Source organism: Corvus cornix, chromosome 27, assembly GCF_000738735.6.
Source record: "Corvus cornix cornix isolate S_Up_H32 chromosome 27, ASM73873v5, whole genome shotgun sequence".
NCBI lineage: Eukaryota > Metazoa > Chordata > Aves > Passeriformes > Corvidae > Corvus > Corvus cornix.
In genome coordinates, this window is record NC_046355.1 from 1,780,948 (window position 1) to 1,850,653 (window position 69,706).

The 69,706-nt window shown below is 51.3% G+C and overlaps 1 protein-coding gene, 1 pseudogene and 6 gene segments (V, D, J or C); all 8 read right to left on the minus strand.

Moving 5' to 3' along the window:
• LOC120411353 (Ig heavy chain Mem5-like) overlaps positions 1–13,064 on the minus strand; it is an 18,464-nt gene extending 5,400 nt beyond the window's left edge. Inside the window, exons 1-3 of the mRNA XM_039565725.1 lie at positions 12,952–13,064; positions 12,423–12,721; positions 12,194–12,210 (exon numbers count right to left, since the gene is read on the minus strand). Of these exons, the coding sequence (XP_039421659.1) occupies positions 12,194–12,210; positions 12,423–12,721; positions 12,952–13,009 (374 nt within the window). The 5' untranslated portion in view covers positions 13,010–13,064. The remainder of the gene's footprint in view (positions 1–12,193; positions 12,211–12,422; positions 12,722–12,951) is intronic.
• On the minus strand, positions 8,466–10,240 carry LOC120411324. The segment is given in 2 exon segments: positions 8,466–9,319; positions 10,048–10,240. Coding segments are annotated over 2 exon segments (642 nt in total).
• Positions 13,065–23,923: 10,859 nt separating the features above from the next.
• On the minus strand, positions 23,924–38,069 carry LOC120411354 (annotated as a pseudogene).
• Positions 38,070–38,194: 125 nt separating this feature from the next.
• LOC120411335 lies at positions 38,195–40,246 on the minus strand. The segment is given in 2 exon segments: positions 38,195–39,741; positions 40,134–40,246. Coding segments are annotated over 2 exon segments (387 nt in total).
• A 49-nt stretch (positions 40,247–40,295) lies between these two features.
• LOC120411334 lies at positions 40,296–42,421 on the minus strand. The segment is given in 2 exon segments: positions 40,296–41,916; positions 42,309–42,421. Coding segments are annotated over 2 exon segments (387 nt in total).
• Positions 42,422–51,084: 8,663 nt separating this feature from the next.
• On the minus strand, positions 51,085–53,117 carry LOC120411333. The segment is given in 2 exon segments: positions 51,085–52,240; positions 53,005–53,117. Coding segments are annotated over 2 exon segments (393 nt in total).
• A 673-nt stretch (positions 53,118–53,790) lies between these two features.
• Positions 53,791–55,281, minus strand: LOC120411336. The segment is given in 2 exon segments: positions 53,791–54,778; positions 55,169–55,281. Coding segments are annotated over 2 exon segments (380 nt in total).
• A 613-nt stretch (positions 55,282–55,894) lies between these two features.
• On the minus strand, positions 55,895–57,453 carry LOC120411332. The segment is given in 2 exon segments: positions 55,895–56,949; positions 57,341–57,453. Coding segments are annotated over 2 exon segments (394 nt in total).
• Between the last annotated feature and the right edge of the window lie 12,253 nt (positions 57,454–69,706).

Consider the following 69,706-nt stretch of genomic DNA (forward strand, 5'->3'; position numbering starts at 1 on the left):
GGAGTCTTGGGCCATAGCAGGCTGGCTCTGGGAATGGTGGGAGTAATGGATTAAAAGCAGAAGACTCAGGAGGATCATAAATTGCTTAGGTGGCCTTGCAGCTGGGCAAGTGACAGTCTAGGGTGAACTGCATCCAGAGATCCTCTAGCATGGGCCCAGTTTAGATGCCGGTGTCTCTCTGTGCCTCTCCCTGACTGTATCTCTGGGAACCCCCCAGGTTAGCAAGGTCATGGAAATAAATGTACTCTTTGTGAGTTTGTGAATTTTTCAGCTGCTGTCTGTGCTGCCTCACACAAGGGGTGGTGGTTGTCTTAGTCTGAAAGACAGGTGTCTGCCAAGGAAGGTGGGAACCTCCCTTGGAGTGGAGAATATGACCCCCTTCCCTCCAAATTATTATAACTTTGAAATTAAGGGGCTTTCAGGCAAAGATGTGGGAAAAGGAATAACAGTTCTGTGCTAGTATATATAACAAGGCAAACAAACCACAACGGCAGCAACAACAAACAGAAGCAGACACCCGGTGCCAGCCGCTCCTGGCCGCCGGCCCTTTCCCCTCGGTGCAGTTCCGCTCACGGCCGGCAGGGGCGCTGGTGGCTCCCGGCCGGGCAGGGCGGGTGCGGTGATTCCCCCGCGCCTGCAGGGGGCGCTGTGGCGCGAGCTCGGCCGTCCCTTTCAGGTGGGAAATGGCGGCTCAGGCGGCAGGAGAGAGAGAGAGAGAGAGAGAGAGAGAGAGTGAGAGAGCCGGGGCTTTCTTCACAAACCCCCAGCGCAGCCGATCCTGCTGCCCCTCCGGATGGTGAAATGGGCTGTAGCAGCGACCTCGGTGCAGCGGGTGGAACAGCAGAAGTGAGAGCACACAGGGTGGTAAACAAAGTGTAGCAGAAACTCCGAAGCCATGGCAGGAGCCACAAGGGTCTGGGAGGACATGGAGTGTCAAGTTAAAGTGTAGCAAAAATCCCTGAAGCAGTGGCAGAAAACAGTGGGGCTGGGCAGGGGATTGCTCCTTTGGGCAGGTCACTGGCGATGGCTGGTCACAGGGTCAGGCCAACATGCAGAGGGAGCAGCCTGGTGTGCTCCCGGCTCCCTGCTCCTGGCACAGAACGCACCAGCTCTGGGCTGCCAAGTGACAGAGGAGCAGAGAAGCACGCCAGCAAGCCCTAGTCACAGTGCCAAAGGAAAAGAAAATAAGAAAACAGGTAAAAACCACGGGACAACAGTATCTCCAGTCAGACGCCCATGATGCGTGGCTCCTGAGTTGAGCACCCCCACTGGAAGGAAGCAGCAGCCCCTGGCCCCCAACGCTCAGGGGATCCCAGGCTGCCCCTCGCCCATTGCAATATTTCTGGAGCCGGGGGAGGCAGTGACCATTGCGGACACAACACAAAAACGAAACCAAAAATGGATATGGGATATAAGCCATTGCCAAGACAGAAAGGTGGGTAGAAAACATGTGAGGAATGGGAGGAAATAGATATGGCCTTCTTGGGATAAATGGGACATTGCTGGGCTCCGGTCCTCATGGGGTGCTTGAAGAGTGTCAAGTGTCTGTTGGCAGGACAGCACAGCTGAGCACACACACTCAGGGAGTTTCTGGAGTGTACTGGTGCAAGCTTGCTGACACAGGTGCCTGGGGAGCTGGACCTCCACTGGCCAGTGAGGAAGAACTGGTGGTGGATGTGAGGTGCTCGGGGCAGCCTTGGCTGCAGTGACCGTGCACCCTTTGAGCTCAGGATGCAGGGAGAAGGGAGCAATGCAAAAAGCAGGACTGGAGCCCTGGGCTTCAGGAGAGCAGAATCTGGGCTCTTCAGGGATCTACTGGGAGGAATCCCAAGTGTTATGGTTCTGGACACAGGAGGGGTCTAGGAGAACTGCTTATTTTCAGAGATTAGCTCCTTGAACCTCTTGAATGGTTCCTCTTGACAAAGCAGTAAGTCAAGCATTGTGTCAGAAGGCCAAAAGGATGAACAAAGGGCTCCTGAATAAACTCAGAACTGGTAAATACAAAGCAACCACAGGTCACAGTCCCTGTTCTGATGTCTCTAGCTGAGAGATTCCTTGTGGGAAGTGCCATTTCTGGTCTCCAGGTCTTGTTCTTCATTTGCATCTGCTTCTGGCCATTTTTGGATCTGAAGTTAAAAGGATCTTCATTCTTCAGAATGATATCTTTGCATTTCTTTGTCCCTGTGGAATTGGAAGCGCACCGAGATTGTTCCCAAATTCACATTTATTCCCATGCAACATATCCTACAGACAGGGACAGATCTTAGGCAGCACCCAAGGGAGCCCCATGCCCTTCTGGAAGGAGAGTAGTATACTGACTTCAGGATACCAAAATCCTCCTCTGTGCTCTGAGACAAAGAGAAGAACATAACGCTGAGCTAAACTGGAAACATCTAAATACAGAAGGTTCCTGCCCACTTGTTCAACTGCAGCTGGTGATCAAATGTCTAAAGTGACCTATTTGCAAGAGCTGAGATCTGAGGTTGAATGTTGAAGAAATCGGTCCAGGGAAAAAAGGGTATTTCTGCTGTTTGAGTAATTCTGGGAATCAAATCTGTGTATGTGCACACAGTTGTCTGGGGAGAAATAGGCGAGGTAGGGGCACCATGTTTCCCCCTTCAAGAGAAGGGAGGGCAGTTTGTGTGTGGTGGTTCAGTTGTTTTCAATTGCTGTGGAACGTACTTCACACTGTGCTTGATGGTTCTACAAAAACATTTGGGTTTTTTTCAGTGCCAGGTGATGTCTCCTCTTTCATGTCTTTGAAAAGCTGCCTTTTGTTTTCCTGTCCCTCTACACTGCTCTACTTCTGAACATGTAACACTGTTCCAGAGGGTTCTGTACACTAAAACTAACATTATCATCCTTGCATCTTTTGTCAGATAGGGTAGTTACAATTTAGCTCATTAAAATATTGCCCCAACCCCTTGGAAAGGAATATTGCTGTTAGAAGTGTCTCACAGAAAGGATCTGATTACTGGTTTGTCTTTTAACAAACAATAAGAGAGTTAGGGTGAAATATTGTAAAGGTTTTCTGGGGAGCATCTCTCAGGCTTATTAATGTTCAAGTTATTTTCATCATATATTTTCATATATTTCCTAAGTCCTTCTAGATCTTCAAGCATTTCTCTCCTCAAAGAGAGGCATCCTTTGCATGCCAAGGGAAAAATTAGTCCATGTTTAAAACTGTTCAGAAGTTATTTTGGTTCAGCTGGTGGTGTTTTAATGGACTCTGTTTGTTATAGTTGAATGAAGTTGGCTTTTCATTTGATTTTTATCATACCTCAGTCATTTTGAATAATGGCAGCCTTGAATTGTGAAGCATTTTCCTAATTCTCAGATGCAGTTCTAAGACACAAAAAGCAAACTGCATTATTTCATCCCATTTGCACTGCTGTTGTTCCCAACGACAGAGGTGTGTTTCTCATTTTTAACCACTGGTTCTACAGCAGTGCTGCTATTTCCCGTTGGTAACACGGGCATGTTCATCTGTTGTTCCCCTGAGTGTGTCAAATTGTTTTCTCCCCCTTGTTGGTCAAGTCCTGCAGGAAAGCTGTGGAATGTGCTGATGTGATGCTGCCAGTCTCTTCAACCCTTGGCATTGTCACTGAAACTATGGGAAAACCAAAAACCTCCAACAATATTTTTAGCGTTAGAGAATGAAGGCATTACTTTATTCTGGCCAGGATGTTGTTCTGGCCAGGATGTGCAACAGAAATCATTTCATCCACACCTAGCCCAGGTGTGCAAAGAGAATCATTCCATGACGCATGAATTTTACTAGATTTTTCACATACTTATACAGTCAAAACCCACAGAAATTCATTGGTTCGATGTTCATTGGTCCAAGTTACACAGTCCTTAGTATTTGGTTTCCTATTGGATATGAATTTTGTCGTCTCTGATGCTAATTAGGTCCGCATTCTTATCTCTCCTTCCACCGACCAGGTGTCTTTGACCATGCCAGGGGTGATGTTTGGCATTGAGGGTTTGTTAATGCTCATTGATGGTCATTATCTTTTGTGTATTTTCTGTGCTACTCCCAGTCTGTTTAGATGTTAAGTTCATCAGGCCTGACCTGGTGGAACAATGCCCTGAAAGGAAACTTCCTTTCCCTTCCCTCAGGGTAAAGGCGAACAAACCTGACTAAAGTTATCAAATAAAACATTTTAAACTTGGTATATTTTCCAACAGCATGTAGTGGTTTGGTCCAAAATACTCATTACTGTTTACCTTCTGTGAGATAAGAATTAGGAGAAACGCAAAACAGGCACCAAACTTGAAGGAATATAAAGAAACCTAAAAGAAGAAGAAAAAAAACCATACCACACCTTCAGAACACTTCTCCCCCCATCTTGCTCCTTTCTCCCAGTGACAATGTAAAAAGACAACCCTTGAGATGTTCAGTGTATTTATCACTTCCATAATAATCTTTTACATTTCATTTAGGAAGAGGAGTCTCTCTTGCCCATGCTATGAAAACATTATCACAAGGAGACAGCCGCCCGGGTTGGTTCTCTGCTCGCATGGGAGTCCCTTCCCCCGACTTGCAGCTTTTCCCACAACTGCTTTTGAGGGTCCACTCTTGAATTACTGGGGTAAAATTTTAAGGTTGAGCCATTCAGAAACAAAAGTTCTCTTCACCCATCTCTGGGAGCATTTCATCTCTAAGAACAGAGGCCCTTCTCCTTCCCTGGGAGCAAAGGGTCCTCCTCATCTTCATCTCTAGGACTATCTCTGGGAGCATCTCTAGCAACTGAGGTCTTCTCCTTTTCCATTTGGAGCAAAAGTCCTCATTGCTTCCATCTCTCTCTGTTCAAACTTCTCATTAAATTACGGCTCCTTCAGCATCTGCCTATGTCAATGCAGGTGCTTTTGCTCTCAAGTACAAGTTGAACGCTCCACCCCCCACACTGTCAAGAAATTACAGTGGGTACCCTGATACATCATAGCTTTACAACAGAATTTCAGCTTTAAGCATCTCCTCTTTCTCCTCCCTCAGGTTTTCAGGTCTTTATAGCACTAAAAGGGTTAATCTCACCTAGGCCTTGCAGCTGGAATGTCGCTTATCGCTGTTGGTCACATGATCTTTGCCGGGCAGCAGGGCAGCTTCAGCTGAATCTTGGCCGCGCTGGAGAGGGGGAGCCGAGCTGCCCCGTCTGTCCATAGCAGGGCTGTGGGGGGGGTTCTGCGGGTGGAACAGGGCCCATTGGCTCCAGGATGGCCGTGGCCCGGCCTGGCCTGGCCTGAGCTGGGCCCGCTGGCCCTCGCACGGGGCCCGCAGCCACCTGTCCCGGCACCGGAAATGAGACAGAGCGGTGGGGGGGGTTTGTCTATTCTTAAGTGTGGATCACAGAGGTGGTCACAATTTTAAGTGGCTTAAAGAATTGTCCATATTCAAACTGGCTGCTGATAGGTTCTGTCAGGTCATGGGGAAAGCTGTAAGCACCCCTTTGCAAGAACATCACTTCCGGGACTATGCTTGCTAACCCATGACAAGCATGACAAATAAAAAAAGCTGTAAACACCTCGTTATAAACATTTTCTTCAGTATATCTCTTTAGCATCTACTTGATTTTTGTGTCAAACTGTTACCCTTCGTCCCATTGCTACAGGCTGTGTTAAAAAGTCTGTCCTTGTCTTTATTTGCGCCGTCTTTGCATAAGTGAGGCATCTTCAAAATTCACCCATTCTGTGATCCCATGAAAGATTCTCAGGCACATTCACATCTTTGCAGCTGATGTGGGCCAAGGAGAAAACTGACTCATCAGTGTCCAGAAATATGGACAGGTTTAGACTCACAGAATAATTCAAGTTGGAAGTAGAATTGAATGGTCGTTTAGTGCAACCCTCCTGCAATGATCAGGGATGTTTTCAACTTTAACAGGTGTTGGAGGTTAGGATTTTTCCTTTTTTTTTTTCTTTCTCTCAGGGAATTTTTCTCCCTTTTGTTGCCTAAGAGATGATAATGACAATACTTAAGAGACAAAAGATATGGCTGGGAAAGGGAGGGGGAAGGGTGCAGTTGGCTACGCTCTTAGCTGCGGGGCTTTCTCTTGGGAAGTGCAGAGATACTGCGAGATTTTGGCTCTGGGTGCAGTCAGCGGCTGGGCTCAGCTCCTCGCTGGCACTTGCTCTGGGGATTGGAGGAGAGACAGTCATAGTCTTGGTGCTGGGCTGCTGCTGCCGGGAGAATTCACTGCCACCGCGGAGTTCTGTCCTCAACTGCTCCTCCTCCCACGCCTGAGCCTTTGCTTGTAAGAGCAGTTGTTGAACTGGTACCTTTTCTACAACCAATCTCACTCGCAGGGACGCTCACCATCTGTTTGCGCGCCTCAGGGGAAACCCAGGACCCAGAACCCCTACCCGCTCTGGAGGGAGCATCTCCTGGCTGCTCATGAGAGCTCGGCTGCCATTGCCCAGCCCTGCTGTTTTCTGCCACTGCTTCAGGGATTTTTGGTACACTTAAACCTGATACCCCATGTCTGCCTGATCTTCCGCTGCTCCTGGTGCAGCACTGGAGTTTTTGCGACAGTTTGCCACCCCAAGTGTGCTCGCCTCTGCCGTCCCAGCCGCTGCGCTGAGGTTCCTGCTACAGCCCATTTCACCATCCGGAGGGGCACCGCGACCAGCTGCTGCTGGGGGTTTGTAAAGGCAGCCCCTCCTCTCTCTCTGCGGCCGGATCCCCCGCCATTGTCCACCTGAAAGGGACGGCCGAGCTCGCGCCACAGCGCCCCCTGCAGGCGCGGGGGAATCACCGCACCCGCCCTGCCCGGCCGGGAGTCACCAGCGCCCCTGCCGGCCGTGAGCGGAACTGCACCGAGGGGAAAGGGCCGGCGGCCGGGAGCGGCTGGCACCGGGTGTCTGCTTCTGTTTGTTGTTGCTGCTGTTGCTGTCGTTTGTTTGCCTTGTTATATATACTAGCACAGAACTGTTATTCCCTTTCCCACATCTTTGCCTGAAAGCCCCTTAATTTCAAAGTTATAATAATTTGGAGGGAAGGGGGTCATATTGCCCATTCCAAGGGAGGTTTCCGCCTTCCGTGGCAGACACCAGTCTTTCAAACCAAGACAATTAGTTGCTCAAGCCACACTGAATCTGACCTTAAATGTTTTCAGGTTTGGAGCAGATACAATTTCTTGGGGCAATCTATTTCATCACTGTAATTTTAAAAAATTCTTCCTAGTATCATGTCTGAGTCTATACTCTGTGTAAAAATTTTACCTCTCATCCCATCATTCCAGCCTGTATTAAGAAGCTTTTCCCCATCTTTTTTTAAGCCCTCTTTGCTTCAAAGAAACATTTTTCAATTTCACTCTTTCTGTGGTCCTGTGAAAGAGACACTCACAGGCTCATTCCCATCCGTGCAGGAGATATTTGCCCCAGGCAGAGGAGAAAACTTCCTTTGCAATGTCTGTCAGTTCCTTGCCACAGGAGGACGCTCTGAGCAGAATTACCAAGAGAAGTTACTTTTTTATCATTTAGCTGAACACATGGCCTGGGAGAGATGGGGAAGAACAAGCATTCTCACTTGACCGCTCTATTGGCTGCTTCCTGGAGCTTGAGAAGTCTATTGCTGCCCATGGCTTGTAGGCTGCAATCCTGGGCAGAGTGGATGGGAGGAACTTCAACTGGGAAATGATGAGCAGCAGCTCTCCCTTTCTCCCTTACGGAAACCAAAGGCCAGTGCTGGAGGAGTGCAAGGGGCTCCTGTGACAAATTTCCGCCCCAGCAATTTCTTGTCTGTTCTAAATGAACCCAGTTCTCCCAGGCTCTCCTCTGTCAGTGTCTCCATTCCTTGTGTTCATGGCCCTTCATTGCGTTTGTTCCCCTCTGCCCATGTCCTTCCCAGGCTGGGGAGCCCAGCGGGGGCCACAGTAGTCCCCAGCCTCAGCAGTGCTGAGCTGAAGAGGATTCCTCTCCAGGGAGCAAGGAGTCAGGTCAACGTGCCAGGAGGCTGCACGGACAAACGAGGCTGGGGAAAATGTGGGGCCACTGCTGAATGGGATGGGGACCAGGTGACACAGGATACGGGAAAGGGCTGAGGTCCTGAATGCTTTATTCACCTCAGGCTTCAGCAGCCAGATCAGCCTTCAGGAATTCCATTTCCAGCAGTCCAAGGCGAGAGGCTGGAGCATGGAGTATCTGCCCTTGAAAAGTCCTTGTAACTGAGCTGTTTTCTAGTCCATAACAAAGGACTTTGTCCAGACGGTTTCCAGGGAAGTCAGTGCTGAGAGCACAACTGAATGAAGAATGCACAACATCCACTCTCTCCTCACCACCAAGACCCTGTGTCTCACAGTAGAAGGCTGTAATTGCAGCTAAGCATGACTCCCACTTCCCAAAGCCGTGCTGAGTGTCCCTGAGGAAGAGGGCCAGGAGCTGCTGCAGAGGCCAGAGCAGAGATAACCCTGCTGCCCACGGTGAAGCCCATGGTGATGCAGTGATGTCAACTGAGGTGGAGCAGACATTGGCCCTGCAGCCCATAGAGTTCCCCACACAGAAGCAGCTGGGTATGTCCTGAAAATGTCTGTGACTCCATGCAGAGCTCACGTTGGAGCAGGCTCCTGACAGGAACTGCGGTCTCATGGAATAAGAAGCCCATGTCATAGCAGGTTTCATGGGAGAACCTGCAGGGACCCACACTGAAGCAGTCTGTTCCTGAAGGACTGCACTGGGAATTATAGACCCACACTGGAGGAGTCTGTGAAGAACTGCACTCAATGCGAAGAACCAAAGGTGAAAAATTCCGGGAGAAATGTCTCCTGTGGGCTGGACTTCACACTCTGGAGCAGGGGAAGGGCATGGGAAGGAAGAAGTGGCAGACAAAATGTGTTATGAACTGACTGCCTCTGCAGTTCCCAGAAGAGATCCTCCTGCACCACAAATGCTACCAGCCCTTCTACCACCCTCCCTGCACTGCCTGACAAGAGCCCTGGGGAGCAGCTGCTAGAAAGAAATGCTGAGAGATCTGTCTTCTCCATCTGTTGGTTTTTGGTCCACTCTGCTGCAGAGCTGCTCCAGGGTGGTTCTGCTCCACAGTAATACGTTGCTGCATCCCCTTGCCTTGCTGCCAGGATCTGCAGAGTGAATCTGTTCATGGAGCTCTGCACTTTTCCCACAAAGCGATCTTGGAAACCTTCTCCATAGGTATCACCCTCCATGTAAATCCATTCCAGAGTGCTCTTTGGGCCCTGACGGTACCAGTACATGTAGTAGCTGCTCATGGAATCTCCCTCCATGCTGCACTGGAAGGTGACGTGATCTCCCACTCGCACGGTCAGTTCCCTGGGGTGCTGCTCCAAGGCCACCTGTGCAGTGACTGCTGCAGAGAGCAAGAATGAGCCATGACCACTCCAAGAGTCAGCAAAGGTCAGGGCAATGCTGGTGGGGCTTTGGAATGGCACTGGACCAGTGGGAGGACAAAATCGTCCTCTTTGAAGCCAGCTGACACAGATGGGCAGAGCTGGTAGCAGCTATCAAGGCTCACAAGGAAGGAGCCACCACATTTCCCTCCCTCCTTTTCCCTGTCCGACAGGAAGCTTTTTCTGATTTTCCCCAAAGAAGCAGGAAGGATTTGCAGCATGGGGGACAAATCCCTTTGTGTTTGCCAATGGAGAATGGTGAGGAAGCCACTCTCCTGTCCCTGGAAGTGCTGCTCCAGCTGAGCACAGGAAAGACAAAGGCCTGTGCCGGGCAATGGGCTTGGGCCCTGTGCTGCCATCCTCAAGCTGCTCTTTGCCAGAGGGGCCGCAGTGCCCCAGGAGCAGAGTGCCCAGTGCCAGGGCAAAGCGCTGGGCCCCAAGATGTGAGTGCAGCAGGGAGGTGCCCTGCGTGTCCCCAGGCTGCAGAGGAGGCAGCTTGGCTGGAGGTGCCGAGCTCACAGCCAGAGGAGGAGCAGGGCTGCTCTCGCCGTGCTCCACAGGCAGGGCTGGGAGCTCGAGCCGGGGAACAGGTCCGGCTGCAGGCGCTCGGCACAGCTCCCCAGAGCCGTGCGGAGCTCAGGGCCACGCTCAGCTGCTGGGGGCATCAGCCCTTCCCTTCACTCACCTACAATGGGCAATAAGGCCACGCACAGGGCCCTCCACATGGCCAGGCCCGCTCTGTCTCGCCTCTCTGCACCTTCTCTCTGCCTGCAGAACAGCTCTGCCCACACCTGCCCTGCCTGGGCCTCTGTCACTGCACTCAGGCCCAGTCCCTCCTAGTCCCTCCCTCTGTCTATGACAACACTGAGGGCGAGAGGTGGGGCAGGAGGAGCAGAACTGGAAGCTGTTGGTGCCTCCTGGATGTCTCTCACCCTGCATGGTGCAAGAACAGAGTTTCTTTGGCAGGAAGTGCTGTGGTGGGCAAAGGTGACGTGTTTCTGTGGGACCAGCCCTGGCCTTTCTCTCAGGAAGTCTTGCAGGCTGCTGCTGGGACTTTGCAGCTCACCAGGGAGCCTGTCAGCTTGTCCTTCCCCTGGCCCCCTGGCCCTCTGGCCCTTGCTGCTGCTGAGCTGCTGCTCACACACAGGATGCCCCAGGATCCCAGCTTGGCTTGGCCAGGGCACCCCTAAGCCAAAGTGCTCCTCACCCTGCTCCCTGCACTCTGGCCCAGCACCCTACTCCCTCCCCAGGGATGACGCTTCTCCAGCTGCCTCTTCCTGTCAAAGCCCTCCCGGGCCCCTGTCCAAGCAGGAGAGGCAGCGCAGGACTCTGCAGGGACCAGGCTGCTCAGCAGAGCCAGGACACTCCCTTCCCTGTGTCCTCCTCCTCAGCGGGAACCCAGGGCTCTTCCTAGGACCACAGGAAGGGACAGCTCTGAGCCCTGACAGTGTCATTGTCCTGACTGCCACCACCCTTCTGGGGAGCATTGCCCACTCCACACTATTCATCCACCGACTCTCTGGATCCTTACCCTCCTCCCTCTTTCCCTGGGTGATTGGACATGGTGCCTTGTGGAGGGGATCATTAGGACAGGGGTAGGAAAAGGAGCTGGAGAGGGTAGAGAAGCCCACTGAGAATGGGGGCTTGGGGCTGGGAAAAGAAGCAGTTGGGTGCAAGGCCAGAGAGATCTGTGGTGCTGTGGGAAACCTGGGGATGCTCCAGCATGGTAGGACATGCCAGACACCCTATGGTCCCAAGGCCATGGAATATTTTTCTAGTCTGGAAAAAAGGAAGCTGAGGGCCTCATCCTTCTCTCAGCCTCTTTAGGAGGGGAAGTGGAGAGGGATGTTCTCCCTGGTACACAGTGATTGGTTGTGTGGCAATGGTCAAGAGCTGCACCAGAGGCGGTTCAGGCTGGATATCAGGAAGCAGTTCTTTACTGAGAGAGTAGTGAAACATCGACACAGGTATCCTAGGGAGACGCCCAATGACTTCAGCCTGTCAGTGTTTCAGAGGCATTTGGACAATGTCTTTTGAAACATGCTGCAACTTTTGTTCAGCCCTGAAGGTGCTCGGGCAGTTGGACTAGACAGTCATTGCAGCTCCCTTTAAATTGAAAAAGTCCTCTTTTCTCTTCCCCCTGCCCTCCCCTCCTCACCTCTGAGTGCACACAGGTACAATGAGACGCCGTTTCCCTGAGCCCAGGCACAGCCCACGCAGACTCTCCCCTTGCACGGGCTGTGACCCACGTGAACATGCAGGAGGGGAGGCAGCTGATGCTTTTCACGCACACCCCCAGTGTCTCTCGCTGTGGTTCCTCCAGGGTGCAGTAATAGAGTGCACTGTCCCCCAGCTCCAGCCCGCTGATGGTCAGTGTCCCGGAGCTCCTGCCAGCCTGGCAGGAAAACCTCCTGAGGGCAAAAGGGGCTGTGTGGCTGTAGGAGCCTCCACGGCCCTGGCACTGCAGCAGCTACTGCAGGGGTCCACCAGGACACTGCCGATACCAGGCCATGAAAATACAGGAGGCTTTGGAGCTGTAAGTGCAACGGAGGGTCCCAGTGTTCCCTGCTGGCCACCACACTGCAGAGCTTGTTGCTTGGATCTCATCACCCTGAAATGCAGCTGACAGAAAAGCAGGTCCATTGCATCACTGCTTTGCTCTCAGTGGTGCAAGGAGATGGCCTCCAAAAGGGTCAAAGGAAGCCAGCAAAGGTGTTGTGAAAGGCCAGGTGCTTTGAGTGCCCTGGGGAAGAAGGAGACCAAAGGAAGGCAGAGACGGGCCACAGCCAGGCAGAGTGAGCAGGCTGCTTTGTGCTTTGAACGACCTCTACAGGATAAACCACTGTAACTGGGATTTTGGATATGCCACATGTCAAAGTGGTAAAAGGAGCTCTGGAAGGAAGGCCAGAACCAGCTGCAGTGCACAGTGGTGCCCCCTGATTCCTCGGGAACAGCTCTGAGTTACCTCAGAATTCTCCATCTCCAAATCTCATGGACCCTGCTCCAGGCCTCATCAGGTTTGAGTTAGAGCACAGCTGGATTTCCTGTCCCCGTGTGAACAGCACAGAAGTACTGGGCAGAGTGCCGGGGGCCCAGGGCCCGCAGGGACAGGGATGACTCAGACCGGGAATTGTCTCTGGACACCAAGGCTCGACCCTCCATTGCCGGCTCGCTTTTCTTGACAGAGGAATCAGTGCTGATAAAGGAAACCCACTGCGGGCTGCCTCCGGGTGCCTGACGGTACCACCAAACAGAACCGAAAGTGGCGAAGCCGGACCCGCGGCAGGAGAGGGTCACGGAGTCCCCGGGCGCTCGCAGCCCTCCGCCGGCCTCCTGCAGCCTCAGCTGTGCCCAGAGCCCTGCGGAGGGAGAGCGCAGGAATCGGGCAGGGCGCGAGCACGGACCGAGGGCGTTGTCCCGGTGTCCCGGTGCTCCGGCCCCCGCGGCCCCGGCACAGTGACAAAACCTGCCCTCCTTCTCCCCCGCACATCTGCATCTGCCCATGTCCCTGCGTCTCCCTGTCCCTAACCTTGTCCTTGTCGCTCCTTCCCCCGCCCCGGGCTCGCTGCCCTCCCCGCCCGGCTCTCACCTGCCGGCCACAAGGCCAAGGCCAAGGCCAGCAGCCACGGCCCCAGCCCGGCCGACATCGTGCCCGGCCCCGGCTCCGCGGCAGCCGCCCAGGAGCCGAGCGGAGCCGCGCTCGGGCCGCTCCCGCCCGGCCCCGCCTCGCCGGGGCAGCGCCGGCGCCTCTGCCCGCCCCGGCACACCCGCCCCGGCCCCGGGGCCGCGGCCCCGCCGGGCAGCGCCAGCGCCGGCCACGGGCGCGCCGCGTACGCAAAGCAGCGCTGCGCACTCGGAGAGCGCATTCTCCCAACGGGACCCGAGGGCTTCGTGGGCAACGCGCCCACGAGTTCGCCCTTCTGGAAGCACAGAGGGTCACTGGGCTGCTGGGCTGCCCGAGACAAAATGCTGCCAGCGGCTCAGGGAGGGGATGGCTCCTCTCTCCTCGGCACTGCTGAGGCCACGCTTGAGTACTGGGGGCACATGTGGACTCCCCCTTCAAGAGGGAGTTGGATCTACTGGAGAGAGGCCACTGAAGGGCCATGAAGATGGTAATGGGACTGGAGGTGCTCTTGCATGAGGAAAGGCTGAGAGAGCTGGGACTGATTTCCCTGGAGAAGAGAAAGCCGGGGCTTGAGGAGGGGGACATGTTCCCTCAACAATGGATAGAAATACAGGGAGGTTTGGAACTACACTATGGTTTGGGTTGGAAGTGCAATTTAAAGGTGGTCTAATCCAGCCCTCATGCTATTAGCAGAGATACTTGCAAGTTGACTGTTCAAGCCCTGCCTAATCTGTTTTTAGGTTTGGAACAGATACAATTTCTCAAGACCATCTTTTCTATAATCCTGAATTTAAACAATTTCTTCCTTGTATCTTTTTTGCATCTATTTTCTTTTTGTGTCAAACTGTTACCCTTCGTCCCATTGCTACCGGCTGTGTTAGAAAGTCTGTCCTTGTCTTTCTTTGAAGCCCTCCTTGTATAAGTGAGGCATCTTCAAAATTCACCCACTCTGTGATCCCTGGAAAGACTCTCAGGCACATTCACATCTCTGCAGCAGATATGGGCCAAGGAGAAAACTGACTCATCAATGTGTAGAAATGTAGAGAGGTTTGGAATCACAGAATAATTCAAATCGGAAGTGGAATTGAATGGTCATTTAGTGCAACCCTCCTGCAATGATCAGGGACATTTTTGACTTTAACAGATTGCTGAAGCCACACTGAATCTGACCTTAAATGTTTTCAGGTTTGGAGCAGATACAATTTCTTGGGGCAATCTATTTCATCACTGTAATTTAAAAAAAATTCTTCCTGGTATCGTATCTGAATCTATCCTCTTTTTGTGTAAAACTGCTACTCCTCATCCCATCACTCCAGCCTGTATTAAGAAGCTTTTCCCCATCTTTTTTTACGCCCTCTTTGCTTCAAAGAAACATTTTTCAATTTCACTTTTCCTGTGATCCTGTGAAAGAGACACTCACAGGCTCATTCCCATCCGTGCAGGAGATATTTGCCCCAGGCAGAGGAGAAAACTTCCTTTGCAATGTCTGTCAGTTCCTTGCCACAGGAGGACGCTCTGAGCAGAATTACCAAGAGAAGTTACTTTTTTATCATTTAGCTGAACACATGGCCTTGGAGAGATGGGGAAGAACAAGCATTCTCACTTGACCGCTCTATTGGCTGCTTCCTGGAGCTTGAGAAGTCTATTGCTGCCCATGGCTTGTAGGCTGCAATCCTGGGCAGAGTGGATGGGAGGAACTTCAACTGGGAAATGATGAGCAGCAGCTCTCCCTTTCTCCCTTACGGAAACCAAAGGCCAGTGCTGGAGAGTGCAAGGGGCTCCTGTGACAAATTTCCGCCCCAGCAATTTCTTGTCTGTTCTAAATGAACCCAGTTCTCCCAGGCTCTCCTCTGTCAGTGTCTCCATTCCTTGTGTTCATGGCCCTTCATTGCGTTTGTTCCCCTCTGCCCATGTCCTTCCCAGGCTGGGGAGCCCAGCGGGGGCCACAGTAGTCCCCAGCTCAGCAGTGCTGAGCTGAAGAGGATTCCTCTCCAGGGAGCAAGGAGTCAGGTCAACGTGCCAGGAGGCTGCACGGACAAACGAGGCTGGGGAAAATGTGGGGCCACTGCTGAATGGGATGGGGACCAGGTGACACAGGATGTGGGAAAGGGCTGAGGTCCTGAATGCTTTATTCACCTCAGGCTTCAGCAGCCAGATCAGCCTTCAGGAATTCCATTTCCAGCAGTCCAAGGCGAGAGGCTGGAGCATGGAGTATCTGCCCTTGAAAAGTCCTTGTAACTGAGCTGTTTTCTAGTCCATAACAAAGGACTTTGTCCAGACGGTTTCCAGGGAAGTCAGTGCTGAGAGCACAACTGAATGAAGAATGCACAACATCCACTCTCTCCTCACCCACCAAGACCCTGTGTCTCACAGTAGAAGGCTGTAAATGCAGCTAAGCATGACTCCCACTTCCCAAAGCCGTGCTGAGTGTCCCTGAGGAAGGAGGGCCAGGAGCTGCTGCAGAGGCCAGAGCAGAGATAACCCTGCTGCCCACGGTGAAGCCCATAGTGATGCAGGTGATGTCAACTGATGGTGGAGCAGACATTGGCCCTGCAGCCCATAGAGTTCCCCACACAGAAGCAGCTGGGTATGTCCTGAAAATGTCTGTGACTCCATGCAGAGCTCACGTTGGAGCAGGCTCCTGACAGGAACTGCGGTCTCATGGAATAAGTAGCCCATGTCATAGCAGGTTTTCTGGGAGAACCTGCAGGGACCCACACTGAAGCAGTCTGTTCCTGAAGGACTGCACTGGGAACTGTAGACCCACACTGGAGGAGTTTGTGAAGAACTGCACACAATGCGAAGAACCAAAGGTGAAAAATTCCGGGAGAAATGTCTCCTGTGGGCTGGACTTCACACTCTGGAGCAGGGGAAGGGCATGGGAAGGAAGAAGTGGCAGACAAAATGTGTTATGAACTGACTGTTCCATTCTGCATCCCTGTGCAATTATTGGGTAGACGAGATGTTTTTAGATGTGTGATTTTTTCTCATTATCCTACTCTTACTTGATTCACAAGAAACTAAATTAATTTCTCCAAGTCCATGTGTTTGCCCATGGTGGCATTCCTGGGACATCTCCCTGTCCTTATCTCAACCCACAAGCCTTAATTCCATATTTTCCCCCTGTCCAGTGGAAGAGGAGCTCTGAGGCAGCAGCTTGCTGAGCACCTGGAGGGCAACCAAAGTCACCTCACCACCCCTTCTCAACTCCTTCTTCCTGATCAGGAGCTCTGTAGCAGCCACCCAGAGCAATGTCATCCCTGCTGATGTGGCTTTCCTAAACAGCCTGCCTCCATCCACCACAGCACTCTGGAAGCTACAGCAACACATCTCCATCATCCCATGGCTCTGCAGCCAAGGCACAGAGGGAGAATGAGGCTGTGCTGGACAGGAGCCCAGGCAACGTGCACTAAAGCTGCCCTTGCCCAAACAGCCTCTGCAGTTCCCAGAAGAGATCCTCCTGCACCATAAATGCTACCAGCCCTTCTACCACCCTCCCTGCGCTGCCTTTTAGTGCCACCAAGGCACGGGGATGTTTCCTGCACCTGCTATTGCCTGACAGGATCCTCGGGGAGCAGCTGCTAGAAAGAAATGCTGAGAGATCTGTCTTCCCCATCTGTTGGTTTTTGGTCCACTCTGCTGCAGAGCTGCTCCTGGGTGGTTCTGCTCCACAGTAATACGTTGCAGAATCCTCTTGTCTTGCTGCCAGGATCTGCAGTGTGAATCTGTTCATGGAGCTCTGCACTTTTCCCACAAAGCGATCTTGGAAACCTTCTTCATAGATATCACCCTCCATGTAAATCCATTCCAGAGTGCTCTTTGGGCCCTGACGGTACCAGTACATGAAGTAGTCGCTCATGGAATCTCCCTCCATGCTGCACTGGAAGGTGACTGCCTTTCCCTCTTGCACGGTCAGTTCCCTGGGGTGCTGCTCCAAGGCCACCTGTCCAGTGACTGCTGCAGAGAGCAAGAATGAGCCATGACCACTCCAAGAGTCAGCAAAGGTGAGGGCAATGCTGGTGGGGCTTTGGAATGGCACTGGACCAGTGGGAGGACAAAATCGTCCTCTTTGAAGCCAGCTGACACAGATGGGCAGAGCTGGTAGCAGCTATCAAGGCTCACAAGGAAGGAGCCACCACATTTCCCTCCCTCCTTTTCCCTGTCCGACAGGAAGCTTTTTCTGATTTTCCCCAAAGAAGCAGGAAGGATTTGCAGCATGGGGGGACAAATCCCTTTGTGTTTGCCAATGGAGAATGGTGAGGAAGCCACTCTCCTGTCCCTGGAAGTGCTGCTCCAGCTGAGCACAGGAAAGACAAAGGCCTGTGCCGGGCAATGGGCTTGGGCCCTGTGCTGCCATCCTCAAGCTGCTCTTTGCCAGAGGGGCCGCAGTGCCCCAGGAGCAGAGTGCCCAGTGCCAGGGCAAAGCGCTGGGCCCCAAGATGTGAGTGCAGCAGGGAGGTGCCCTGCGTGTCCCCAGGCTGCAGAGGAGGCAGCTTGGCTGGAGGTGCCGAGCTCACAGCCAGAGGAGGAGCAGGGCTGCTCTCGCCGTGCTCCACAGGCAGGGCTGGGAGCTCGAGCCGGGGAACAGGTCCGGCTGCAGGCGCTCGGCACAGCTCCCCAGAGCCGTGCGGAGCTCAGGGCCACGCTCAGCTGCTGGGGGCATCAGCCCTTCCCTTCACTCACCTACAATGGGCAATAAGGCCACGCACAGGGCCCTCCACATGGCCAGGCCCGCTCTGTCTCGCCTCTCTGCACCTTCTCTCTGCCTGCAGAACAGCTCTGCCCACACCTGCCCTGCCTGGGCCTCTGTCACTGCACTCAGGCCCAGTCCCTCCTAGTCCCTCCCTCTGTCTATGACAACACTGAGGGCGAGAGGTGGGGCAGGAGGAGCAGAGCTGGAAGCTGTTGGTGCCCTCCTGCATGTCTCTCACCCTGCATGGTCCCCATCTTTCTTTTAAGCCCTCTCTGTGTACGTGAGGCCTCTTCCACATTCACCCCTTCTGTGATCCAGTGAAAGACTCTCAGAGACATTCACGTCTCTGCATCTGATATGGACCAGGGAGAAAACTGACTTTGCCATCTCTGTCAGTTGTTTGTCACGTGGGCAGGGACACAAGGACACTGAGCATAGGATCACCAAGGGAATTTATTCTTTTACACTTTAGCTAAGCACACGGCTGTGCCCTCGCCTAGTGCATGGCAGGCCCTGCTGCAGAGGACAGCAGGTCAGATCTGAGCCTGATCAGTGACTCTTGCTCACATAATCCCTGAGTGCTTGTCCTGTGCTGGATCCGTGCAGCCCTGTCCCGTGGAGGTGGTGCAGATGAGTGGTCAGTGGTGTAGGAAACTCCATTCTTCTAAACCCAGGCCCCTGCAGGGGGTGGAATTTCTCCTGGATTCTGGCTGATTCCACTTCTGGATATGGTTCAGTGTTTGGTTTCCTTGAAGGTTATAGGTTCCTCTGAGCTGGGAAGAGCTGCCTGGAGGTGGCTTTTCAGGACAAACCAACTCTGAGGTCAGAGCTCCCAGTCCCAGGCACTGTTTGTTCTTCTACAAAAAAGACAAAGGACAACTTGTCCCCTTCAGGCTGCACGTTTCAAAGCATGAAAGGAGCAGAGAAATAGGCAAGTGATACAAAAGTAATTTGTTGTGGGTAAAGCAGAGGCACACAGAGGAGTGAGGAGAGCTATTCAGTGTGGGGTTTTTTCTGTATTTCTATAGTTTGCTGTATCTGTGGTGTGTGTTCTTCTGTCAGAACTTAGGGTGTGTTGTTCTTCTGTAAGGCTGCAGACACAGGTACAGGCACATGTGATGGGGTTGCACAACTCCGCAGACAAGCCCTGAGCTTGGCTTTGGAAGGATGGGGAAGAACGTTCATTGTGGACTGGCTGCTTTCTGGAGCACCTGTTCATGGGGCTGTGGTGCCTAACCCTGTGTATGTTCCCAAATGTGCTCCTCATGATGATATTGTGCGGGGCTGTGGGCATTGACAGGGGCATTGGGAAGAGGACAGAAACTCTCAGCCTCTGGAGGTGACTCCTGTCAAGTGTGAACAGAAGGTGTTCTCGCAAGGATGATCTAGCAGTGTGCCCAGGCAGGTGGAACCCCATGGCCAGAGAGTCTGTTTGTCATCAAAATAAAACTGCATGTGCACAGTGCCCGTTAGAGATCCCCACAAAATGAAGCTGAGTTGTCTCTACTCTGTCTCCTTGCAGGTTATGTTCCAATACCTTCTACAGATCACAAAAGATGAAGTGCCCTGATCGTGGGAGGCTTTGACACAGCCAGGAATCAACTCAGGCCCTCCCTGCAGAAATCATAGAGCTGAAATCTATTTTCAAAGCTGTGCTTTGGAAGGACAGACATTGCCAGGAGCACTGCACTCCCCAGTCCTGAGTGGTTTTGCAGGGGCAGATCAGGTTCTCCAATACTTCAGTTCAGACCATATTTGCTGACTGAAATATAAGGGAGAGAAAGAGAAAGAGCTCTTGCCTTGCAGTCAGGTAATTAAGCACCCTCCTAATGAGTTTCTGTGATGGATATGCCCCTTTCAGCTATTCCTTGCATATCCTCTGTGGTTCCACACACATTTAAGTGGGTGACTTGCTTATGGGAGGTTTTCAGAAATGCAATAATGAAGATGGCCTGATTGCAGCCCCATGCAGTTGTCTTCCCTGCATCCAGTCAGGGCACAAATCACTCACTGCATCCTGAATAAGATCCGGATCAAACCAAGCCTGTAGCTGAATTAACCTACCCATTGTGGTGCTCACTCAGGTGAGCCTTGGATTTCCTCCTGGCATTTTCTCCCTATGACTTTGCATTACCAGCATTCCCCCCTCCTCCAGTATTTCCTGACATTTGGAAAAGAGAAATGCTTGTCACAGAATTCAGCAGAACCACAGATTCTCACCTGTGAATCGAAGGCAAAATCTGACAGAAACCCCATGCTGATCATAAGTCAGGAATCAGGACTTACTAAGACTGGGGTTCCATCCTTCTGTGATGGCAACAAATGTACAAGTTTGAATAATTAACTGTGGGCATGAAAAAGAATAAGAAAAAGCAAGGCAGGAGTGAAATTATCCTACAGCATTTGTTTGACCAAGTTTCCCAAATAACTTACAGTTTAAAACTCCTTTAGAAATCCTAAGGATTTTGAAAGCAGTGCTGCAAGTTCTTCCCGTATTCTACTCCATTCCTCCTGTTACAAATCACTTCCAGCTGTAACCCTGCTGTAGTTTGTACCTTCAAATGAAGCTTCTCTGAATCTCACTTCAGTTTTTCAGCTCTTTCAGCTTCCTGGCCCTGGACTTTCTAAAGCCTCTGTATCACTTAGCAAGAGTTTCCAAGGGCACCTGCTGGCACGGCCAGAATGCAAATGAAGAGCAAAGAAGTTTAATTTGTGGCATGTGCAGACACAACACTTCTTGTGGGGTTTGGGTGGTTTCTTTGGTTCCTTGGTTGTTTTTTTTCCCCTGTTTGAGCTATTTGCTGGATTTCATGAAGGTGAAAATGTTGTGAGAACAATAAGCGCTTTGGCCAGAAGGTAGCAGGAGAGATCAGAGAAAGAAGTTCAGTTGACATCAATAGATCCCATTTTATCAGGAACTTTTTAGTATTTCAGGACACAAAACAGACAAGTCACATTGTACCCAGCAGATGCAGGAATATGATTATTACATTGTATTTTCAATGCTGTATGAGAAAGCAGAAGGATTAAATGGTACAAAAAGCTATTTAATATTGCACATTCTCATTGAGTTCTTCCCCATGCTTTCTCATGTAGCCTCTTAGAAAGAGATTTATTCTTTCAGGATGCTTTTAATGTTCTCTGCCACAGGAGAGAGCTTGTTGGAATTGTAAAAAGAAGAGAGGCCCGGCTCCGGCGGGGGGAGAACCTTGCAGACCAGCCAATATGGTTGATAAGCGCAAAACTCCATTTATTATCAATCCAAAGGCACTTATATAGAATACCAGCTTGTTAACTCCTAAGTGGCTTAAAGCTTATCAAAGCACGTTTCTACTTCTACATAATTAGACTTACATTGGCAAGCTTCTACAGTTATGTTATGTTTAAAAGAATTCAAAGTTCACCCCCCTTTTCTCCCAGTTAGCACAGCTTATCAGGACAGCTGCATCATTTCAAAACTCCCTCTTTGTTCCCAGCCCTGCTTGTTTTCTTCACACAAGAATTTTCTCATGGAGACTTTTTTCTCACACACAGGCCTTTTGCTTCCAGGACTATTGCTTGTACAGTTCTTCTATTGATCCCATAATTCTATCAATGATCCATGCCCCGGATCCTTTAATAATTGCAACAAGAGCTCTCTCCATTTTGACTTGCTCAGCGGGACAGATGTTAGATACCACACTCTATGTGTGAGACCAACCAAGGGGGAGGAAAAATAAATATGATGTGCAGGAGGTGAAAATGTTCCTAAAATTAGTTTAGAAGTTTTATTGCAGTTCACATTGTGGGTGGTCTTGTCACGGAAACTGCTGGAAAAACAAAAACTCTCCAGCAGCAATTTTTAGTGTTAGAGAATGAAGGCATTACTTTATTCTGGCCAGGATGTTGTTCTGGCCAGGATGTGCAACAGAAATCATTTCATCCACACATAGCCCGGGTGTGCAGAGAAAATCCTTCCATCACACAAGGTTTTCACTGATTTTTCATGTACTTATACAGTCCAAACCCATGGAAATTCATTGGTTCGATGTTAATTGGTCCCAAGGTACACAGTTCTTAGTATTTCCTTTCCTATTGGTTATTGATGCCTTCACCTTCAATGTTAATTACGTTCTCATTCTTCATCTTATTGATCTTCTCCCAGACCAGGTGTCTCTGACCATGCCAGGGGTGATGCTTGGAGGTGATGTTTGTTAATGGTGGTTATCTTTTGTTTGTCTCCTGTGCTGCTCCCAGTGTGTTGTGATGTTAATCTCATCAGTCCTCTCCTGGTGAAACAGTCCTTTGAAAAGAAACTTCAGTTCTTTTCCCCTGGGCAAAGGCAAACAAAACCCCTGACTAAAGTTATACACAAATTTTCAACTTCTTGTCATTTCCAACACTATGAGAAAGGTATCACAGAAATGCAAACGACTGAGGTTGGAAGGGACCTGTGCTGGTGATTGGGTCTCCCCTGCTCTAGCAGGACTGTCTGGAGCTGTTTGCCAAGGAACATGTCCAGGTGGCTTTTGAATATCTCCAGGGACAGTGGCTCAACCCCTGGAGATTTTCAAAGGCTGTCTGAGCACAATCAGATATGGACACAAATTAATCTGTAGGAGAATAGAGATAGCACTGTTAAAATGTATTGTACCAAAGCCTTCTGCTTCTAGTCATCCTCCCTTATTCCACTGCTGTAGCATCCCTTAGAGAATAATAGGTTTTCTTCAGATTTCAGGATAATTCCAAATGCAAAGGTGCTTTTAAGAGAGGGAGGACAATTACTGTGGAGCACAGGTTCTCTACAAAACTCTCCTCAGCTGATCTCAGCTGGGAGAGCTGCAGATTCTGTCCCCTTCTGTGGAATTAACCCCACTAAGTCAATCTCACTATTGGCCCGCAGCAAAGCTCCCAGCTGTGGGGTTCCTTCTGGGAACAATTCTATTCTCCTGTTCTCCTGGGCTGCATGTTCTGCATTGCAAATGCAAAGTGACAAGGCACTGCTTGGTGGGGGCAGTCAGGAAGCCTGTCATGAAGTGAGGGCTTTAGGTCCATTGAACAGTCACTGTCAGAGGTGTCAGCAAAAGCAGGTTTAATACCAATTTGCCAAAGCGTGGCACAGTCCAACAGCAACGCTGACTCTGCAGCTTTACTGCATGGATGAAACAGACACAGGAACATCGAACTGGAATTAATTTAGAAGGATTGATGCTGAGACTGGGGGCAGGAAAGGGGTAGAGCTGTAAAAGGACCCACTGAGTCATGAGGTGCAGAAATGACACCCCTGCTTTCTAAACACCTTCTCAGGGGAGGTGCAGATGGATCCAATCCCAGCCCCAGACTTGATCAACACTTTATGACTAAGGGATTATAACAGCACTTAATCATGGGCCTTTCCCTCCTGTCCATCTGATTCCACTGGTTTTTGTCTAAGGGACTGTTCTCAAAATAGGAATCTGCCTGAGAGACTGGGAGAAGGTGTGGCAAGAAAATGTGTCACGGGAAAATCAGGATAAAAATGCTGGTGCACAGCTCCCCCTGATTGACATTAGGGTGGTAGAATGCACTTATTGAGCGTTTTAATGTTTTTGGATTTGCCATGCAAATTTCACGTAGCTTCTGCAAGGGCTGAGGGTCTTCTCTGGGTGTCTGCAGGGCCTGAGGGGTCTGACCTGAGCAAGCCTAATGCAGCACACCTTGCTCTGTCCTCTGCAGAGGCTCTCTTGAAGGCAGCAGGAGCTGAGCCAGGGGGAGAGAAGCCTCATTTCCCCTTCAGGATGTGGTGAACTGGTTTTGTCAAAAGCAGGGGAGGGTTGCTCTTGCCTGGTGTAACTGAGTCAGAAATGGTGACCACAGCGTCCTGCCTGTTGCTTGTGAGAGGGGGGTGAGCTGGGGAAGGTGTGTGCTGGGCTCCATTAGGTAAGAACCAAGTTGCTGTGGAAACTATCACACCATCAAACCGCCTGACATTATTTCCTGGGGCCCCTTCCTCCTCCCTACCCCTGAGTGCAAAACAACTGCAGGGTTTCTTCTCTGCTCATATGAGCATTTTCCTCCCTCAGGCCTTCAGCAAGGTCTCTCCTCACTGAAGCTCTTGAATGTGCCAGAGAGACACTTCCCTGCACAAAGTCTGGAAAAGACAAATTCAGCCAACAGGAAATCTACCTTATCAAAGCTGTGTTTCCAATCCCACTGGGCATTAGGACAGTTGGATTCCAGCAATCTCTGGGCCGGCTTTGGAAGAAAAAGCACAGAAACCCCACAGCATTTTGGCCTCATAAAACTTTATTTTCATCACTACTACAGGAACCTAAAATGCACATGAGATACATTTGGCAGAAGAAATACAGGCTTAATACAGAAATGAACATTATCTGGTTGAATTGAATCACTTCAGATCCTACACAGCTCTTCTCATCTGCACTATATACTTAACTGTTATTAAAGCTATCTGAAATACAGTGCTAGAAATGGCAACTGCTGGGTGTGAATTCCCTCAGCAGTAATACTTCCAGGTCTCCAGGCAGTAACACAACATGCCTGGGAAAGGTGCTTTTAAAAGGCCATTTATCTAGGGTGAGCCCTGGAGTTTTCAGAGCTGTTGAAGCAGGCAGGACACTTGTATGCAAATGCCAGAAGAGTGGGGAGATCTACTTAGCAGGAGCATGAGGATAAATCCACTCTCCTCTGTTCTCAGGGAAGAGGAAACAGCAAAAGCACTTAAAGCTCTTCAGTGTAAATCATCTGGCCAGGCAGGAGTGAACAGTATTCAGTGTCTGCAGGGGAAGGTGCTGCCTTGTGTCCTGGGTGGTCACTGTCAGCAGCTCTGCCACTGCTTGTTCAACCCCTCGTGCTGCTGGTTCACGTTCTTTCCTGCTCTTCCTCGGGTTCCTCTTGCCTTCATTCCCCATGTCTGGAAGAGCAGAGGGGGATTTAAACTCCATTTAATGAAATTGGGCCTATGAAGCCCAGCTGGACAGCTGTGTGCTCCCTTACCTCAGAAAAGAAACAGCTTGATACTCAGGAGGGTGTTGAAGGCGATGCTCTTTGCCAGCAGGACTCTCAGGCCCAACACAGCCATGGACAGCATGTTCACTCTGTGCCCTTCAGGATCTGCTCAGAGACCAGAAAAGAGGGGAGAGATCATGGTCTACGCTTGGATGTTGTGCTCGTGGCAGAAAGCGGAAAAAATCCCAGCTGGTGGTTTTGGGGAAAGGAAGAGCAGGAAAGGAAGAGACGATAGAGAACACGGCAACAGCAGGGGAGCCCAGGGTCTGTCTGTGTTGCTTTTGGCTTCCTGGGGCTTGTGTGTTAGTGCAGGAGCAACCTTGGAACAGCAGCTTGTGTCTGGTGAATATGTTGTGTTCTGACTCCTCTGCCCTGGAGAAAATACATTTCCATGCCTTTATCCCCCAAACAGCAACGTAACTTCACAACCTGTTTGGGTAACTCACCTTGTGCTGAGGGGGCTGTGCTGTTACAAACCCAGTTACTGGCCCCTGGTTCTTCAGCCTCTGGTACTTCAGGAGGCTCTTCAGCCTCCTCTTCTGTAACATGATAAAGAAAAGGCATTTTTAACCATATCCACATTTTATAAAGGATTAAAATAATGTTCATGTGACATTTCCCATTGGAGTTTGAGGAAAGTACAGACTGGGGCTCAGATGATCAGCATTAATTCCAACATTAATTTGAGGGGCCAGTTTCTCCATGCACTTGCAGGAAACAAAAGGATTCCTGCATTGCTTTGGTTTTACTAGTTGAATGGCCTTCAGGAGTACAAAAACAATTTCAAAAATATATAAAAAGTGATTTATTAAAAGCCCCCGAACACCCCACCTATAACTCTTTGTAGGTTTTAGAAAGGCTGTTTCAGCTTGTGCTGCATGAGGATTGCTGCTACAGGGTAAAATATTCAGTCGTAAGGAAATTCAGATGTTAAACATAGATTGTGTCTTCTCTCTTCTCCCCAAGAAAAGTTATTTCCATGTAACTAAACAGTTGAAACCTTTTTTTTAGATGCTCTGAAACATCATTCATCTCTCCCTGCTGAAGAACCCAATGTCTTTCTCATTTCTGCTGGCTGCCCTGGGCAATGCTGACAAGCAGGAGAACACCAAGTCCCACAGGCCGCTGTCTCCAGAAATAAGTGACAGCTGTGCCACCAAACTGTACCTGAAAGTGTTGTTATGTTGCTGTTGTTGAATTTGGCTGTGCAGGTCAGCTCTGTGTCTTTTGTCACATTGACCACTTTAATTGCATTGTACAGCCCCTCTGATGTCAAAATGGACGTGCTCTGTTCATATACGACCTCCTTAGAGGATATCTCCAAGCTGATGTCCTTTGTAAGGAAATTCCTTGCCAAACAAGCTGCTTTCCCAGTGCTGCCACCTTCTTCCAGCTTCTTTGAATTCATCACAATGACTTGAGGGACAGAACTGTTTGGAATATCTGTAAAAAAAGCATGGTTTGGACAGGATTGATTTTACTGCAGGCTGGCCTGAGTGCTGAGTTACTGAAAATTCACATATATTCCAGCTGTGACTAATTTGTAGCATTCTCATTTACTGTCTTTTTGCTGTCTGTATTTCTTGCTGCTGCTTTTGAAAGACCACACTGAAGACAGAAAGGGGTATGAGGGGCATATTTTATAGGAGATTTAATCCCACAGGATCTCCGCTTCGTTTTGCCAAAGCTCATGCCTGTAAGTGAACCCATGATTTTATAAGAGACCTACAAACAAGAAGGGAACATTTATGAATGCCACTCCAAGAGTCCACTTATTCTGCTTCCTCAATAATTTAATTCCAAAAAATAACAATTCTAGTAGGATTGCCTTGCATATTCATGAGACATGAGGGAATAACTGTGTTTTCCTTTACTCTCCCTCCCCTATTCTCCTCCCAGTGTGGCTAAAGGGTCTAAGCACAGCAGGAGTTGCAGGGAGAGCAGAAGTCAGTTTGTTGCTTCAGTGTTGTGCAAAGTTCCTCCTGTGAGGGACGTTACTTGCAGAAATGAAGTCCTGCTGCTGGAGCACGGGACAAGGTGGAGCTTTGCAGTGACAACAGCTCAGGTGCAAGAAGGAGTTTTGTCTCTAAGATGGGAGAGTAGGAGGGAAGCAATCAGAAGCCTGTGAATTGCAACTCTCCCCACGGAATCAGAGAATCACAGAATGGTCTGGGTTGGAAGGGTCCCTGAAGATCATCTCGGTCCAAGCCCTGCCATGGGCAGTGATGCCACTCACTACATCACTGCTCCAGGGCTTTCTGACAAGGTCAAGAACTTTCCATTGTGGGGGACGTTTTCCCCACTAGAAACTGCACAAGGTGCGAGACATTCCAACCAGGCTGCATGTTCATGGACGAATTTTACAATATTCCCCAGGTTAGTACCATAACCTCCAGAGGTGCTCCTTTAGCACTAAGATACCAACAAATATCAAGACACCAAAAGAGGAACTTTGAAAGAATTTAAAAGGCGCTGACAAGTTTTCACTGGATTTGAGATCACTGCTCTCATCTGTCAGTTTCTCTGAAGGTTTTAGATGTATTTTTTTCAGTTTGGTAAGAACTGTACTCTTGAATTCCCCAGGAAATACATGACAAAGGGTTGGCAACCACAAAGGACTGAATTTCAACAGTAAAGCAGAAGCCTTCTCTGGGAAATTGCCATAAGACATACAAGTAATGAAATAAGATTGCTTAAAGTTGCAGCAGCTGTCTTACAAGGAAACGGTGTCAAAAGAATTTAGCAGCCAACAAATCATTGTGGTACCATGGTTTCTTTTATAAACAAAATATCTTTGCCTCTAGGTCAAGTCATACATTGGAAATCAAGGGTTATCTCAAAAACCAATGTCAGGACTTAACTGAGATTAACAATTTGAATTAGAGTAAAAATATGGAACTGAAAGGAATCCTCCAGCATCCTTCCTTGCCAGAAAGGGCTCAGCTTATGAAAGGCTGTCCGACACATCCACAAAGATTTAGGTGTCTGCTTTGACAGGAGCTTTCTGAGGGGTCTCTTGGTAAAGGGAAGGCCATTGGGCTTTTCATTTTGCCTGGTGTCTGCCTTGCAGGTGGGTCAAGAGATCCCTTAGCTCTAACATTTTGTTCATCACAGGGTACTGATTGAAATTTGATCAAGGGGCTCTGATTTTCCACCCTTTCCCCATCAGCCCTATGCCACCTCTGAGGAACTGAGGTGAAAGCCAAACCATGCTCTGCCAGAACCTCCTGGGTCGGCTCCTCTGATCCAACAGGCAGAACTACACACTTGTCCACACCTACAGCAACCAGACACCCAACAGAAATCAAACATCCATTAACTTGGTTTGACCCAAACTTGAGTTGAACCCAGACTCTGAACTATTTAGTAAGATTTAACTAGTCCAGAAATGTTGCATAAGATTTTATTTTACGCTTTTCTACGTTACCCTTCTCTGCCATCACTGTATTTTTAACTCTGACACAAGAGACAGTCTTAGGAACTTAAATGCCAACCTCTGCAGACACTTTATTTCCCTTTAGAGAGCCCAAGCATGACTTTAAAACCCAACAGTTACTATGAAAATCTTATTAAGAAGCCTGAGTAATGGATAGATGTATGTCCCAAAGAAATTCAGAATGATAGCAGACAGAACTTCCCTTGTGGAGCTCAAGTTCTTTGGCAAAACTGAGAAGTGGGATCAGAATTTTTCTACATATAAATTGTTTAGTTGCATGCAAAAGATTACTCATAGAAAGTCTGATTAGTGACTGAAAAACATGAATGAGTGTCTGCATGAATTTTAAAAGGATAAAAATTTTAAAAAAAGTGAAAAATGAAAGAGTAACAACTCAGAAAATGGTAATGTATAAAGGATACCTACTTGGCTCCACGGTCAGCTGAGTTCCTTTCCCAAATACAAGACCAGCAGTAACACACAGTTAAAATATGTAAATCAAAAAGGGCTCATTTTGCTGTTCTTCCTATACACATTTCCTTCCCAGGTGTTGTGCCGTGGTTTGCCAGAGCCTGTCAGCCCTGTGCATTCTGTGTTCTCTGAGAAGACCTTGAAAGGCTTTTCATGTGGTCTCCTCTCCAGGCTTTCCAAACAGCCAGAATACAAACAAGCTGCTTCTCTGCAAGAACTCCCTGGGCAAGATCTTCAGCAAGAAATAATGCACACAGTGCAATTGTAGTTCATAGAGCAGAAGATTTGTTTTGTCTGAGTCCAGAGGCCTCACCTGAGTCCCACGAGTTTGCGTTACCTGACAATACCATGTCAGGTAACAAAGCCATGAATTCCTACCACTGCTTGGTTATGGGAGGGATTTGTGGTTTATGTTCTGGCATTTTATTTGGACAAAACATTGTACTTCTCCTTCAATTTAGTCTTATAAAGTCACAGGAACAGCCCTGTATTCCAGAAAGTAATGGGGCTTAACATTCTTAATGAATGTTTTATCTAGAATAATCCAGTCCGAACCAAAGAAAAACCTTCAGTGTCCTTAGCTGACCCCTCAGGATGATATGTCTGGAGTATCCCACAGTGATACTAATGGCTGTTATTTTATGTCATTTTGATTTGGGGGAATTTGCAAAAGATTTGGATAATAAAGTATTTGTGCTCTAAAGATGTTAAAATGCATATTAGTATCTCCCAAAGGAATTCAAAACCAGAAGGCGGAGGTTACTCACATCCTGGAATGTGGATGCTAAAAAGCAAGGAGCAGAGGACATTTTCAGCTAGCTTGCATGAGAAAGAAAAACTTCACAGAACTGTGCAGCAGCTGGAAAAGTCCTCTGCTCCTAGCTTTTCAGCATCCACACTGGAAATTATGGCTTCAACTTACTAAATATTTCAGGAGACTTGAAAGGGACTTTGATACTTAAGGCCCAATATCTTTTACTGTCAAACAGAATCCCAGAGTCTATGTGCAGCTCTGAAAATATCCTGTCTTTAGCTAGAAGAAGAAAATCATTGAACAGCATGGAAGGAAGAGATCTTTCTTCAGAATGAGAACTTTGTTTGGGGTGACATCCACCTTTTTTGTACATCATGGAATTCCAAATAAAGATAGGAATAGCTACGGCTTCCTATAATCCCTGCTCCCCACATTGGTCTTTTCAGAGCCCACACAACTGGGGAGCCAAGGGTCTTTCATTCCAGGAGCTCTTGAATAGGAGGCAAGAGGTTTAAATTCTTGTGAGAATTTAAGCCCAAGGCTATTTAATCTCCTTCCTCCTCTGTCCCCATGGCAGTGGAATTACTTACCTGGGGACACTGCTGAGTGTAGTGCCAGTGTCAAAAGTTCTCAAACCAGAGGCAGTTACAGATCTGTCTCAAAACTCCTCACCCCTGGGAGCTCTTCACTGAGCTCTGCATTCCTGCCCCGAGTGAGTCAGTGGAAGTCCACTGGACAATTGGACACTTCACAGTTAATTTGGGCCAGCGGGCTGCCCAAACTGGGAATAAGTTATCACATGCCAAGTAGTGCCCTGCTGGTGTTTGGGGATCATGGAATAAAGGTGCTGTGCAGAGTCAGCCCAGTGGTTCCTGGGAAACCTTCCCAAGCAGATGCAAGCCGAGCATTTGGTTTGAAAGCCTGGCTGGAGAGCGAGTGCACTCAAGGGATTATTGCAGCTGAAAATTCTTACAGTGAACCCAAACCTTTACATTCCTTTGTCTGCCCCCACCTTAATTTTAAATGAAGTTTTAGAAATAAAGAAATGGCACTTACTTGGTACAACTGTGAGCGTCGTCCCTGGTCCAAACACGAGATTATCTATCCTCACAGTGCTAAGACTTATTCCAATAACTCATTCTTTCCTCAGGTGTTCAAAAGTGTTGTAAAACAGGAGATGAAAAGCCAGATATTAGTCCTAATTATCCATGGGTGCATGTCCATGAGGGGATCCAGAGGTACATTTACTTCCAAAACTGGAAAGGGAAAAAAAGTTCATTGAATAGTTCCATGATTTCAAATCACTTGAGTGAGTACAGAAGTTCCAAGTTCTCCCTTTCTTCCATCATTTAGAACCCCCATGAGCTCTTTTATCTTTCCATCATAAACAGAAATATGAAAAAGAATGTTCTGTTTGTCTCTTTAAGCATTACAGTCATCCATCCCTTTTCTTTCCCAAAATACCTCACCTTTTTTCCCTCTTTGGGTTTTTGTGCAGGTCCCTATGCTGTTTACATCACTGTGGTACTCCAGCCCCTGTACACTGCGATCTAATTCATAGCAAAAACTGTCTCTGTTCCGCTACACAGAATTTTGGATTATACAGGCAGTCACATGACTCCTTCAGTGGTTTAAGACCCAATGTACCACATGAAGAAACACCACATGTCTTTCAAGGAAGGATCTGAAATAATATCCAAAATGTTGAGTAGCAAATGAGAACTTGTGGATGACATGACAGCTCTGCAAAGTCTGAGGGACTTAAGCTGGATAGAAAGCAGGAAAATAATCAGTACTTTTGGTGTTATTTCAAAGCATTTCTGAAAATTCTTCTGCCTTGCTGGAAGCTGTCCTCTTTTTCTCCTTTATTTCAATGCTCAGAAGCTGGAGGAATGTGCCCTCTGGGCTTTTAGAATTGGCATCTGGGGGTCGTTTAGTACCTTAGAAAGTCTTTATGCTGTTTTAGGTAAGAGGAGAAGGTGGGCAAAATGATTGTTCTTTGTTATGTAGAGGTGCTGTACCCTTGGGAGTGAGGATCAAAGAGTAAAGGAGGTGCTACCCATTGACCAAATCCTTCATGATATTCAAGCTCTGTATCAGAACCCCTTGATGGCCAGAGGCAGACTCAGCTTCTGAGACTCTACAGCTTCAAGAGCCCAGCCGTGCCTTTTGTAACAAAGGAAGGGCTCCTTGAGTCTGTGCCCATCAGGAAATGTTGGTACAAAACGGGTGAGGAATGGTATGAACAGGACAGGCTTCATAATGATGGAAAACCAAAGGGCTGAAAGAGGTGCACTTTGAGAGTGTGCACATACACCAGGAATATCTATGAGGAAAAGCAAACAGCCTCACCTTCTGGGAAATCACCATGGCTGGGGGTCTCTTTACAGCGCCTGTGCAGAAACACATGGAGTATGGGGAGCAAACACGAGACTTCAGAGCTCCAGCAGTAGGTGCAGGGCTATGGCTTCATGGACAGCAGAGAGAAGTGGTGGGACAGCTCCCATGAGCCAGGAAGGGAAATGAGAGGTGCAGTGCAGGTCAGGGGACATGGCCTGGGCGCCTCTCCAAGACAGGACCCTCGGTTGGGTTGGATTGGGTTGGAAGGGTCCGTAAAGATCATCTACTTCCAATCCCTCTGGCATGGGCAGGGACACCTTCCACTATCTCAGGTTGTTCCAAGGACAGTCCAGCTTGGCCTTGGACACTTCCAGGGAATGGGAATGCTCTGGGCAACCTATGCCAGGGCATCACCAGCCTCACAGCCAAGAATTCCTTCCCAATATCCCATCTCACCCTGCCCTCTGGCAGTGGGAAGCCATTCTGCCATGTCCTGTCACTCTGGGCCCTTTTCCACAGTCCCCCTCCAGCTCTCTTGGAGCCCCTTAGGTGCTGGAAGGGGCTCTAAAGTCTCCCCAGAGCCTTCTCCTCTCCAGGTTGAACACCCCCAGCTCTCAGCCTTTGAGTTCTAACTCTGTGGGCTGGATGCAGAGCTGTGGGATCATGGACATGTGGTGGGAGAGCTTCCAGGAGTATTGTAGTGACTGAAGCCAGCCTCCAGGAAACGCAGGCTGGGAAGGCAAGGAGTGGGCATTGCCCTTGCTCTGAGAGAACAGCTGGAATTTGTGCTTTGGGATGTGCGATGAGCCAGCTGAGAGCGGATGATGGGTCAGGATTAGAGGCCACAGCAGCAGGGGGACACTGTGGTGGGTGGCTACTGCACATCACCGGATGGGGAAGAAATAGGTGAGGCCTTCTTGGGACAAATGGGCCATTGCTGGGCTCCGGTCCTCATGGGGTGCTTGAAGAGTGTCAAGTGTCTGTTGGCAGGACAGCACAGCTGAGCACACACACTCAGGGAGTTTCTGGAGTGTACTGGTGCAAGCTTGCTGACACAGGTGCCTGGGGAGCTGGACCTCCACTGACCAGTGAGGAAGAATTGGTGGTGGATGTGAGGTGCTCGGGGCAGCCTTGGCTGCAGTGACCGTGCACCCTTTGAGCTCAGGATGCAGGGAGAAGGGAGCAATGCAAAAAGCAGGACTGGAGCCCTGGGCTTCAGGAGAGCAGAATCTGGGCTCTTCAGGGATCTTCTGGGAGGAATCCCAAGGGTTATGGTCCTGGACACAGGAGGGGTCTAGGGGAACTGCTAATTTTCAGAGATTAGCTCCTTGAACCTCTTGAATGGTTCCTCTTGACAAAGCAGTAAGTCAAGCATTGTGTCAGAAGGCCAAAAGGATGGACAAAGGGCTCCTGAATAAACTCAGAACTGGTAAATACAAAGCATCCACAGGTCACAGTCCCTGTTCTGATGTCTATAGCTGAGAGATTCCTTGTGGGAAGTGCCATTTCTGGTCTCCAGGTCTTGTTCTTCATTTGCATCTGCTTCTGGCCATTTTTGGATCTGAAGTTAAAAGGATCTTTGTTTTTATCAAAATCCTCCTCTGTGCTCTGAGACAAAGAGAAGAACATAATGCTGAGCTTGAATGTGTTGTCCACAAAAATTAGGTTTTTTATCTGGTGTGTAACAAGCCAATAATTACACATTGAAGGAGACATCATTTATTTATTTCAGAGTTGCACAAGCCTGGGTGCTCAGTGGAATTCCACAACTCAGGCACATCAACTATGAAAATCTTTTAGTATTTATACATTTTAGCAAACAAAGGAATTAGTGTTCATGGCCACAAGAACACAGTTCTATTATTAATTAATAGTCTATATTCTGTTGGTTAATGATTCTCTCGTTTCTCATGCTAATTTGTCCATGCTCAGTCTTTCTCTTCTTTTGGGTCAGGGGGTTTCTTGGGTCACTGGTCCGTGCATTGGTGGCCATGATCTGCCCCTGCCAGAATTACCTTTTACTGACTTGGAGCTGATTTCAACACAATTGCTGAGTTGGCTTTGTTGGTTTCTTCCTTACTTTGGGAGTTCTGCCAGATGTTCTTGTGGCCCAGAATTCCGGATTGTTTGTGTCCGCTACCAGTGGTACATCTTTCTCCCCAAGCTTTGATAGCCTCCCATTAGGACTGAGATCACTGAAACGTTGTCATGGCTTAGGAATGGCACTCCCCAAGTCAGTGTCCCTACCGAGACCCTCCAAAAAACCACTGCTGCTCTCTTTCACTTCCCCACTGCTCTGTTTTCCCCTCCACTTCCCTCTGCAATGGGATGGAGTTAAGAACTGGAGGCACAAAAGGTGAAGATGATGGGTTGAGAAGAGAACAATTTAGTGGAAACAGCAGTGAGATAAGAAAACAAACAGTAACAGCAAAAATATTAATAACAAAAGGTTTATGAAAAAGAAACTACTCAGAAAACTCACAACAACTAACAAATACAGGATGGTTTCCCCTGCTACATTTTTGGGACTGGAAGGAAGACCCGTGAAGAGAGGAAGAGTCCCTTCCCCACCCCCAGAAATGAAGAGAGGTACTATAGAATGACATCCGTATCTTAGCCATGCCACCTCCTTGCTTCTGCAAAAATTAACCCTGTTCTTGCAGGAATCAGGACAGATGTCAAGCCCTAAACCTTAACAAGGCAATTCCAAGAACAAGTCATTTGCCTTTCTAACACTTGGACATAATTTAGGGCTTGTTGGCTGCTCTCTGTTTCACAGATTAAATCTCCCTTCTTGTTGATTAGTCTTGAAAGTACACAAAGATGAAACATCATACTTAAGAAAAGTTTACATCTTCCACATTTTGCAACAAATAGAAACATCTAAATACAGAAGGTTTCTGCCCACTTGTTCAACTGCAGCTGGTGATCAAATGTCTAAAGTGACCTATTTGCAAGAGCCGAGATCTGAGGTTGAATGTTGAAGAAATCGGTCCTGGGAAAAAAAGGTATTTCTGCTGTTTGAGTAATTCTGGGAATCAAATCTGTGTATGTGCACACAGTTGTCTGGGGAGAAATAGGCAGGTAGGGGCACCATGTTTCCCCCTTCAAGAGAAGGGAGGGCAGTTTGTGTGTGGTGGTTCAGTTGTTTTCAATCGCTGTGGAACGTACTTCACACTGTGCTCGATGGTTCTACAAAAACATTTGGGTTTTTTTCAGTGCCAGGTGATGTCTCCTCTTTCATGTCTTTGAAGAGCTGCCTTTTGTTTTCCTGTCCCTCTACATTGTTCTACTTCTGCTCCAGAGGATGCTCTACACAAAAAATAACAGCTGGTCATGGATTCCTTGGAGACACTACAAGTGATCATGGAAATAGATATTGAAGGTGAAACAGCAAGTCACTGTCACTATGGACAGGACAGCTAAAAGCAATGATTTGAAGTGAGCTGGAATATCTGCTTAGGGAAATCCCTGGGCTGCTGACACCGACAAGAAAAGAGGGAGGTGACAGAAGAAATCAAGTGGTATTATCTTTGTGTTTGTCGCTTTTGGCAGTGCTGTGTTGAATGGCTCTGAGATTAATCCACTACAGCAATTCTTCCATAGAGCCAAAGGTGGGAACTAGGGCAAAGTCTGCAGACAATTGCCTGACCCTCTGGCATCTGTAGCTCCTGTATAGGATGCCTTGGGCACTGCGCTCAGGAACACAAACCCATGGATGCACTTGCAGAGGTCTCCTTAGGTCTTCCATGATATCCTACACTTCTAAATAAAGAAAGGAATGCTCAGTGCTCAAAAGAAGAACACCTGTGTTTATTCACATGGAGCCAAAGCTGGGAGTACAGCAAAGGAGTTTTTCATCATGTCCCAGGAAAGTCCATCTTGGCAGTGCAGTTCCTGGTGCAGTGCCACTCTGCTCTGATATAATGAATTGACTCCCTAAACATCATGAAGTATCCAAATGCAGTTGAGTTCCACTTTCCCGTGTTAAAACTTCAGCTCTTTCAGTGCCCATTGTGTTTCTTTGTCACGGTTTAACCACACATGGTAACTAAGCACCACACAGCTGCTTGCTCCTTTCTCCCTTCTTGGATGGGGCAGAGAATTGGAAGGGTAAAAGTGAGAGAATTCATAGGTTTAATAAATAACTCGAGAGTTTAAGAAATAAAGCTAACACTGCATGTGTGACTAGAGCAAGGCAAAACAAGGAATTCATTCACTACTTCCAGTTGTTAGGCAAGCGTCCAGCCTACTCCAGAAAAGCAGAGCTCCATCACACATAGCGGCTACATGGAACTAAAACGCTCAGTGTCCACCCCCTTCCTTCTTCTTCCCCATCTTTACATGCTGAGCATGATGTCCTGGAATAACCTCTTTGGTCAGCTGGGGTCAGCTGAACCAGCTGTGTTCGCTCCCAAATTTGGTGCACACTGAGCTACTCACTGGTAGGTGGAATGAGGAGCAGAAGAGGCCTTGACTCCATGTAAGCACTGCTCAGCAATAACTCAAACATCCCTGAATTACCAACACTCTTTCCAGCACAGATTCAAAACACAGTCCCATTCTAGCTACTATGAAGAAAATTAACTCTACTCAAACCAAAACAATCACATTCTTTGAAATACAAACCCACCCTCTTTCCCATGCTCTTTCTGCCTGTGGGAGATATTGAGAAGGAAGGAAGGAGTTAACATGTTAATGGTTTGGGGTTTGCTTGCGGGAGACTGCTGTTGTTATTGCTGTAGCACCTCTGCATCTGTTTCTGCAAAAGACAGCCCAGACTAGTCTTGAGAAGTCTGGGAAGAGCCTTGCCTTGCAGCAACCACAAAAGACCTGGGTGAATTAAAACCCCTTCTTCCCATTCTGCCCTGGCCTTGCCTGCATTTCAAGCACTGTGCCCTTTTCAAGTTCTCTCATGCTGCAGAAATAGGTGGCTGTGTCTGCAGCTGCTGGCGAGAGCAGTCGCAGCCACAGCTGGTTCCTGGAGGGGTCAGCTGAGCTGTTGACTTGGGTCTGGAAGGATGAAGCAATGTGCTGGAGTCCTGTGAAAGGATACTGCATCGCTATGTGCTGCAGCTCTTTGCCAGGAGTCTGCCGGATCCAGTCCCATGCATAGCTGCTGTCGGTGATGGCTACACCAGAGATGCGACAGGAGAGTGAGACAGATTCCGAGATCTTCCCTACTGTGGGGCCTGAGGCCTCTGTCTTCACCCGAGAAAGGCCACCTGCAGCCCCAGGAGACAAGGATAAACAAACAGCAACAGTTTAAGCAATCAATCTATTCCCCCATGTCCCTGTGTTTCTTCTTGTGATGTCCAGGATCCAGCAGTTACAAACCCATCTGCTCAAAAACCCTTGCTCCCTTTAGAATCTCAGATCTGGGAGAGACACACACAGCCTTCCCCATTCTCCCACTGAGCTCCCAAATGACCCTCTGGAATTCCCCATTTCCTCTGCTCACCCCTCAGGCAGCAAAACCCATGGGCTGGACTGAGTGGACATGAGCTGTGCCCAAAAGCATAGCAGGGCTATTCACACACCACACCACTTGGACTGGGTACCCTTAGAGCTCACTTGGGGACAGCAAAAGATAGGAAGTCCCTGTTAGAATCAAACATTTGAAAACTTTGTGCTGTGTCTACACGAGTCTTTGGGGGCAACCCTGAACATCTGGGCAACACAGGCCCCTTCCAGCTCCGCGGCAGAGAGCTGGGATGCTGATGGGTGGTTTGTGTTCAACCTCAGCTGGATTTTGTGTCTCTGTGCGAACAGCACAGAAGTAGCGGGCACAGTCCCCAGCATGGAGGAGGTGCAGGCTGAGAGATGCCACAGAGTGGGAATTGTTCCTGGAGGCTGTGGCTCGACCTTCCACTGCTGGCCCAAACTCAATCTGAGTTGAGTAATGGCTTATCCAGGACACCCATTCGAATCTGCCTCCGGGTGCCTGACGGTACCAGCGAACATAATGATTCTCGAAGGTGAAGCCGGACCCGCGGCAGGAGAGGGTCACGGAGTCCCCGGCCGCTCGCAGCCCTCCGCCGGTCTCCTGCAGCCTCAGCTGTGCCCAGAGCCCTGCGGAGGGAGAGCGCAGGAATCGGGCAGGGCGCGAGCACGGACCGAGGGCGTTGTCCCGGTGTCCCGGTGCCCCCGGCCCCGGCACAGTGACAAAACCTGCCCTCCTTCTCCCCCGCACATCTGCATCTGCCCATGTCCCTGCGTCTCCCTGTCCCTGTCCTTGTCGCTCCTTCCCCCGCCCCGGGCTCGCTGCCCTCCCCGCCCGGCTCTCACCTGCCGGCCACAAGGCCAAGGCCAAGGCCAGCAGCCACGGCCCCAGCCCGGCCGACATCGTGCCCGGCCCCGGCTCCGCGGCAGCCGCCCAGGAGCCGAGCGGAGCCGCGCTCGGGCCGCTCCCGCCCGGCCCCGCCTCGCCGGGGCAGCGCCGGCGCCTCTGCCCGCCCCCGGCACACCCGCCCCGGGCCCCGAGCAGGACAAGGCGCGGTGCAAGAAGGGACGAGAGACAGCAGCGTGCGAGGCTTTGTTTTCTCTTTGTGAGCAAACAGCGTTATATACGAGGCTCTTTAACCTCTTCCTCAACAGTGCTCAGAGGCCTTTTTTGTTTCTCCCACAGTCTCGCCAGTGAGTGGCTGGTGGTGGGCAATAAGCTGGGATGGGACGTAGCAGCACCACTATTGCCAACCAAGCGAAGGAGCATTCCGTACTGTAAGAAAGGGTTCTCAGAAATAAAGCTCAGGGAAAGGAGGAAAGGGGACATTTGGAATGACAACCTTTGTCTTCCCAAGGAATCATTCTGTGTGAGAAAGACCATTTTTCCTGGAAATGGCTAAACACCTGCCTATTGATGGAGAAGTAGGGCATGAATTCTTCATTTTGCTTGTCTTGTAGACTTGGTTTTCATCTGTTGAAGTGGAACTTTTAACTTGGATCTCTCCAAGTTAAAAAGGCTGTCAGAGGTGGCCCTGTTTACTTGCCCTGGAGATACAGAAGCTGGTTGGGGTTGTCATAAATATACAGAAACACAAGGAAACATGGCCAGGCTCTTCTCAGTGCTGCCCATCGACAGGACAATGATCAATGAGCACAAACAAAAAATCACGGGAGGTTCTCACTGAACATCAGGAAACACTTTTTCACAGCATGAGGGTGACCAACCAGTGCCAAAGGTTGTCCAGGCACCTTCTGAAGTCTCCGTGTTTGGAGATATTCACAAACTATTTGGTCATGACACTGGGGAAGTGGAGCCTATGGAGAACCCAGGCTGGAGAGGGTTGATTTTGAAGGACAGCAGTTGTTGTGAAGGAACCATGGTGGAACCATTTGACTGCAGACTGAGGTAGGGAGCAGAAACAGTAGAGATGAAGACCAGTGATCAAGTGTTAAGAAATGACCCCACACCTGATTCCCCCTTTTCCCTTTGATTTTTGGGGAGAACAGCTAGAGAATTCAGGAATGCAGCATTGAGGATGAGGCTGGGAAGAAACAGGAACAAAGTGGGGGCAAGGTATTTTAGAGTTGCTCACAATTCTACTCTTAATGAAATTTGCAATAAATCAGAATCCCTGCAGTGTGCAGTGACGGCCAGGAACGTCTGTGGTGCACAGTGATGGCACCTGACTTCTTGGGAGCAGACCTGAGACCCATCGGCTGCCGGTCCCCGGCAGCTCTCACCTTCCCGACATCTAACGCAACCTCTGCCAGACCCCGGGAGGTTTGTGTTAAAGCTCATCTACATTTCCTGTCCCCGTGTGACGGCACAGAAGTACCGGGCAGAGTCCTGAGGTTGCAGGGACCGCAATGACAGATAAGCCTCGGACCGGGAATTGTCCCGGGAAATCTTGGCCCGACCCTTCACTGCTGCCCCGTAGTTCTTTCTACTGCCCGTGCTGTAGCTAATAAAGGATATCCACTGCAGGCTGGCTCCGGGTGCCTGACGGTACCAGTAAATATAATAATCCTCGAAGGTGAAGCCGGACCCGCGGCAGGAGAGCGTCACGGAGCCCCCGGCCGCTCGCAGCCCTCCGCCGGCCTCCTGCAGCCTCAGCTGTGCCCAGAGCCCTGCGGAGGGAGAGCGCAGGAATCGGGCAGGGCGCGAGCACGGACCGAGGGCGTTGTCCCGGTGTCCCGGTGCTCACAGCCCTGCGGAGGGAGAGCACAGGCACCGTGCGCAGCGCACCCAGAGCCCGAGGATGTTCCTCTGCCGTCCCGGTGCTCCTGGCCCAGACACAGCCACATTCGTCACCCCGCTTCTCGGGGGAAAACACCCGTGCCCGCGGTGATGCCCTGCGAGTCCTCCCGGGGCTGAGCCGCACCTGCTTCAGATATTGCGGCTGAACCCGCGGGCAGAGCCTGCCCCTGTCCCTGCGCCTTCCCTAAACCCTGTCCCTATCCTTGTCCTTGTCGCTCCTTCCCCCGCCCCGGGCTCGCTGCCCTCCCCGCCCGGCTCTCACCTGCCGGCCACAAGGCCAAGGCCAAGGCCAGCAGCCACGGCCCCAGCCCGGCCGACATCGTGCCCGGCCCCGGCTCCGCGGCAGCCGCCCAGGAGCCGAGCGGAGCCGCGCTCGGGCCGCTCCCGCCCGGCCCCGCCTCGCCGGGGCAGCGCCGGCGCCTCTGCCCGCCCCCGGCACACCCGCCCCGGGCCCCGAGCAGGACAAGGGGCGGTGCAAGAAGGGACGAGAGACAGCAGCGTGCGAGGCTTTGTTTTCTCTTTGTGAGCAAACAGCGTTATATACGAGGCTCTTTAACCTCTTCCTCAACAGTGCTCAGAGGCCTTTTTGGTTTCTCCCACAGTCTCGCCAGTGAGTGGCTGGTGGTGGGCGATAAGCTGGGATGGGACGTAGCAGCACCACTATTGCCAACCAAGCGAAGGAGCATTCCGTACTGTAAGAAAGGGTTCTCAGAAATAAAGCTCAGGGAAAGGAGGAAAGGGGTCATTTGGAATGACAACCTTTGTCTTCCCAAGGAATCATTCTGTGTGAGAAAGACCATTTTTCCTAGAAATGGCTAAACACCTGCCTATTGATGGAGAAGTAGGGCATGAATTCTTCATTTTGCTTGTCTTGTAGCCTCAGCTTTTTTGGTTTTCATCTGTTGAAGTGGAACATCTCTCCAAGTTAAAAAGGCTGTCAGAGGTGGCCCTGTTTACTTGCCCTGGAGATACAGAAGCTGGTTGGGGTTGTCATAAATATACAGAAACACAAGGAAACATGGCCAGGCTCTTCTCAGTGCTGCCCATCGACAGGACAATGATCAATGAGCACAAACAAAAAATCACGGGAGGTTCTCACTGAACATCAGGAAACACTTTTTCACAGCATGAGGGTGACCAACCAGTGCCAAAGGTTGTCCAGGCACCTTCTGAAGTCTCCATGTTTGGAGATATTCACAAACTATTTGGTCATGACACTGGGGAAGTGGAGCCTATGGAGAACCCAGGCTGGAGAGGGTTGATTTTGAAGGACAGCAGTTGTTGTGAAGGAACCATGGTGGAACCATTTGACTGCAGACTGAGGTAGGGAGCAGAAACAGTAGAGATGAAGACCAGTGATCAAGTGTTAAGAAATGACCCCACACCTGATTCCCCCTTTTCCCTTTGATTTTTGGAGAGAACAGCTAGAGAATTCAGGAATGCAGCATTGAGGATGAGGCTGGGAAGAAACAGGAACAAAGTGGGGGCAAGGTATTTTAGAGTTGCTCACAATTCTACTCTTAATGAAATTTGCAATAAATCAGAATCCCTGCAGTGTGCAGTGACGGCCAGGAACGTCTGTGGTGCACAGTGATGGCACCTGACTTCTTGGGAGCAGACCTGAGACCCATCGGCTGCCAGCCCCCGGCAGCTCTCACCTTCCCGACATCTAACGCAACCTCTGCCAGACCCCGGGAGGTTTGTGTTAAAGCTCATCTACATTTCCTGTCCCCGTGTGACGGCACAGAAGTACCGGGCAGAGTCCTGAGGTTGCAGGGACCGCAATGACAGATAAGCCTCGGACCGGGAATTGTCCCGGGAAATCTTGGCCCGACCCTTCACTGCTGCCCCGTAGTCCTCTATACTGCCCGTGCTGTAGCTAATAAAGGATATCCACTGCAGGCTGGCTCCGGGTGCCTGACGGTACCAGTAAATATAATAATCCTCGAAGGTGAAGCCGGACCCGCGGCAGGAGAGCGTCACGGAGTCCCCGGCCGCTCGCAGCCCTCCGCCGGCCTCCTGCAGCCTCAGCTGTGCCCAGAGCCCTGCGGAGGGAGAGCGCAGGAATCGGGCAGGGCGCGAGCACGGACCGAGGGCGTTGTCCCGGTGTCCCGGTGCTCACAGCCCTGCGGAGGGAGAGCACAGGCACCGTGCGCAGCGCACCCAGAGCCCGAGGATGTTCCTCTGCCGTCCCGGTGCTCCTGGCCCAGACACAGCCACATTCGTCACCCCGCTTCTCGGGGGAAAACACCCGTGCCCGCGGTGATGCCCTGCGAGTCCTCCCGGGGCTGAGCCGCACCTGCTTCAGATATTGCGGCTGAACCCGCGGGCAGAGCCTGCCCCTGTCCCTGCGCCTTCCCTAAACCCTGTCCCTATCCTTGTCCTTGTCGCTCCTTCCCCCGCCCCGGGCTCGCTGCCCTCCCCGCCCGGCTCTCACCTGCCGGCCACAAGGCCAAGGCCAAGGCCAGCAGCCACGGCCCCAGCCCGGCCGACATCGTGCCCGGCCCCGGCTCCGCGGCAGCCGCCCAGGAGCCGAGCGGAGCCGCGCTCGGGCCGCTCCCGCCCGGCCCCGCCTCGCCGGGGCAGCGCCGGCGCCTCTGCCCGCCCCCGGCACACCCGCCCCGGGCCCCGGGGCCGCGGCCCCGCCGGGCAGCGCCAGCGCCGGCCACGGGCGCGCCGCGTACGCAAAGCAGCGCTGCGCACTCGGAGAGCGCATTCTCCCAACGGGACCCGAGGGCTTCGTGGGCAACGCGCCCACGAGTTCGCCCTTCTGGAAGCACAGAGGGTCACTGGGCTGCTGGGCTGCCCGAGACAAAATGCTGCCAGCGGCTCAGGGAGGGGATGGCTCCTCTCTCCTCGGCACTGCTGAGGCCACGCTTGAGTACTGGGGGCACATGTGGACTCCCCCTTCAAGAAGGAGTTCGATCTACTGGAGAGAGACCACTGAAGGGCCATGAAGATGGTAATGGGACTGGAGGAGCTCTTGCATGAGGAAAGGCTGAGAGAGCTGGGACTGATTTCCCTGGAGAAGAGAAAGCCGGGGCTTGAGGAGGGGGAGATGTTCCCTCAACAATGGATAGAAATACAGGGAGGTTTGGAACTACACTATGGTTTGGGTTGGAAGTGAAATTTAAAGGTCATCTAATCCAGCCCTCATGCTATTAGCAGAGATACTTCAGCAAGTAGCTCAAGCCTGGCCAAATCTGATTTTAAATGTATCCATGGTTGGAGCAGATACAACTTCTTGGGGCAGTTTGTTTCATCACTGTCATTATAAGATATTAGTGCTTAGTTTGGTGCCGTACAGTGCTTAGTACAAATACCAGAGATTAATGTGACCTTGTGTTAACTCCCTACAACTGTGACTGGTCACTAGGCTTGTGTCAGCTAATGCTTCCTTATTTACTTATATTAGTGATTAATATGTACTCGCCAGTGTCTTAGTTTTCAGAACAAGGATTGTGTGTCAGAGTGAGAAATGGTAAGAGAAGTACATTATGACCTGACCACTTATTTGAGATAGTCTTACAGAGAAAAGGTTCATCAGAAGATCTAGAACCATATCCAAACAAGTCCATGGAAATAATTAGCCTATATGCATGTATTTAGTTTCGGGAATATAATCTGGTCTGTTAGGTTTCTGAGCATGCTTTGAGGAGACATCTCCATGCATCCAGCTCTGCTAATTAAGTAATGCTGGCTTTCTAACCAGCAAATTTGTTGGAGAGTTTATTTCCAGTTTTTGGTGGCACTGGGCAGAGTGGATGGGAGGAAATTCATTTGGGAAATGTTGAGTAGAAGTTCTCCCTTTTCCACTCACAGCAACCCAAAGGCCACTGCTGAAGGATTGCAGAGGGTATATGTTACATTTCATTTCTATATTAAACCAACCCAGTTCTCCCAGGCTCTCCTATGTCAGCTGCTCCCTTCCTGGTCTTCATGGCCTCTCACTACATTTGTTCCCCTCTGCCCATGTCCTTCCCAGGCTGGGGAGCCCAGCGGGGGCCACAGTAGTCCCCAGCCTCAGCAGTGCTGAGCTGAAGAGGATTCCTCTCCAGTGAGCAAGGAGTCAGGTCAATGTGCCAGGAGGCTGCACGGACAAACGAGGCTGGGGAAAATGTGGGCCCACTGCTGAATGGGATGGGGACCAGGTGACACAGGATGTGTGTCCTCGTCTCAGCCAGGACAGGGTTCATGTTTTACAGTAGTCAGGAGGGGGTGAGGCCAGAATATACCATTGTTCAATACAGACTCAGGTCACTTGCCCGGCATGGGAGTAAGGGATTCCCTCTCTTCTTCAGGTCGGGAGGAGGGACAGGGAGAAAACTTGGCAAGTGAAAGAGTCCAGTATTGTTTTACTTTCTACGTAAAAAGTTTCTTTGTCTTACACTTTTTGTTATTAATCTTGTTGCGGGTACTGTTTGTTTCTTATCTCATTGCTGTTTCCAGCAAATTATTCTCATCTCAACCTGTGCTTTGAACCTTTGTGCCTCCAATTCTCAACTTCATTCCCAGAGCAGAAAGGGGGAGGGAAGGGGTGGGAGGCCTAAACCAACGCTGGTTTGGAACAGTCTCCATAGAGAGCACTGAATTAGAGTCTACTATTCCTAAACCACAACAACATGGAAAAGGGCTGAGGTACTGAATGATTTATGCACCTCAGGCTTCACCAGTCAGACCTGGCTTCAGAAGCCCCAGGTCCCACAGTCCATGGGGAGAGGCTGGAACAAGGAACATGCACTATAGGAGAAAGTTTCACGAAGGATGTCTGGACTTCAGGCGGCTCTCTTGAAAGCTGTTTATTGCATAGGCGAAGTTACAGCATTTCAGGGAGTGGGTATCCAGAGCCAGCCCTACAGCTGCCAGCTCCAGCTGTGGGCATACCTGAAGCCACCCGCTGTTCAAGTTACAAAGCATTAGATACTTTTCTTTGCTGAGTATCTTAACACATGACAACCAGTAAGCACCATACACAATACCTTTACATTTGCCTATAGCCTATCATTGCTACTACCATCACCATATTATAGTCATTATTATCCAATCACAAGAGTAAGTAAGTTACAATTTAAGCTTGCAGCGGAAAATTCTCAGACCTTTCTTCTTCTTGCTACATCAACATTTCTTGTTTGCCTGCCATATCTCTCTTTTTGGTAAAGACATGTTTTCTATTTACTTATGCTCTTCTTGAGACTTATTTACTTGGTGAAAAACATGTCTTTGTTTGTAATCACATACCTTTGTCCTACTCCTAGAAATCTCCTTCCAACTCATCTCCAACCTTTGCCTTCTCAGTTACTCAGCGATCACTGTTTCAGCAAAACATCTTTTATTCTATATCAAAACTTGGTTCCATTTCTACCTCATCCCCAGCTTCTACATTCACAGACCTTTCTGCCAAGCCTACATACCTGTGAAACTTTCTTACCAAACTTTCATCCTCCCCAACATCTCCCCCTTTCTGCTGAACTATTAAAACATTAGAATTGTCTTATTCATTATTTTCTGCACACATTGAAGTACACAGGGTACTACTACTATAACCACAATTATCACTACTAAAATAATTAAGCTTATTTTATAAAGTTCCTTTAGCCAAGGTGCAAAGCTCCAGCTATCAAACAAACTGTCTAGTCAAGATGGTTCATCTGTTGTAATTTGGTTAGCTAAATCTCTTAACTTTTGCAACTGCTTATGAATAGAAGCAGAATGATCAGATAAGTTTATACAAAACAATCCTTCAAAATTTTCACAGCCATGCCCATGTACTAGTAAAAGACAGTCAAGGGCAGCTCTGTTTTGTAAAGTGGCATGTTTGACAGCCTCTTCATCTGTCAGCAAGTCACTGATCATAAAAGAAGTGGCACTTACTCTTTGCCTAAAATTTCTAATTGTTGAAGGTCAAATTTATCAACTTTAAAATTATCAATATAAGTTATGTGTCTCGGGCTGGGAGTTGGAGAAATGTGATGATCATCATATGGCTAATATTTATCAAAAGTAACATTACCAAAACCTTCTGGGAAAGGCACTCAACTAAATAAGTTGAGAAAGGTTTGTCAGGGCTCGTGTTGGATAAACAGATGGTGTCGGAGCCTGCAGACTTGGCTAAAGCAACCCAAACATTTGTCTTTGGTTGATTTACAGGTAAAGCTTCACTGCAAAAATAAAAACAAAAGGTTAAAAGCAACATGCATTTGCACAAATAATGCTAAAACTCCATTCTTTTCTTGAGCCGTTTCTGGCAGATGATCTTCTCTCAGTGGTTCTGCCGAGTTCACATTTGGGTGCCGCTTCTCGGCTTCCACTCGCGGGGTCACTGCCTGAAGGGGAACCATCAACAGGCTTTGATGCGTGGTACAGCTTCACGTTCTTTGCTGGAATCCACTTGATTCCTTCACCTGTGGAGAGACATGCAAACCCCTTTCCCCATGTTATAAGATCGTATGGTCTTTCTATTTTTCCTGATTCTAAATTCTTAATTAAAACTGGGGGGTGTTCTTTCAATTTTGCTTTTTTGTTGTTCAAGAAATGTCTGTAAATGGGGAGGTCAGGCTCTTCTGCAGAGCTGTTCAAGAAATTATAAACATACAAGGCTTTATTCAACCTTCTTTGAGGTGTAGCCTGGGCTTCTCCCCCTTTCTGTTGATTTAAAATGCGTTTTGAAGTTTGATGTGGTCCTTTTAGGGTACTTTTTAGCAGTTGTTTAAGATACGGTGAGCAAATACCACTGTATCTTACAGCACTTTTTAGTTCTTTAATTTCGAGAGTGGGGATGGGAGCCCACGTTTTAGGACTGTCAGGCTGTTGGCTAGCTGTCACAGGCTTAGTTAATAGACTAAGACTTTCATCTTTACAGATTTGGCGTCTTATTTCATGCCAATCTGTTAATTGAGAATAATCTGAGCACTTTGGAGGATTTTTTGATTCAGAAGGTAGCGCTGACAAACTCTCAGAACTCGTTTTTTCTTTCTGTGTTGCAAGATCCCCGCCGCTCGCTGGCGGGACTCTGGGGCTCATTGCAAACAAATCTGGCTGCTTTTCAGAGTTTACTTGTGTTAGATTTAAAGCATCAGCTCCGGCAGAGCGGCTCTCCGTCTCCCCTGCCACTGGAGCTGCATCATTCCCATCCCTTCCCCCCCTGTTTGCGGCTTGTGAGGCGGGGCTGAGCTGCGCGGAGGGATACGGCTGGGCGGCGGCGGGATACGGATGGGCGGTGTCGGGGACCCCGGGGCGGGCGGCTGCGGCGCGGGGATGGGGCCCGGCGGGGGCGGCGATGGCACGGCAGAGCTCGGGAGTGGCACGGCAGAGCTCGGGAGTGGCACGGCAGAGCTCGGGAGTGGCGCAGCCGATCTCGGTGGCGGCGGGCGAGGAGGCGGCGGGGCGGAGCTGCGCGGCGGTGGGGGGGCACGGCGAATATTTCCACTCACGCTGCACAAACCGGGATGAGTTTTGCGGTTCTCTTGTCCCGGCGTGATATGGCATTAGATAATTTGATTCCCACTGACTCCCAAAAGTCTCTGGTGTAGACTGCTTTGGAGTCAGCGATTGGGACATGGGTCACAGTCCATGCTATGAGATCTTTCAGTTCTTTTTTCGCCAATTTAGTTGGACTGGACTTAACTAGAGGTTTTAGGTGCTGATAGACATCCTTCTGTTGGGCAGACACATGCTGACCCATGACTGGATTACTCGGTGCTCATCTTTGCCGGCCCGTCGCGGCAGGTGTCTCTCGTCGAGGTCCGGTCCAGGCTCTGACCCGTCGCAGTGTCCGTCTGGCCTCCACACGCCTTCGTTTCAGGGGTCTCCTCTCGTCAGCAGCTGCACATGCTTTCCTTTCAAGCGTCTCATTTGCAGCTACACAGATCACTGAGTTTCAGTGACCAACTACACGTTCACCGAGAAGTCTCCTATATGCGGAAAAAATCCCTTTTTGCCCCTCTAAAACGCTGAGCGCCAATTTATAGGAGAAAGTTTCACGAAGGATGTCTGGACTTCAGGCGGCTCTCTTGAAAGCTGTTTATTGCGTAGGCAAAGTTACAGCATTTCAGGGAGTGGGTATCCAGAGCCAGCCCAACAATGCACCCTTGCACAATCCATGTCACTGAGCCCTTCTCAGTCCCTAAAAAAAGACTTTGTCCAGAAGGTTCACAGGGAATTCAGTGCTGGAAATGACTTAAATTCCTTTCCCCAAGTCCATGTGTTTGCCCATGGTGGCACTGCTGGGACATCTCCCTGTCCTTATCTCAACCCACAAGCCTTAATTCCATATTTTCCCCCTGTCCAGTGGAAGAGGAGCTCTGAGGCAGCAGCTTGCTGAGCACCTGGAGGGCAACCAAAGTCACCTCACCACCCCTTCTCAACTCCTTCTTCCTGATTCAGGAGCTCTGTAGCAGCCACCCAGAGCAATGTCATCCCTGCTGATGTGGCTTTCCTAAACAGCCTGCCTCCATCCACCACAGCACTCTGGAAGCTACAGCAACACATCTCCATCATCCCATGGCTCTGCAGCCAAGGCACAGAGGGAGAATGAGGCTGTGCTGGACAGGAGCCCAGGCAACGTGCACTAAAGCTGCCCTTGCCCAAACAGCCTCTGCAGTTCCCAGAAGAGATCCTCCTGCACCATAAATGCTACCAGCCCTTCTACCACCCTCCCTGCACTGCCTTTTAGTGCCACCAAGGCACGGGGATGTTTCCTGCACCTGCCATTGCCTGACAGGATCCTCGGGAAGCAGCTGCTAGAAAGAAATGCTGAGAGATCTGTCTTCCCCATCTGTTGGTTTTTGGTCCACTCTGCTGCAGGGCTGCTCCAGGGTGGTTCTTCTCCCACAGTAATACGTTGCAGAATCCTCTTGCCTTGCTGCCAGGATCTGCAGTGTGGTCCTGGATCTGTACACTTTTCCCACAAAGCGATCCCTGAAACCTTCTCCATAGATATCACCCTCCCTGTAAATACATTTGAGAGAGCCACTTGGGCCATGACGGTACCAGTACATGAAGTACTTCCAAGAACCTCCCATGTCGCACTGGATGGTGGCTGCCTTTCCCTCCTGCACGGTCAGTTCCCTGGCGTGCTGGACCAAGGTGGCTGCACCAGCGAGTGAGACTGCTGCAGAGAGCAAGAACAAGGCACAGTCAGTCCAAGAGTCAGCAAAGGTCAGGGCAATGCTGGTGGGGCTTTGGAATGGCACTGGACCAGTGGGAGGACAAAATCGTCCTCTTTGAAGCCAGCTGACACAGATGGGCAGAGCTGGTAGCAGCTATCAAGGCTCACAAGGAAGGAGCCACCACATTTCCCTCCCTCCTTTTCCCTGTCCGACAGGAAGCTTTTTCTGATTTTCCCCAAAGAAGCAGGAAGGATTTGCAGCATGGGGGGACAAATCCCTTTGTGTTTGCCAATGGAGAATGGTGAGGAAGCCACTCTCCTGTCCCTGGAAGTGCTGCTCCAGCTGAGCACAGGAAAGACAAAGGCCTGTGCCGGGCAATGGGCTTGGGCCCTGTGCTGCCATCCTCAAGCTGCTCTTTGCCAGAGGGGCCGCAGTGCCCCAGGAGCAGAGTGCCAGTGCCAGGGCAAAGCGCTGGGCCCCAAGATGTGAGTGCAGCAGGGAGGTGCCCTGCGTGTCCCCAGGCTGCAGAGGAGGCAGCTTGGCTGGAGGTGCCGAGCTCACAGCAGAGGAGGAGCAGGGCTGCTCTCACCCGTGCTCCACAGGCAGGGCTGGGAGCTCGAGCCGGGGAACAGGTCCGGCTGCAGGCGCTCGGCACAGCTCCCCAGAGCCGTGCGGAGCTCAGGGCCACGCTCAGACTGCTGGGGCATCAGCCCTTCCCTTCACTCACCTACAATGGGCAATAAGGCCACGCACAGGGCCCTCCCACATGGCCAGGCCCGCTCTGTCTCGCCTCTCTGCACCTTCTCTCTGCCTGCAGAACAGCTCTGCCCACACCTGCCCTGCCTGGGCCTCTGTCACTGCACTCAGGCCCAGTCCCTCCTAGTCCCTCCCTCTGTCTATGACAACACTGAGGGCGAGAGGTGGGGCAGGAGGAGCAGAACTGGAAGCTGTTGGTGCCCTCCTGCATGTCTCTCCCTGCATGGTGCAAGAACAGAGTTTCTTTGGCAGGAAATGCTGTGGTGGGCAAAGGTGACGTGTTTCTGTGGGACCAGCCCTGGCCTTTCTCTCAGGAAGTCTTGCAGGCTGCTGCTGGGACTTTGCAGCTCACCAGGGAGCCTGACAGCTTGTCCTTCCCCTGGCCCCCTGGCCCTCTGGCCTTGCTGCTGCTGAGCTTGCTGCTCACACACAGGATGCCCCAGGATCCCAGCTTGGCTTGGCCAGGGCACCCCTAAGCCAAAGTGCTCCTCACCCTGCTCCCTGCACTCTGGCCCAGCACCCTACTCCCTCCCCAGGGATGACGCTTCTCCAGCTGCCTGTTCCTGTCAAAGCCCTCCCAGGCCCCTGTCCAAGCAGGAGAGGCAGCGCAGGACTCTGCAGGGACCAGGCTGCTCAGCAGAGCCAGGACACTCCCTTCCCTGTGTCCTCCTCCTCAGCAGGAACCCAGGGCTCTCCTTGTGACCACAGAATGGGACAGCTCTGAGCCCTGACAGTGTCATTGTCCTGACTGCCACCACCCTTCTGGGGAGCATTGCCCACTCCACATAGTCCCATCAGAGACTGATTGAATTCATGGCCTCCTCTCTCTTTTCCTGGGTATTTAGATACAGTCCCTTGTGGAAGAGATCGCCAGGACAGGGGTGGGAAAGAAGAGTTGAAGAGCGTAGAGGAGCCCACTGAGAGTGGAGGCTTGAGGCTGGGGAAAGAAGCAGTGCTATGCAGGCCCAGGGGGAACCAGGTTGTCCTGGGACATATGGGGCTGCTCCAGCATGTCAGTGGTTACCCTGAGATTAGCTCAGTTGTTTAGAGCATGGCGTTAATAGTGCCAAGGTCACTGGTCTTGTCCCTGTACATGGGTCATGCCCTTAAGAGTTGGACTCAGTGATCCTTGTGGGTCCCTTCCAACTCACAATATTTTGTGGTTCTTTGACATGCCAGGTTCCCTAGAGACCCAAGCCCATGGAAGATTGGTCTGGTTTGCAGAAAAAGAGACTGAGGGGCTGCCTCATCCTTCTTCAGCTTGGTGAGGAGGGGAAGTAGAGAGAGAGGTCCTCCCTGGTACACAGTGATGGGACATGTGGGAATTGTTCAGAGCTGCACCAGAGGAGGTTAAGGGTGGATTATAGGAAGTGTTTCTTTACTGAGTGGTCAAACACTGGAACAGGCATCCGGGAGAGGTAGTCAATGCCCCAATCCTGACAGTGTGTAAAAGGCATTTAAACAGCATCCATGCAGTACAACAACAAGCTTTACATTTGGTTGAGGACTGGAATAGTCAGGCAGTTGGGCTAGGTTGGTTGTTGTAGCTTCCTTCCAATTGAAACAGCCTTTCGTCTCCCCTCCCCCCAATCTCTTCCTCTCCTCTGCAAACCCCAAGGACCAATGAGACCCTGTTTCCCTGAGCCCAGGCACAGCCCACGCAGACTCTCCCCTTGCACGGGCTGTGACCCACGTGAACATGCAGGAGGGGAGGACGCTGATGTTTTTCACGCACACCCCCAGTGTCTCTCGCTGTGGTTGCTCCAGGGTGCAGTAACAGAGTGCACTGTCCCCCAGCTCCAGCCCGCTGGTGGTCAGTGTCCCGGAGCTCCTGCCAGCCTGGCAGGAAAACGTCCTGAGGGCAAAAGGGGCTGTGTGGCTGTAGGAGCCATGGGGAAGAAGGAGACCAAAGGAAGGCAGAGACGGGCCACAGCCAGGCAGAGTGAGCAGGCTGCTTTGTGCTTTGAACAACCTCTACAGGATAAACCACTGTACTTGGGATTTTGGATATGCCACATGTCAAAGTGGTAAAAGGAGCTCTGGAAGGAAGGCCAGAACCAGCTGCAGTGCACAGTGGTGGCCCCTGATTCCTTGGGAACAGCTCTGAGCTACCTCAGAATTCTCCATCTCCAAATCTCATGGACCCTGCTCCAGGCCTCATCAGGTTTGAGTTAGAGCACAGCTGGATTTCCTGTCCCCGTGTGAACAGCACAGAAGTACCGGGCAGAGTCCCGGGGGCCCAGGGCCCGCAGGGACAGGGATGACTCAGACCGGGAATTGTCTCTGGACACCAAGGCTCGACCCTCCATTGCCGGCTCGCTTTTCTTGACAGAGGAATCAGTGCTGATAAAGGAAACCCACTGCGGGCTGCCTCCGGGTGCCTGACGGTACCACCAAACATAACCGAAAGTGGCAAAGCCGGACCCGCGGCAGGAGAGGGTCACGGAGTCCCCGGCCGCTCGCAGCCCTCCGCCGGCCTCCTGCAGCCTCAGCTGTGCCCAGAGCCCTGCGGAGGGAGAGCGCAGGGATCGGGCAGGGCGCGAGCACGGACCGAGGGCGTTGTCCCGGTGTCCCGGTGCCCCCGGCCCAGCACAGCCACAGCCGCCACCCCCAGCCCACAGCCCCGGTCCCTGCGTCTGCCCCGGCTTCTTCCCGTCTTTCCTACCCTACCTCTGTGGCACTTAAGTAAAACCTTATAAAATTAAGGCCTTGTTGCCTTTGTAAAATTATGGCTCAGGCTTGTTACTTTGGCAAGAGAAGGACTATGAGAAAAGTCCGTGAGAAGGAAAACAATTAGTTCTTACCCATGAGAATGTAGTATTAACAGAAGCAACAAAGTTAAACAACAAAAGGATTAAAACAGCAACATATCCACACCTGTTATTTTTCTGAGTGCTTGAAGGCTTATGTTATAGGTAGCCAATGGGCAGTACGTTGTAATTAATAATAGCCAATGAGTCTATTGGAGTAGTTTAGCAGCCAATGAATATGTAACACGAATGGTAACATACAAAAGGTGGATAAAGAAGCTGCTTTGTTTAATAAACGGCTTTTTGTCCCCTGGAAGGGGCACTGTCTGTGCATGTCGTGACCGCCCCAACAGCGACATACCTCTGCTCATCTCCTTTCCCCAGTCTCTGCCCTTGTCCCTGTCCCTGTTCCTGCTCGGGCTCCCGCCGCTCCCTCTCCATCTCCCTGCCCCTGTCTGTCTCTCTCCAGCTCCCTCCTTCCCCCGCCCCGGGCTCGCTGCCCTCCCCGCCCGGCTCTCACCTGCCGGCCACAAGGCCAAGGCCAAGGCCAGCAGCCACGGCCCCAGCCCGGCCGACATCGTGCCCGGCCCCGGCTCCGCGGCAGCCGCCCAGGAGCCGAGCGGAGCCGCGCTCGGGCCGCTCCCGCCCGGCCCCGCCTCGCCGGGGCAGCGCCGGCGCCTCTGCCCGCCCCCGGCACACCCGCCCCGGGCCCGAGCAGGACAAGGCGCGGTGCAAGAAGGGACGAGAGACAGCAGCGTGCGAGGCTTTGTTTTCTCTTTGTGAGCAAACAGCGTTATATACGAGGCTCTTTAACCTCTTCTCAACAGTGCTCAGAGGCCTTTTTTGTTTCTCCCACAGTCTCGCCAGTGAGTGGCTGGTGGTGGGCAATAAGCTGGGATGGGACGTAGCAGCACCACTATTGCCAACCAAGCGAAGGAGCATTCCGTACTGTAAGAAAGGGTTCTCAGAAATAAAGCTCAGAGAAAGGAGGAAAGGGGTCATTTGGAATGACAACCTTTGTCTTCCCAAGGAATCATTCTGTGTGAGAAAGACCATTTTTCCTGGAAATGGCTAAACACCTGCCTATTGATGGAGAAGTAGGGCCATGAATTCTTCATTTTGCTTGTCTTGTAGACTTGGTTTTCATCTGTTGAAGTGGAACTTTAACTTGGCATCTTCCAAGTTAAAAAGGCTGTCAGAGGTGGCCCTGTTTACTTGCCCTGGAGATACAGAAGCTGGTTGGGGTTGTCATAAATATACAGAAACACAAGGAAACATGGCCAGGCTCTTCTCAGTGTGCCCATCGACAGGACAATGATCAATGAGCACAAACAAAAAATCACGGGAGGTTCTCACTGAACATCAGGAAACACTTTTTCACAGCATGAGGGTGACCAACCAGTGCCAAAGGTTGTCCAGGCACCTTCTTAAGTCTCCATGTTTGGAGATATTCACAAACTATTTGGTCATGACACTGGGGAAGTGGAGCCTATGGAGAACCCAGGCTGGAGAGGGTTGATTTTGAAGGACAGCAGTTGTTGTGAAGGAACCATGGTGGAACCATTTGACTGCAGACTGAGGTAGGGAGCAGAAACAGTAGAGATGAAGACCTGTGATCAAGTGTTAAGAAATGACCCCACACCTGATTCCCCCTTTTCCCTTTGATTTTTGGGGAGAACAGCTAGAGAATTCAGGAATGCAGCATTGAGGATGAGGCTGGGAAGAAACAGGAACAAATTGGGGCAAGGTATTTTAGAGTTGCTCACAATTCTACTCTTAATGAAATTTGCAATAAATCAGAATCCCTGCAGTGTGCAGTGACGGCCAGGAACGTCTGTGGTGCACAGTGATGGCACCTGACTTCTTGGGAGCAGACCTGAGACCCATCGGCTGCCGGTCCCCGGCAGCTCTCACCTTCCCGACATCTAACGCAACCTCTGCCAGACCCCGGGAGGTTTGTGTTAAAGCTCATCTACATTTCCTGTCCCCGTGTGACGGCACAGAAGTACCGGGCAGAGTCCTGAGGTTGCAGGGACCGCAATGACAGATAAGCCTCGGACCGGGAATTGTCCCGGGAAATCTTGGCCCGACCCTTCACTGCTGCCCCGTAGTCCTCTCTACTGCCCGTGCTGATAAAGGATATCCACTGCAGGCTGGCTCCGGGTGCCTGACGGTACCAGTAAATATTATAATCCTCGAAGGTGAAGCCGGACCCGCGGCAGGAGAGGGTCACGGAGTCCCGGCCGCTCGCAGCCCTCCGCCGGCCTCCTGCAGCCTCAGCTGTGCCCAGAGCCCTGCGGAGGGAGAGCGCAGGAATCGGGCAGGGCGCGAGCACGGACCGAGGGCGTTGTCCCGGTGTCCCGGTGCTCACAGCCCTGCGGAGGAGAGCACAGGCACCGTGCGCAGCGCACCCAGAGCCCGAGGATGTTCCTCTGCCGTCCCGGTGCTCCTGGCCCAGACACAGTCACATTCGCCACCCCGCTTCTCGGGGGAAAACACCCGTGCCCGCGGTGATGCCCTGCGAGTCCTCCCGGGGCTGAGCCGCACCTGCTTCAGATATTGCGGCGAACCCGCGGGCAGAGCCTGCCCCTGTCCCTGCGCCTTCCCTAAACCCTGTCCCTATCCTTGTCCTTGTCGCTCCTTCCCCCGCCCCGGGCTCGCTGCCCTCCCCGCCCGGCTCTCACCTGCCGGCCACAAGGCCAAGGCCAAGGCCAGCAGCCACGGCCCCAGCCCGGCCGACATCGTGCCCGGCCCCGGCTCCGCGGCAGCCGCCCAGGAGCCGAGCGGAGCCGCGCTCGGGCCGCTCCCGCCCGGCCCCGCCTCGCCGGGGCAGCGCCGGCGCCTCTGCCCCGCCCCCGGCACACCCGCCCCGGCGCCCCGAGCAGGGCAAGGCGCGGTGCAAGAAGGGACGAGAGACAGCAGCGTGCGAAGCTTTGTTTTCTCTTTGTGAGCAAACAGCGTTATATACGAGGCTCTTTAACCTCTTCCTCAACAGTGCTCAGAGGCCTTTTTTGTTTCTCCCACAGTCTCGCCAGTGAGTGGCTGGTGGTGGGCGATAAGCTGGGGTGGGACGTAGCAGCACCACTATTGCCAACCAAGCGAAGGAGCATTCCGTACTGTAAGAAAGGGTTCTCAGAAATAAAGCTCAGGGAAAGGAGGAAAGGGGACATTTGGAATGACAACCTTTGTCTTCCCAAGGAATCATTCTGTGTGAGAAAGTCCATTTTTCCTGGGAAATGGCTAAACACCTGCCTATTGATGGAGAAGTAGGGCATGAATTCTTCATTTTGCTTGTCTTGTAGCTCAGCTTTTTGGTTTTCATCTGTTGAAGTGGAACATCTCTCCAAGTTAAAAAGGCTGTCAGAGGTGGCCCTGTTTACTTGCCCTGGAGATACAGAAGCTGGGTTGGGGTTGTCATAAATATACAGAAACACAAGGAAACATGGCCAGGCTCTTCTCAGTGCTGCCCATCGACAGGACAATGATCAATGAGCACAAACAAAAAATCACGGGAGGTTCTCACTGAACATCAGGAAACACTTTTTCACAGCATGAGGGTGACCAACCAGTGCCAAAGGTTGTCCAGGCACCTTCTTAAGTCTCCATGTTTGGAGATATTCACAAACTATTTGGTCATGACACTGGGGAAGTGGAGCCTGTGGAGAATCCAGGCTGGAGAGGGTTGATTTTGAAGGACAGCAGTTGTTGTGAAGGAACCATGGTGGAACCATTTGACTGCAGACTGAGGTAGGGAGCAGAAACAGTAGAGATGAAGACCAGTGATCAAGTGTTAAGAAATGACCCCACACCTGATTCCCCCTTTTCCCTTTGATTTTTGGAGAGAACAGCTAGAGAATTCAGGAATGCAGCATTGAGGATGAGGCTGGGAAGAAACAGGAACAAAGTGGGGGCAAGGTATTTTAGAGTTGCTCACAATTCTACTCTTAATGAAATTTGCAATAAATCAGAATCCCTGCAGTGTGCAGTGACGGCCAGGAACGTCTGTGGTGCACAGTGATGGCACCTGACTTCTTGGGAGCAGACCTGAGACCCATCGGCTGGCGGGCCCCGGCCGCTCTCACCTTCCCGACATCTAACGCAACCTCTGCCAGACCCCGGGAGGTTTGTGTTAAAGCTCATCTACATTTCCTGTCCCCGTGTGACGGGCACAGAAGTACCGGGCAGAGTCCTGAGGTTGCAGGGACCGCAATGACAGATAAGCCTCGGACCGGGAATTGTCCCGGGAAATCTTGGCCCGACCCTTCACTGCTGCCCCGTAGTCCTCTATACTGCCCGTGCTGAATAAAGGATATCCACTGCAGGCTGGCTCCGGGTGCCTGACGGTACCAGTAAATATGATAATCCTCGAAGGTGAAGCCGGACCCGCGGCAGGAGAGGGTCACGGAGTCCCCGGCCGCTCGCAGCCCTCCGCCGGCCTCCTGCAGCCTCAGCTGTGCCCAGAGCCCTGCGGAGGAGAGCGCAGGAATCGGGCAGGGCGCGAGCTCGGACCGAGGGCGTTGTCCCGGTGTCCCGGTGCTCACAGCCCTGCGGAGGGAGAGCACAGGCACCGTGCGCAGCGCACCCAGAGCCCGAGGATGTTCCTCTGCCGTCCCGGTGCTCCTGGCCCAGACACAGTCACATTCGCCACCCCGCTTCTCGGGGGAAAACACCCGTGCCCGCGGTGATGCCCTGCGAGTCCTCCCGGGGCTGAGCCGCACCTGCTTCAGATATTGCGGCCGAACCCGCGGGTAGAGCCTGCCCCTGTCCCTGCGCCTTCCCTAAACCCTGTCCCTAACCTTGTCCTTGTCGCTCCTTCCCCCGCCCCGGGCTCGCTGCCCTCCCCGCCCGGCTCTCACCTGCCGGCCACAAGGCCAAGGCCAAGGCCAGCAGCCACGGCCCCAGCCCGGCCGACATCGTGCCCGGCCCCGGCTCCGCGGCAGCCGCCCAGGAGCCGAGCGGAGCCGCGCTCGGGCCGCTCCCGCCCGGCCCCGCCTCGCCGGGGCAGCGCCGGCGCCTCTGCCCGCCCCCGGCACACCCGCCCCGGGCCCCGGGGCCGCGGCTCCCGGGTGCCGCAGGACAAGGCGGGGCTCAGCAGAACGGGGGATCGGCGAGGGGCGGAGGCAGCTGGAGCAGAGGCGCCCCGGGAGGTGAAGGCTGCGGTCCCGGGGCTACCCGCGCTCCTCCGTCGCTGTCCCGGTTTCTTGCCCTCTGAGCCCTTTCGAAAGTGTCAACGCCTCAGTGCTTCTAAGAAAACTCTACCAGAAGTCTAAATACTGCAACATCATAAAACATCATCAGGGTGGGGACCTGTGCAGTCTTCCATGTCCTGAGTAGAGTCCCACCTGAGGCTGTGACAGTGTGGGGTTCCCAGCATGACCCCACATGTAAGATTTCATGACTTCCTATCACCTTTCCTGGGGTATTGATAGAATAGTCTCTATTCTGAGAGATTCATGCAGTATCTTCTAGCCTTAGAGAGATCCAGCACCTCCTGGGGCAAAATGTCATGCATCAGGGAGGGTCTTCAGGAATTAAAATCACGGGAACAGTCTGGAGAAAGGAGGCTCTCAATAAGCTTTGAAGGATCATGGTGTTTTGGGGAGGTACCTGAGGACTGCTGGAGGAAAGCACTGCTATCTTCAAGAAGGACAAGAAAGAGAACCCAAGGAACTTCCCTCAAGCCCTGAGATGCTGACAGAGCAACTAATCCAGGAAATAATTTCCAGGCACATGAAGAACAAGAATGTTTGCAGGATTCACCAAGGGCAACTCATGCTTGACAGACTTGATAATGAACTTCTATCCTGAAATGATTGGCTTTGTAGATGAGGGGAGAGAAGTGTGTATTGTTTTCCTTAACTTCAGGAAAGCTTTCAACACTGTCCTTCAAAATAAGGTCCTCCTAAGAGAAGCTGATGAAGTCTCAACTGAATGAGTAGATGGTGATCTGGACTGAACAGTCGACAGACAGATGATCCCCAAGAGCTGTGATAAGTGGCATGAGGCCTAGTTGGAGGTCAGTTCCTAGCAAGGCCCCCAGGGGTCACTGTTGGGTCCAGCCCTCTTTAGCATCTTTAGCCATGATCTGGAAGATGGAAATAAAGATGAACCCCAACAAATTCTTTCATGAAACAAGAGTAGTAAGAGAGGCTGCTACACGGCAGGGTTGTGCTGCCACCCAGAGGGACCTCGGCAGGCTGGAGAAATGGAACCTGAGGCAGTTCAAAAAGCTGTATTAATTTTCAGTGGGATAAAGTTAATTGTTTTTCACAGTAGCTTGCACAGTGCTGTGTTTTCTATTTGTGATCAAACAGTGCTGATGACACAGACAGGGGGATGTTTTAGCTGTTGCTCAATTGTGCTCACAGAACATCAAGGCCTTCTCTGATTTGCATACTGCCCCAGCAGTGAGTAGGCTCGGGATGGACAAGATGCTGAGAGGAGAAACAGCCAGGACAGCTGATGCCAAATTAGAAAAGAATTATTCCATTCAATAATACATCATTTTTAGAAATAAGACTCAGAGAAAGAAGAAGGAAAGGAGCTGTTTGGAATTATGGCATATGGCACCCACAGTTCAGCCTCACAGTGTGAGGGTAACCAAGCACCGGTGCAGGTTCTCCAGGCAAAAGCTGAGAGCTGATAAAGAGAAACCAGACAAATTTCCAGGGCACCCTTGATGCGTCTTCCTGTTCTTGCCAGGACAAAAGAAGGTGCTCTTCAGGTCCCGGCAGTACAGTGATCCCCAGTGTACTGCAGTTAAGGTTTCCGGGTGGGAAAACCTCTTGTGAGCAACAGAAACAATGCAGCTCTGGGAGTTCTCCTTGTAGAATAGGCCAAGCTGAGTTCTACTTGAGCTCTGGGATGCCCAGATCAACTCACCTTTGAGTTTCCAACTCGACCAAACAGTGAGCCCAACCCAGGGGAAACTCCCATCTTGGTCATCATCTTCACCTTTGTCTTCAATCAGTTTCATTATCTGATGATCTCAAGTCACTGTTTTAAATATACAGCACCTCTTGCCTCATGGACAGCAATGCTATTGGTTGCATAGGTATTTCGTAGTTTTACTAGGCTATCCTTAGTTTTTCTCTTCGTTAGTATCTTCCAAAGAAGCAGATTTTGTGCTGACTGGGATGTGGGAGGATCTCATCATTTAACCATGTGCAGTGCAGAGAAGGTTACCCTGCCCAGTGCTGAAGGCATTAAGGTAAAAGCTGCTTTTGTCTTCTTTTGCTGCTCTGCAAAGAGGAGCAAGATGAGGATCTGTGGTCTATTGGGTTCTTGTGTCAAGGGCTAGGGCTGGCCAGGAGCAAGGCAGAGACATGCATCCCCTGGCTCTGCCCACAGCCTGGTCAAGGCTTTGGACAGGATGCCCCAGCAGCACTGGATTCTGCAGTGTCAGCTCCCTGGAAGTGCAGGTAAGGATTGACACTGTAACTGGATGTTACGTCCAGATGTGTTGATTGTTTCTGCATGAGGAAGTGAGAAAAGTCACATTTCAGCTCATCTGCAAAGAGTCCCATGGTCCTGCCTAAGTCACTGCTCTGAATACCTCTGCTTAGATGGGGACTTCGAGAAAAATAGGGAGGAGTTGTGATGGGAGATGTTGGAAAGGCTGATATAAGAAAGGGAGGATAATTTCAGGCATGAAAGCACAGCTGAGGCTGGAGGATGTAGAGCCTCACCCCTCCTGCGCTGTTGGTGACACAGATTTTGTACGAACGGAAATTTGGCTTAGCTTAAGGTGGTGCCTCAGAGCGCAGTAATAAATTGCAGTGTCCTGAAGAGAGACTCTTGCTATTTCTAAGGGGGCTGTTTTATTTTTGTAGACCATCATAGAGAATTTGCCACTGCGGTACCTGTCATTCTCTGAAGTTCTTAGTCCTTGCAGGAGAAATGTCAAAGTTCTTCCCGAGAACTGGCGGTACCAGAAGAAATTCAAAGTGGTGACGCTCTCCTCAGTGGTGGACTGGCAAGGCAGAACCACTCGCTGCCCAACTTTGACTAGCACCTCAGAGAAGAATTGCTTCAGGGGGTCACCTCCAACAAGACCTGCAACACAGGCACAAAGGTTTCTGCAGAGAAGTTTGCTTCCTTCTCTCACTTGCTCTCTGTTTAAGACTTCCCCAATCTTTGCTGTCTTTCCAAAGAAATGGAAAGTTCAGATATCTACATCCATCCCCCTTCTATATTTCTCCCTGACCTCATCATCTTGTCAGTAGAGACCTCCAAGTAACTTATTAAAAACCATGAGAGACAATAGGAAGGACATGAATACACCCACCTGACTGGATTAGCAGGACACATGCTGGCACAGCCATTGTGAAGATCATTTTTCCCAGCTCAAGAATTCTTTTCGTTTGAGAGACTCTCAGCACAAAGCAGAACACTCTTGGTAGTACAATGAAATGGCTGCACCCTGCAGAGAGTGCAGAGCATGTGTGACATAGTCACGCCTCTGGGAGGGCTGGAATGAGGCCCTTTCGCCTTTGCTTGTCTCCACAGCAGAGAGTGGACAGTCTCAGTGGCTTCCTGTACTTTTCCCTTGGCTTCCTTCTCTGTTCATAACATTTACTGTACGAGGTAATGTCTCTACCTCGCTGCAGAGTGTGTCTGCTTTTGTCTGCTCCTTGATGGTGGGCGGGCTTCTAAAAGCACAACAGCTCCTCAGAGCGTCCTCAGAGCATTCAGGGGTCTGGGAAACACAGGTGTCATGCTCTTTTCAAGCAGTTTTTTCTCTTAGTTTACCCTATGGTATTTTGGAAGCAGCTGTTCAGTGTTTCTCCACACCTGACGACTCAGGAGACAAGGGAGGAAGTTGATTGGTGGGGAAAAGTTATCTTAATGGGTGAACACAAAAGTTTCTAGAATAGGGTGATGAAGTCCTGGTTCCAATGGGTTGGCTTAGTGCTGGCTGGGGGAGAGCAAACTGAGGGGATGGTGGGGAGGGGGAATCTGCAGCCCCATCCCCAGTGCAGTTCTTTACCTGTGCAAGGCATAAGGGCAGGACTTGGGCCTTTCCAGCCACTGTTGGCACAGTGAAAAGGAGAGGGACTGAGATGGGGATGGGCACGGGGACAGGAACAGGGGGCAAAACCCTGGTGAGCAGAGAAGTGCCAAAGAGCAGCTCCTGAGCAGCACTCTCCCTCTCCAGGCTCCTGGCAAATCCTGAGTATTACTGCAACCCTAGGGTATATCACCGTGGACTGTAGGGAGGAGGAGAGAAGATCCAGCAGGCAGGAATTGTGCAGCAAGATTGATTGATTTAATTATTTTACAAACTCTTTTATAGACTTTTTTCTTCATAGTCTAATTGGACAAAGGATCAGCCACCCCTTGGGGTTGATTGGCTAAAATCCTAAAACATCCATTGTCAAGATATTTTTCTACTGTACTATAAACAAGACTTTTCAAGGTTGCAGGTGTTTGGTTGTTTACAGAACTCTGCTACCTCTTCTGTGAGAGAGAAAAGTCTCTCACGGGCTTAGAAAATAGCAAGAAAATCCTTGCTAGCAGCATTTTTGTATCCACACCTGACCCTCTGCTGTTTCTCTTTTTGGTGCATACTTTGACTACAATAGAGAGAGACCTTCACTGCTGGGCATCTGATTCTGCAGCAATGTACTTTTTATCAGCCAAGGCTGCAAGGTGGGGTTGGCCCTGTAAATCAAAGAGCCTCAGCTGAAATCTGCCCAGGTGGTGAACATCCCCTGGCCAAAGCAGCCACTGTTCCTCGAGGACCCAGCGATTCCTAGAAGGTGCCCGGGCTCACTGCTCCTCAATGACCCATATGACCAGTGATTTCAGTGCAAGGGGATGATGGTGCAGATGTTTGTGACAGACTGCCCAGCCAATGTGAGCACTTTGAAAGCTTCAGTGGGAAGGAGCTGGTTTGGTGCCATGCCTGTGGGAGGGCAATAAGGTACTCAGGTTTCTACCTTTGGACACAAGGACAATGTCCTGCACCTGGGGAGGAACAACCCCATGCACCAGTATGTGCTGGGAACTGCCCAGCTGTTAAGCAGATTTGCAGAAAAGAGCCTGGGGGGGTCCTGCTGGATACCATGCTGACAATGAGCCAGTAATGCTCCCTTGCCTCAAAGAAGGAACTCATAAGGCAAACCCTATCCTTATTTACTCTCTAGCACGTGGGACAACAGCTGTGTCTTGTGCTGGTGAGGAACAGAGATGTGCCTTCCAGCTGTGGGGATGCACTCCAAATACTTTCACATTGAATTAAGCTAAGAATCCAAAATGATATGAAGACATCATTGTTGGGGCCTGAAATGAGCAGGAAAACTGATCTTTGCAGGTGCAGGATAGAGACAGCTGAAGATACACAAGGTTTCATTTCAGTGCGTCTGCTGTGGGCAGATCTCTGCCAGGTTTGATCTGTTGCTGCTCAGCTGCACTGAGTCTCCTTCTGGGCCTGGCTGCTTTGTGGAACCTGTGGACAGAGGAATAGATGGAGTCCCTGCTGTGAGCAGCATGTTCCCGTGTCAGGAGGGACACACACAAACACACACATGCTCGTGTGCCCTGACTCATGTCACTCATGCAAAAATCTGCACCCAAAACCACTTGCAGAAATCTAGCATGCAAAGAAGTCCAGGCAAGAGAACACATGCAGAAACATGGCAAACTGTGCACTCAGCTGGGGATGCCCTGGGGTAACCCCATCAGGGATTCTGGAACATTCTGGACAAGGGCAAGGCCCCAAATGGGCTAACTGTGTTGTTTGAAGACTGCACAGAGGGGAAGCAAATTGGGAGCTTTAAAGAAAACTTTGTATTCGAGGAGTCAGTGATCATGGGCAAGACACGTCTGCTCTCTTAGGCCTTGCACTGAATATTTGGGAAGCCCCTACAGTGCCCTGTGCCAGCCTGTGGGTGGGTGTCATGGCAGAAAACCTTTCAGCATGTAAGGAGAAAATGTATGATTTTTTATTTGTTTGTTTGGGGTTTTTTTGTTACACCAAATAAAAGGCACCATGGTGTGGGAGGGAAGCAGAAGCTCTTTCTGGTTGGGGTCTTTCTGGTTGGTTGTCTTTGGAAAATCCACCAGGGTCTGTATAATGCTGTATGAATGCAGGATTCCTAGCATCTGAAAGGAAGCAAGGTTTAATTCCTAGCTATCTCCTGGTTTTAGTCTGTATTACTAAATTTAATATTACTAATTTTACTAATACAACCTCTTTATTATGACATATGACCCTGCACCCCTTCTTCTGCCATGCCACCTCCCTGATGCAGAAGAGGAAAACACAAAACAGGCCAGCAGAATTTTACTGATACAATGTTAGGTGGGATATGGTCAAACCCAGGAACCGGCCACTTCTTGCCAACAAGATCCCAAAGGAGTGACCAAGACTGACATAATTTGCCTTTTCTGGACTCTTCCAGTGTGTGATCTGAGTCCTCTGCCCACACTGATGTGTTTGACCCAGAAATGCTTGGGCCTCTCACCCTATCACATGAAAAAAAGTCTTCATGCAGGAAGCCAAATCCCAGCCCATGGATTCAGCTGGGATGTTTTGCATTCAAGATGAGTTTGTCAGAAAAAGATCACCTCTACAAGGGATGCCTCTGTCAGCCTGGGACAGTAAAAGTCCATGCTAAAAACCAGCCCAGTTCTTTGCTCTCTCATCCCCTTCTCTTGCTTCATTCTCCTTGGGATTCAGGTGAGTCTGAAACCCTTTCTCCTCTGCTTTCTCTAAAAGGAGGTCTCAACTCAAAGCTGTCTCAGCTGAGACTGGCTTTTTCCTATGACAGCTCATGGGGCTTCTTGTCATGGGAAGGGCAGAAGGTTAGACATGGAGGGAGGCTGGGACTGTGATCAGGTGGCATCTGGACTTGGGGCTGGGCAGTGGCTGCATAGTAGCTGGTGGCTTTCTTTGAGCCCTGGCAGGATGAGGCCAATAAGCCCTCATACATCTCTGCAGAGCCTCCACCTCCTGGCCCCATGCTTTTCTTCCTCCCTGCCCTCTCTTCAGCTGCTCCTCATGCCTTAAGACATGTCCTGCACAGAGAAGTGCCAGCCCTGCCATCCTTGCCAGCCCTGTGGCCCCTGCCTGCTGGCCAACAGCTGCAATGAGTGCTGTGTCAGGCAGTGCCAGAGCTCCACCGTGGCCATCCAGCCCTCCCCAGTGGTGGTGACCCTGCCCGGGCCCATCCTCAGCTCCTTCCCACAGAACACCGTGGTGGGATCCTCCACCTCCGCTGCTGTTGGCAGCATCCTCAGCTCTGGCAGAGTGCCCATCAGCTCTGGGGCTTTGACATCTCCTGCATAACCAACCGCTGTGGTGGCAGAAGGTGTCCTCCATGCTAAAGCCACTGGTGCAGCCCTCACAAGGACCCCCAGGAATCCAGAAGCTGATGCTGGACTGAGGACAGAGCTCCTGGCCATTGAATTCAGAGATGCTGAGCAACCAATGCTGCCCTTCCAAAGGAGGGCAGGTGGGGTTCTCTGAAACCATGGCCAGTGTTTGACTTCCCTGTCTTACTCTCTCTTCCACCTCTTTCTTGTCTTTTGTATTTTTGTGCTGAAGGAACCCCAAAGCCAGAGTTACCAAGCCCAGCCAGGGAAGGGGAACAGAACCGATCCTTCACTCTCTTACTTGGAAGTCTCTGACCATGGGCTTTGGACAGTTCAGACAGCTACTGGAGCCACACAGAGTTCCTTGGGGACCTGCTGAGGGGCACAGCCTCTTCCCACACACCTCAGACCTCCAGCCCCTTAGGGCAATTTAGCAAACTTGATGCCCAACCACTCATCAAGCAGGAACCTCACAGCCTTTGAGGCTGGGTGTTAGCATGTTCAGTCCAGCTTTTATCCTGTCTCCTGGGGTCAACTCCAGCGATTCTGAGTTCTGTAAAATAAGTTCATGGTCTCAACACTGAGCCACTGTGAGGAGCACTTGAAGATGCCCATGACCACTACATTCCCTTCTTTTATGGGTGGGGAGCTTGAACTCCTGTTGATGTTGGTGCCGGTTCTGGTGCTGGTGCCGGTATCAGTGTCAATGCCGGTTCTGGTGTCGGTGTTGGTTCCGCTGCTGGTGTCGGTGTCACTGCCACTATCAGTGTCAGTGCTGCTGTCGGTGACGGTGTTGGTGTCGGTGCCAGTGTCAATGCCAGTATCAATGTCGGTGTCGGTTTCAGTGCCAGTGTCTGTGTCAGTGTTGGTGTCTCTGTTGGTGCCGGTGACAGTGCTGGTGTCAGTGTCAATGCCGGTGCCAGTGTCAATGCCGGTGTCGGTGTCTCTGTCGGTGTCAATGTCGGTGTATCTGTCGGTTCCTCTGTCGGTGTCAATGCTGGTGTCGGTTCCTCTGTCGGTGTCTCTGTCGGTATCAATGTTGGTACCGGTGTCGGTGTCTCTGTCGGTGTCAATGTCGGTGTCGGTGTCTCTGTCGGTGTCTCTGTCGATGTCAATGCCGGTGCCGGTGTCTCTGTCGCTGTCGGTGCCGGTGCCGGTGTCGGTGTCTCTGTCGGTGTCAATGCCGTTGCCGGTGTCTGTCGGTGTCTCTGTCGGTGTCAGTGCCGGTGTCACTGTCGGTGTCTCTGTCGGTGTCAATGCCGGTGCCGGTGTCGGTGTCTCTGTCGGTGTCAGTGCCGGTGCCGGTGTCGGTGTCGGTGCCGGTGCCGGTGCCGGTGTCGGTGTCGGAAGCGCCCCGGCAGCCCGGCACGAGCGGGGCGAGGCGGCCCCGGCGGCCGAGCGGCAGCGCCCCTGCTGGCCGCGGGCGGCGCTGTGGCCCCGGCCCCGCCCGGCCCCGCCCGCGGCGGTTCGTGCCCGGCCGCAGCCCCGGCTCCTCTGCCCGTGTCCCCCAGCGCGCAGTAATACACGGCCGCGTCCCCGCGCCGGGGCCGCCGGAGCCACAGCGCGCTGCTCCGGCGATCTGCCGACACCCACAGACCGCCCGCAATGTCCGGCAACTCCTTGAACCCCTTGAGAGCGCTCACGAGCAGTTCGGGTCCTCGGCCCGGGAGATGACGGTACCACTGGATGTAATCGCTGGTCTGGATTTTGGGATGTGAGCAGCTGATGTTGATGCCGGTGTTCTCGGTGGTCTCCAGCCGTGGCTCCTGCTGGACCTGGGCTTTGGCCACAGCCACTGCCAAGGAGAAAAGAAGAATCACTTTTCTTGAACAGAAAATGTGGTTCAGGGGGAGATGGGAGAGGCGGACAGATCAGAGCTAACTGGGGTATGTTTTGAGAATAAAGGATGGAGAGATTATTTCTCGGAGAGTGTTTGGGTGAGGACGAGAACGTATGAGGGATGTTTTGAAGGAAAATCAGAACAAAATGACAAAAGCAGACTGGCTGAGAGGTATACATGGATGGATGGATGGATGGATGGATGGATGGATAAAGACATGGAGTAAAAAAGGCAAAGTGGGAAGCAATTACTTCACAGAGGGAAGAGCAGAGGAGGAGACAGAGGGTAAATAAGAAACGAAAAGGATCAGGAGGGTAAGAGATGAATCTTGGGCTGGGGACGGTCTCACACAGCCCGCCGACCCGGACGCCCCGACACCACCATCCACACACACCGAGCAGCAGCGCGGCCAGCGCTGCCAGCCCCGCGCTCCGACACCGCCGCATCCCGCTGCTCCGCCGCCCGAGCATCCCTGTCCTGTCCTGTCCTGTCCTGTCCTGTCCTGTCCTGTCCTGTCCTCTCCTCTCCTCTCCTCTCCTCTCCTCTCCTCTCCTCTCCTCTCCGCCGCCTCCAGCTCCGCCCCGGCCGGGCTCAGACCCCGCCTCTCACAGCACCACCACAATGAGCGACACAAGGACGTTTGCCATTGCCAGGGACAAGAGACAGCTGCGTCCCATCCCACACAGCACCGACACTGCATCGGAAGCAGATCCGCTCCGCCACTGGCAGCCCACGGGCGGCAGGATTGCCGAGCCTCTCGCCGTGCCCCCAAGGCACAGCTCCTCCTTTTGCCCTCTGCAGCGCTGCTGAGAGCGGCTGTGTCCCGCCTGGGGCCGAGGGCACGGGGGCTGCCAGCCGTGCTGAAGCCCCGCCCGTGCTGTTTGTCCCGAGTTCAACTGATCCTCCGAGCTGGAGTGAAACCGTCCTTGGTGAGCCTGAAATCAGCATCAGCGGAGCGTGAGCTTTGGAGGGGCAGGAGAGGGAGGGCTCAGGAGACAGGGGCTGCAGTTCAGTGCCTCTTCCCTTGAGACATCTGTAGCGGGCAGCTGCCGTCCCCACTCAGCTGCGCTCAGGCTCCTTCTGACCCTGGCAAGCTGCTCTCTGTGCTGCTCAGGGCCAGAGCAGTGCTCGGTATCCCTGGCCCAGTCAGGAAATTCCCTCGCGGTGAGGGACACACATGCACAGACACGGCTTCGTGCACAGCAGTGTGGAGCCCCACACAAATCTGTGCTTCACGTGTGTCCATGCAAACGGGGCTGCTCCAAGAGCACACGAGGCAGGGACACAGAACCAGCCCTGGGCTCTGCTGAGGACGTGTGGGGCCAAAGCAGCAGGGCTGGAGTGTGGAAGGACAAGGTCCCAGAGCACAAGGGCACTTTTTCTTTACTTAGAGACTGTGAAATGTAGAGATGAGTCAAAATAGTCCAGAATATTTTCCCGAGGGAAGTGCTAGCATGGATGGGGTGAAAACCATCAGGCCATTGTACAGACGTGGGGAGGTCCCTTCTGGTGAGCATCGGGGCGACCTCAGGGTCCCTTGCCCCAAGCTCACCCTCTCACAGACACATCCCCTCCCTCCCTCCCTCCCCTGGGTTGTTGCACAGCCGAGGAAGTTCCCTGCACCAGGGTGTCTTGCACAGCACAGAGGTACAAGGCACTGTCAGAGACCTCCACTTCCTCCACCTGCAGGACACTGTATTTCCCCGTGGTGTTCAGGTGCGTGGTGATACGGCCGCTGTGCTTGGCGCCAGGCCCTGTGTGATAGGAGACCAGCTGTGGGGCTTGGCCTTTCTGCACCTGGTACCAGAGCAATGCCCTAAAATTACTGATCTGGTATGTGCAGGTGGTCTGGAAGGGATGTCTCTGCTTCACTATGACTTGTCCATCTTCCTGGGTGACCGTGATCTGCCCCGTGGTGCCTGGAAGAAAGTGAAGGTCAGCAGCTCCACAGGGAAGGACTGTGGGTAGCAAATCAAAATGGGATGCAAAACCCTGGTTGAAGAAAGCTTTCTGCCTTGTAGAGAGTCCTGAGAGATTTTGGGCAGGAGTTGGGAGCTTCTTGCACAGCATGACCCAAAGGAGAGCTGTGTTGTGTCTGTCTCCTGCTCCTACTGCTCAGAGGATCAGGGAACAGCCTGTCCTGCCTGAACTTTGTGTGCTGGAAGCCGCACCCTCCAGCAGCCTGAGGAGCCCATCGAGGTGCAGCAAAAGGATTCATCCTGCTTCGCCATTCCTGTCACCTCTGAGGGCTCCTAGATCCCTGAGTACACACAATGCTGAGCTTGGAAAGAGGGAGCCCTGGTTGTGGTGCCAGCCCAGAGAACACTGGAAGCCACGGCAGAGCTGGCTCAGCCTGGAGGCAGAATGGGACACCCTGTTATTGTAATGAAATGGGAACTTTGAGGTACCTGGGGCAGGTTTGACAGAATCTCAGAATTTGCATTAAAACAGGAGCAATATACAACTGCAGAGACAGCTGAGATTTCCTGTGGTGACTGCAGGAGGATCAGAAGAGAGGCAGAGGAGGTGGATTGAAGGCAAGAGAAAAGACAGTGAAGGACTCTGAGGTTTCTCTTCTCTCCCTTCCCTTTTCCTTTACAAATCTAAGAGCTTCTTGAGAAAACACTTGCAAAACCACAAACAGAAGCAGAGATTTCGCAGCCTTTTCCCTCTATTCACTGATATTTCCCCACACCGTCCTGGTAAGGCTGTTGAGGGTTTCCTGGGGGGGAAGAAGAAGGGTGCCTAGGGAAAAGCCAGGACTTACCCAGGAGCTGGCCCAGGAAGACCGTGAGGATGAGATAGGCGAGGTGCATGCCGAGACCAAGCTGCGTGTTTGCTGAGTGAGGGAGAGGCAGAAACCACCTGCCAGCCCCGAGATAACAGAGCTGCCGGAAACCACTCTCTGGGAGCAGCAAAGGAAGGAGCGGAGGCGGGGCAGAGAAATGACCTGTCCTTCCAGTGCCTGAAATGCTCCTTCTGCGTGTCTCCCTCCTCCAGCAGCTGCCCCCGTGCCTCCCTCAGCCACCGGCATTCTGACCATTCCGTGCCTCTGGGGCCTCAG